The following is a 72,089-nucleotide window of genomic DNA, read 5'->3' as shown; positions in this document are numbered from 1 at the left end:
GAAAAAACGGAATCAGAAATGTACTTCCCAAAACTTTCCTTGACATCAAAACTTGCCTTATTTGTATTCTGTACACGCCGTATGCGCGAAACCGGCACAATTTGTCAAGATTAGAGCGAGGATGGTTGTGTCTTTCTGTTTAGCTTGGGCACATGCTAATGAGGTAGAAGAAAGCTCATAAAAAAAAAAAGGGTCTGTCTGAACTGCAAAAACAAAACCTAGCATGCAGAGATTGACCTAAAAGCCTCAGCTGTTCCTTGGTACTGCGCCCTTTCCTGCAATACGTTAGTAAGACTGAGCGCCTCTTCAGCAGAGGTTATTAGTGGTGCAGAATTATATTTATGTTTTGTAGTCATGGCGAAAGAGATTTAAATAAGGTTCAGGTTGAAAAATGCTGCAGTATACCTTTAAGTCCAGAGTCTCCTGTGCCCTAAATGTGGCACATTGCACATGCACTTGTTAAAACCAGAAGGAACGGGCTCTTTCTTGTGGTTAACTGCATTCATAAGTTAACAAGGGTTAGGTTTACAGGTCAACAGCACCTGATCCGTGTTACAGCTGCTTCTCAGGGAGTTTCTAATGAAAATATGCGAACTATTTAACCCCGGTAGAAAGGTCAAAATCTTTGTAGGCTTGAGTGGCAATTAGGTACATCCAGCAACAAGGCGATTCGGCGAGACGAGCTGACCTGAGTCAAGTTGAAACTGTCAGATTGGATTTCTAACAAGGCTCTGCCGATACCTGCTTAGCAACTGTTTCGAACTTCTTAAGAGGTTGGCTGTTATGCCCTTAACCTCAACAAAAAGCACATGCACAACGCTTTAAAGCAGAGACGGCAAAGACAGATTTGTGGGTATTCTGACAAAGATCCCCTGCTTTTATTGTCAACAGGCCAATTAAATGAAATCTGAGGATCTCTTCAGAAAGCCAGACGTAGATGATGAGTAAAATCGATCTTAAATTCGAAGGCAGCGCAAGCTTAAAACCACATAATGCTTGAATAATTGCCCTGAGAGCCCCACATGCAGATTTGCTCTCCCCTCCCGTCCCCTGGAAAAACAAAGTTCACCCTGGTACGTGTGGGCAGCCACAAATTTAACATGCACTCTGAATCTCGCTATGCTATCACTGCTCTTCCACTTCAGTGGTTTGCACAAATCCATATTAAGCTGAGATATGTCTTTGGAGTTTGGCACCTTCGCACCTTCAGCATGGTAGAGATGAGAGTCGACCTGTTAAATATTAATGCGGGGCCAGATGCCCGACTGGCCGCTGGCATTTATCTTAACCTGCTCCAGCAGGTGTGAACCCAGCAGGTCCTATTGGCATCCAGGAGGAGCACTCAACCCCTGGATCATTTAAAGGCGTTAAAGGATTATATCTGCGCTGGACCGAGACTGGACCAATACACCCGAGGGGATGGAGGCAAGGACTGAGAGACCTGAGAGAGAGGAGAGGGAGAAATGATTGTGTCTTCCCAGCTAGTAGGGAGAGAGGGGGGGAGGCAGCTCGGAGATGGATGGGGTGTGGTGTGCGCCTGGGCAAACACTCCCCGCTGTTTGCTTCTCTCTTCCCATTTTTCTCCCAAGGGCAAACAGAGGATCGAGCACGCTGCAGCTGTCTGAGTGCATGAGAGTGTGTGGGTGAAGTTGACCTCCGTGGCCTCTACATAAGTAGCAGGGAATCACCACCAACAAACCTCCCCCCTGGGGCCCTTGGCCACTGGCCCCCATCATTACTCCCTTGAGATCCCCACAGCCCCCTGCTACCAGCCTTGTATTAACCGTAATGAGGACACCGCAGTGAGGAGGAGAGGAAGAGCCTCAGCATGTGTCACTGCCGAGGAAGGCAACACTCGCTATAGCTTGAAAAAATGACAATGTTCTCCTCTCTTGTCTGTCCTCTCACCTTCTTTCCTCGCGTCCATCCTCTGTTTTTCTCCTACAGGGGCACGGAGCAGCACGGGCAGCTAAATGCCGTCCATCACGTTGCCGTGGCATCTGTCCGGAGCCCATGATTTTCAGATCATCGGGACGGGATGAGACAACCTGGCCGTAAAATCGAACATGGCCCATTTTTAACCTGGAATGCATGCCGCATAACTGACTTTACCAACGTAAATTGGCTCCTAAATACAAGTAGACAAACACAATAAGCCGGAATAAAAGGTACCATTCCTCTATCCCTTAGAAAACGGAAAAAAAAAAAAGTCCAATCTTTTTCATTATAGATTTGTAGGCTTGAGACTGAGAGAGGATCCCCGGCTGTTTGTTTGGAGTGTATATTTGATTCTTGGAAAGGGACGATGGAGAGGTTGCAGAGAACCAAGAAAAATAATAAGTGCACAGCTGTAGAGGAGAAAAAGGGTTATGACTGATCTGGAGTAGACTGCCCCTGATTGTGTGCACTTTCTGTATTGAGGTAAATTTGAGAAAAAATATAGAGCGGAAATATTGGTTTTTTCATGATTCATGAAAAAAAAAATGATGTACCCTTTATATGGCCTTTATTTCTCTATCCAGAACTAATTTGGAATTTTAAGGAGCGAGCTTGTGACCAACTTTTGAAGCATTGCACCAGCTGGGCGATGTGGGTGAGTGAAATGAGTGGCGACTGCTAAGTACCCTGTCAGCGAGGCATAATGTAGAATACTGCTTCGCTTTACCAGGTGCTAAACTACAGTATGATACACTATACAAATTATATATCGCAGCCACAACATTATGACCACTGAGAGGAGAAGTAACTAATATTGACCATCTTGTGACAAGTTCTGCTGGGAAACTTTTGGACCTGGCATTCATGTGGATGTTACTTAGACATGTACCACCCACCTAGACCACACCAGGCACCCAAATGCCTTAAGAATGACACTCCTTGATGGCAGCAGCCATCCCCAGCAGGATGCAGCCTGACACAGGAACAACTCAAAAAAGCATGAAGAACAGGACAAGGTGTTGACCTGGCCTCTAAATTCACTAGATCCCAAACTGATCAAGTATCTGTGGGATGATCCACAGAGGCCCCTCCCCTCAACCCATAGGACCCAAAGGCCCCCACTAACAACATCCTGTTGCCAGACACCACAGGACACCCTCAGAAGACCCATGTCCATTCTCTGATGAGTCACAACTGTTTTGGAGGCACAAGGGAGACCTACACAATATTAGGAAGGTGGTCATAATGTCTAATGTCTGTCATAACGCCTGATCGGTGTATTCTGCTTTGGTATTTGTTTATTCGGGGAAATTACCCAATATTACTTATTTGTGAAGTGCAAAAGTAAGTATATAGTAAGTTGTATGTATCTACAGTATAGTGACACATAGGATTTGCCTTCATTTTATTCAAATGGTATGTGTTGACGACTTGATTACATGATCCACTGGTGATGGCTGCTGAAATTAGCTTGTCTGTGTCTGGTAACGCAGCTGACGATAGACATGGGCGTGACAGTGACAGCACAGACAGTACCGTTATGGGCCGTAAAAACAAAGCAGTTAACCGAAAGACACTAAAACGCTGTCCTCTCTCCGAGCAGAAGTGCAGGGTCTGGTGATAAATGTCAGCAGGTTCATCACTGGAAGCAACCCCTTTTCACATGACACAGTCAATTGAGCCATTGTTTCCATAAAAAAATATTGCCTGGTGCTGCTTTAAAGTGGGGAAAACGGGAATAAAAGACTGCGGACACATCCTGATAGCTCCTGGAAATATTTGGTGGCACGGAGGAGCCACGAGAGAAGCAGTGACCTTACTCAGTATTCCAGAAATGGCTCCTTTTGTCAAGACATAGTCTTGGCATTTTAAGGTCTTGCATGACTCTGATATGGTGATATTAACAGTAAGTGTCCTTTCGAAAAAGCGACATGTATTCTTTTAAGCTGAAAGGCCGCTATTGTGAAAAAGCTTTCCTCCGCACCTTTTCAGAGTCAGTGGGGGAAATTGGTGAAGGTCATGACTACTGGGAGGAAATGTATAAAAGCGTTCAGCGGCTAAGCGTGTGTGTGTGTGTGTGTGTGTGTGTGTGTGCGTGAATTGCTAGTCATGCCTAGAGCAGCAGATGGACATTCTGTATGACGGATGGCCTTGTGAAACATGAAGGCGTTGTGTCAATAAACGATGTTCCAGTCCATCCATCAACCGCCACTGACAACAACATGTGCGCATTTTTATCCGTTATACTTTGCGGGTCCCGTACACACACACACACACTCTCACACGCTCTTACACTTACAGTACCTGTACAGTATAAACACAGGAACACCCACACGGACTTACAAGTGTAAACATTGTGCCAGATGCAACACACACACACACACACACACACACACACACACACACACACGCTAAACTCCCCTGCACACTTCTGCAGCACTGCAACACTTTGCAAGCCTTTGCTTCTTCGGTGCTGTTGCTTATGTGGGAGAACACAGCAGTGAGAAATTAATCTTGTCCAACAGAGCATGAAGGTATTGAGTTTTCCACGTGTTACCCGTTCTTATGGTCTCGCCAGTACAGCAAATCTCATGTGAAAATCACCTTGCTGCCAGCAGGGTATGGATTATCTATCTTTATGACACGCGAAGGAGTGATGACTCCTTCACATGTCATGTTATATATAACAAACACATCACCTACCGTTTGATTTTTAATTCACATGTGCCGTGCTTCGAAGAAATCTTCCTCCCGCAGTGACGTCCGCGTATTGAACGCACGCCTATAGCTTCTTGTTTGGTGGGAAATGACGACATGTTAAGAGTATAACCTTACCAACCTGACGTGTTTACAACTTGTCGCAATAATTAACTGATTGATTTTTTTTTTCTTCTCTTTCCTGCTTCCAACCAAGGCAGGCAAACCAGGCAACCTCTATGGATGAGAAATGAAGCCAGCGGAGGGAGTGATGGAAACAGCAGCCCCTAAAATGGTCACTGCTTCCAAAAAATTTAAAAATGGCAAAATATAAAGTTAAAAAAAATAAATAAATAAATGCACAGTTTTGCACAGTCATTAGTGAGAATTTGGAAATTCTGCTAATCGTTCACATATTAATGCATCACAATCCAACAAACGACCCTTTACTTCCCTCCTCACAAGATGCCGTATTTTAGTTTTATGGATGTTTTTCATATATTTCTCTGTGGTTTATTGATTTTAAGCCTGAAAATATAAGGCTAAAAGCAGCTCTGCTCTGTTTCTGCAAAATATGAGCTTTTATAAATAATTACTTCTCCCTACTAACCCTACCACCCCCCAGCTTATTTGCACTATCCTTATGGGCCAAGGTGGTATTGTCTGTTAACTGTTATTGATGGTTTTGCTCTCTAAAGCTAAAATCTCTATTCATAATACCCGCACGGAGGGTTATCTTTCAAACCTAACTAAACATAATAAATGGTATCAAGGGTTAAAAGTGACAGGTACATGCCCTTCTCTCAGCTTCTCTCAGCTCTCCATCCCTTCGACTACTTTTGGATGAGCTGGGAGATACCCTGAGGAGTACGGTAGGCTGAACACCTCTAATGGCCAGACACCACACACTGAGCTTGAAAACTGCTCCTCAGGATTCCTTTGTCCATCTTTATGTACAATCATTGCTTCCAACTCACACAGCTGAGCGCGTACGCCCACTCCATCAGGTGCATATTTCTGGACCTGATCACATAGGACATCACATGCTCTACTACCTCCTTATAAATTTCTGCTGGAAGTGTATTTAGACATTGTTCTACACAATTTTTTCTCTACAAAAACAGACAGTAAGAGGATTCCTGAAGTTTCTATGGATGTTTTGGTTCTGTTTGTTCACCATAATGTCTCAAAGCTGCCCTCTGAGAGCCAAACTATAAGGCTGCAGGTCATATTTGATGCTCACAAGGTTGGGCAACTGCACTAAGGCCCCAGGGGATGCAACAAAATCCAAGGTTCATGGCTTGTCAGACTCTGCAAAATAAAAACACTTTATTTAAGTAGTACTCAAAGAAATGTGCTCTGTTTTTTAATCTTGCATGGATGACTCTCATGTACAATCACTTGCAAGCTATATTTTCGTCTGTGTATTACTTCGCTGAATGTGGGAATCGGAACCGGGCTTTGTATTAAACTAATGCTGGATATTTGTCAGGCTACCATTTAACTGAGGACTTCAAAAAATCCGAAACACGTAAAAGGAGTAACAAGGGAACAGCAGGCTTTATTTTCTGATCACAAAGACTTAAGCCAACTGTAATGTACTGACAGGCTTCTGCACTTATAGAAAACAGCGAGCTCGATGTTCACTGAGGCTATTTACATCTCCCTGCCGACTGTCGCTACACAATATATCACATTTAAAATCACTCCCCACATTACACAATGCCTGTCTGTCCGCCTGTCTAATATTTTTCTGTGTGTTCCAGGCAAAAATACACCCACAGCCCTTGTGACATTATTACTCTATCTATAAGAGACTGCTTCCAAATGTCAGGCACATGCCCCGAGGAATGTCACATAACCTCGGGCTGAATATTAGATGAGGAAGAGAGCGCTGGTCCGGCCACACAGGCTATCCTCAGACTGTTAATAAAGACCAGACAATGCTGTCGGCTGTTGGATTCAAACTGAATGTTTTAAGCACGCTGCCAGTGGAGATTACCGCGCGAGAGAACTGCTGAACAAACCACATTTGCCCCCGAAAGTCATAAACGGCTTCCACTTCCGTTTTCAGGAAGAGCGCTGCAGATCCGTTTTGCTGTTACATGTGTTTGTCGTGGCATGGCTGCTCTCTGCAAATTTTATTCCTGGAAGGTTTTCTCACCGATGCCGCAGCGTGCACAGTCACCTCGTTAACTGACATTACCTGCTACATCGACCATCCTGGATGTATCAACCCCTCTTTTTTTTTTAATGCTGTAACAATCATCTGGATCTGCTCCAACGCATGCTGTGGCTTTGCACGCTGTGACCATTTCCACATATACCGTAGCAGCCTCCAATTTTCAGCAAAACACCCAGCATGCTTCATAATAGCATAACAAAGCTGTAGTAAAGACAAATAATATTTCTGTGTTTTGTGATTCCGAGAAAAAAACAGACAATTCCAGTGATTATAGATGGAGAAATAATGTGCAGAATACAGATGCAGGCAGTGCTATTGCAATACAGGATATGAAAAGCATTTGTTCCAATGGGAAAAGCAGTATGTAAATGTAGTTAACATTAATATTTAATTTTCCACTCATAATTATTGTATCTTTGACTGTAATAACGGTCAAAATGTTCTGTAGCTCCACATTAAACACTGGCATACTATGCCAGCCAAATGTTTGGACGTACGTAGATAGTTTCAGTCAGGACAGGTTGTCTGGTGCAGCACTGCCATGGCCTAGAACTGTGTTTTGGATGATTGTTCTGCTAAAAAAACAAATGATGGGCATGCTGAGGACAAGCCAGATGTCTCTGCAGAGTGTTGTGGTAGCACGCTGGTTTAGAGTTGCCTCGTATTTTCCCCCCACTGACCGAAAGTAAAGTTAGCAGCGCAAAATCGTCACACCAAAGTCCTGATTTCCACTGATCCAGCGTCAGTTTCTTGTGTTTTCTGGCCCAGGCTGTTCATTTTGTCGGTTTGCCTCACTAGTGGTTTCTTTGCAGCAGTTCCACCATGAACTGCCATGATTCACACAGCCTCCTCCCAAGAGCTGATGTTGAGACGTGTCTGCTACTTGAACTCTGGGAAGCATTGATGTGGGCTCTCATTTGAGGCGCCCTTAATTTGAGATTTCTAAAGCTGGCAACTCTAATGAACTCGATCTCCGCAGCAGAGGGAACTCTTGGTCTTCCTGTCCCAGGGCGTCCTCAGGAGAGCCAGTTTGATGGTTTCTGTGAGTGAACTTGAAGGAAATTTGGAAGTTTTCTGAGGTGACAGGCCCTCATGCCTTACAGTAAGGTTGGATTATTGCATCTCTTTGCTTAGCTGTGAGGTTCTTGCAAGAATATGGATCTCTACAATGCTTGATTAGAGCTGTTTGCTGCATACCAACACTCCCTCAGCACAACTAAACACTGGTGGTCTCAAACACATGGAAGAAATTCCACCCGGTAATGTCTGATAAGGCTAACTAAATCCTAACTGAAAAGTTTGAGGAAAGTGTTATTTCATAGTTTTGGTGTCTTTTATGTAGTTCTACACTGTACAACAATCAGGCATAACATTATGACCTCCTTCGTTCACCTTCCAACAGTTGTGACTCATCAGAGAATGGACATGGGCCTTCTGATGGTTAGAAGACTGATGTTAGCGGGGGCCTTTGGGTCCTATGGGTTGAGGGAGGGGCCTCTGTGGATCATCCCACAGATACTTGATCAGTTTGGGATCTAGTGAATTTGGAAGCCAACACCTTGTGCAGCCGCCATCAAGGAGTGTCATTGCTATGGGATGGGGGTGCCTGGTCTGGTCTAGGTGGGTGGTACATGTCTAAGTAACATCCACATAAATGCCAGGTCCAGACGTTTCCCCGCAGAACGTTGGATTGTCACAAGAAGGTCAATGTTATCTACTTCTCCTGTCAATGGTTTTAATGTTGTGGCTGATTGGTGTGAAAAATAACAGTGACTTACCCATGACCCTATTTTTTATGAGATTCTGTTTACTGATTCTTTTTTTATAAGGTATTTGATACGATGCATAGGCTGTCAAACACACAACAGATCTTTGATTATTACTGTCTCATTACCGCGAAAAGATGTCTGTTAACAGTGTGCAAAAGCAAAGAAACACCGTCTGCTGAGATGTGACTCGCAGACATTAATATGGCCGAACAAACCAAATATTTGGGGAAATATCGGGCTGCCAAATTTGAGTCTGCCTGGCAGCCTTTTTATTTAGAAAATTCTCAAGATGCCATATTAGATTTGAGGAGAAAATTCTGTGATTTTGACGGAGAATGTATGGCTGGAGATCGTTTCGCTCCCAAACAAATACTCATGCGATGTCATCCATCAAGGTGCTCTGTAAGCCAATGAGTTACATGCACATTGCTGGTAGTACTAATACAAAGGCAGACTTATTTGTTACATTAAAATGCCACTGTGTTGAATTTCAAGAGCAGTTAAATCCTTCCTTCCTGTGCGTCTAATACGTCTACAAGTCCGTCCATCACCATACACTTTTATGTTAATTTCTTTAGTGCAGCTAATGATACTTTGGAAACCACTCAAAGGGCGCAAAAAGTAGCCAAAAACAAGGAGGCTGTTTTATCATTTAGCCTCTCCTCACCTCTGAATGATAAGACCGAGATGGATAGGGCAAAGTTTTGTGGTCAGTACATAATAACTGAAAACTAATGGCATAAAAACTGTCATTTCAGGTAATTACATTAGTGTTAATGACAATAACATTTTGCATGCTAAATGCAGCATGAATTAAATTTTATAATTTAATGTAATGCTATGCAAAACACTTGGTAGAGGAAATGGGTTTGCCTAATTACACCACTAAAACTGCATTTTTATGACTTTCTTTTTGGCCTGCCCTCAAACAGGGGTTGTGTGCACGCTGACGTGACGTGCAGAACAATTACAGCCTCCCTGAGCAACAAGCGGGCAACAAAAAAAACAACAACTGCATTCTCTACCCAGCTTTCTAAAGTCTTGATCTTCTTGTTTTAGTCCTGAAGGTTCCTCCTTTTTACCTTCAGTTTCTATGTGAAAGCGTGGATGTTTTTAGCGGTGGATTTACACGCTTTACTGAGAGGCCCCATCGGCCCAGCGCTGCTACCGTCTTCACAAGAGGTGTGACGTGTAAAAGCAGAGCGAGCGGACAGATGGACACCCAGGCTGTTTGGATGGCCCCCCTCATTAAATCCTCCTTGTGCAGTTGACCCTGTGTGGCCACGAGGACTCTATTCTGGCATTGGCAGTTTATCCAGCCGGACTGGGCTGCCATTCATCACCCATGGCAGGTTAAACCATGTGCACAATCTGTTTATATCCATAATTATAAGGCATCATCCTGCTTATGGGCTGTGAGGGTTCAAGAACATCTGCTTGGAGCGTTGCAGTAGGAGGATGCCTGCAGCCCGAGAAGGCCACGGGTTATATATCTGGTGGGAATAAATCTACTGTGATAGGCATATTAGATGTGTTTGTGTGTGAGGGGACAGAAGAGGCTAGGAGGCAGAATGCGCCTCCGTATCTGAGTGAAGAGTGTATTTCAGAGGCTTAATAATTCTTCTAGAAGATCAGCCACAAATTGAGCTGTCATTCTGAGCTGTCATCCTGACCTGACTTCGCTATTATGATGAAAAAATTGCCCCAGCACGATCTCGCCTCCGAGTCGTAACGTCGCTCTTTCAGCATCACTCTTTCTTTGGTCTTCTTAGTGTCTCTTCTTTCAGGGTGGTGACTTGGAATCCATATGGCCATTAATAGGAGCCTTAAAATTCAGACTCAGATGTGTTCCACTTTGTTCCTTGAAAGGGTTTAAATCAGCTGGTAAGGGGATTTTGGGCTTGTCATGCTAATAGTGGCTAATGTGGTCTCAAGGTGGTAGTCTCAAGGCTCATTTAAGGCACTGCGGGACGCCGTAATCTACGGATGTAGCCTACGGCGGTGCGAGCCATTTATACTTGTGCACTCGTCAGTCTGGCTCGCTCTGTAAAGTTTTGCATCTGTTCTGCAATTTATTTTTTTTTTACTTCCTGCTTCACTTTCAACAATGGTGACTGAAACTTTCGCTGAAATTTCGCCAAAGGTGAGTCCTCCAAAGGTTTGTATCTCTAAACCTCCTCAGTTAACCTTTCCACGATGTGTTCTGCCTTTATTGATCCACAACAATCAGTTCAAAAGCTGGGGAGATGGAAACACACTACTACCAAGCGGACCAATCACAGCTCTAGCAGTCTGTCACCCTAACGCGTAGTTACATTTCTGCCACTCTCACTCAGAGATTATATATATATATTTTTTTAACATTATCGTAAAGAGTGTTATATCTTGCAGCACCATTCGCTGCTCATTAGCATCTGTCCCTGTATTGACCATGCTTTCATTTTCTGGGTGCATCAGCTGTGGCGTATTTACCATGGGTAACACTTCAGCCCTCGTCTGGCTCAACTGCCACTGTGTTTATCTGGTGGTTTTTGTATGACAGCAGAATGACTAGAAACTCAATACAGACGCATTACCGCACACCCAACTCCTGGGCGGTTACCGTGTAAAATGAATGCCTTAATAATACAGGTTAACAATTGTTGCAGTGAAAGATAAGACGTCCGCATCGGCCTCCATTGTGCTAGCTCTGTTTACTGTGCTTTGCTTTCCATGTTCCAGTTTAGTGTATCGTTGCTGGCGACAACCTTTGGTGCTTCAGTGTGAGTTGAATCGACAGCTCATACTGTCCTCTTTGTGTGACCCATGGCCTTTAATTAGCTTTCATTATCATTGGTGCCATTGTTTCCACTCCCGCTTCTGGTAGTTAGTCCCCGGCGGCCTCTTCCTGATGACATCATGCAGGTTATGAAAGATGTCAGTAACTAGGACGGACACACATGTGTAGAGTTGAAGAATTTAAGACTCTGTAATCATCTACTCTGATGCAGTGTCCATCTTACCAAACCAAAATATAGTGTCTATTCATCCATCCATCTATTAAAGCTTATCCTTAGAGGATCACACGTGGCTAGAGCTTATCCCATGTGACACTGGGAGAAGACTGCTAACACAGTAACACAAACAACCATTAACACATCCACACCTACTGCCAATTTAAAATCACCAATTAACCTAACTAGCAGGTCTTTGGACTGTGAGAGGAAGCCAGAGAAAACCCACGCAGACGCATGAAGAAAGTGCAAAACAAAGTCCAGCAAAAGACAAGATGGCATCCACTACAGTTTCCTTCAAACTGGAATTAAAGTAAAGTTTAAGAGCATCCTGATGCCAAAGGTTGTGATATTTCAAATGAACTAAAAATGTACACTTGATAAGCTAATAATGTTCAGTCTTTGTTCCTCCCACGGTGAGTTTGGGCTATTTCCTCTGCCTCATTCTCTTGATTACATCCACTTTCCCACGCTGTCAAAACCACTTTATTCTCAATCTCATCGTCACTACCCTTGTCCAATGATCTGTTTGCCCGTGCTCACTGAGCAGCGTCCCAAGTCACCACTCTGTCATTGCAATTCATCGCAATTCTGTCACTCATCCAGCGCTCCTACTTCTTATCCCGGTTGTCCGGAGCATCTCAAATAAAGTCTCCATCAGCGTTTCTGTTCATCCAGCCCCCGCTTCTAGGCTCCTAGATCCTGACCCTGTCTGCTATCAATGGTCAGTCCTTAATCTGGGACTCTTTAGAGCTCTATGATGTCACTCCACAAGCTCTTATTTATTCAGTCTTTTATGTTTTTGAATCTCTCCTGTATAAAACATACACACTGAGTGAGGGTTCACCTGTCCTGCTGCTATTAGAGACATATCTGAAGCAATGATGACATCTTGATGTGCGCACGGACGGAGACTGTGGGAACGGTAATACTGAAATGTGAAATAAGCAAAGGTATTGCTTTTTTAAAATGACAACCTTTCCTATTTAGGCGAGTGAGTCACACAACACGATGTTCACCGTCTTGTCTGCACTTTCAGCTGTTTGTGTCAGTGGGATGTTCAATGAAGATTTTATTGTTCGTTTCCGGAACAAATGAAGCCCACAGTTCTGGTTTCATGTTGGGCAAGGGATGCACGAAAGAAATAAAAAAAAAAAAAAAAAAAAAAAAAGGTGAACACAATAATACAGAGAGGGGAAAAAAAGGACAAAACCAACTTGCATAATGAACAAGCAGAACGAGAGAGCATATTCTAGGTGGAGCGGAGAGAGCGAGGCAGCCTAATAGCATAATGATATTAATGAGAGACCATTCATCATGCGGACTCATCACTTAAGTTGATGAATACCAGCAATTTAAAGTAGAGACTCAAGTGGAACATGCCTCTCGCTGCTCCACTAGCTAACCTTTCAGTCTATTATACCACGCGTCTCCGCAGACTTAAAACTGAATGAACCGACGCGACAGCTGCTGAATATTTACCGTCGCATCGGCAGCAAAATAACAAAAATTAGTGAAGCATTAGCGGGGAGAGAGAAGAAAAAAAAGAACCAAAAAGCACTCAGACTGCTTTCAAAGATAATTCACTTACATACAGGCCTGCATAGTCTCAGATGAACTCCCACATGCAGAATCGAACCATCACACCTCTGGAAACGTCTCCGCTCTCCCCTCTCTCTTCTAAGTGCAGCACAGTGAACGCATTTTAATTAGATGTAGTTAATTAATTACTCTCCCCCACTAACCCTTCGATATAATTACAAAACGCTGATATGTTTATTACTATGGAGGAATGGTAAATAGGCACATAAAGTTGAAAAGTGATAGAAATCAAATGGGGGAGGCCTGGCTAATTAAAGGGATCTAACATTAGCTGATTAGGGGGAAAGCTGGAACCTTATCTGGAAACTTCTGTGGCTGAAAAAATAAATAAATAAATAAATGAAAGAGCTGTGTGCGCCCCTCGTAGCAATCAAGTCGGTGGAACATGAATTATGCATACATAAAAAGGCATTTGTTTGTGAGTCAGCTGCAGGATTTTAGGCATTTAACTGTTCCTGTGTATTTTTTGTCTGCTTCCTTTCCTCCCATCATTTAAAGAAAAGATCACAAGCAGCTGCAGATACTTTTTTTTTTTTTTTACTATATTTTTGTGGGGTTTCGTATAAGTTTTAATAAGTAGGACCAGGTGACAGAAAGAGACAAATTGCAAGTTTGAGCTGATGCATTTAAAAATAGCAGAAAGGAGGTTGTTTTAGGTAGAGAGCGCCGCACACTCGCAGTTTCACCAAATAAACACAAGCATCTCTGGAAGAAGAATTTTTATCAGCTGAAACGCAGCTCCGAGACTCCGGTTTCTCCTGCTCTGGAAACATAAGTCACTCTGTAGAGAAATAATTTCTGTGATTTCGCTTTCCAGGCTCAGATTTCACCTCCTTAAACCTATGAGCGCTACTGTTTCCCGTTGTTTTTTTTCTTTTCTTTTTTTTTCTCATTACACATGCCTGGAGATAATTACCATTTATTGAATCAGGACCAAAGACAAAGGGATAAATTGTAGCTGTGCTAAATTACCCAGTAATGAGTGCATTTGTAGAAATGTAATTTTCCAATAATCCAATAATCGCTCCCTAGAATGCATACAGGCGTGTGTACATAGATAGAGATTTTCAGAAGCCGAGCAGAAACGCAGTTCTTTCTCCTTCGGCGGGTGAAAATCTATCAGCTCCTGCGAGCCACCGAAAATAAAAGTCAGGTGGAGGAAGCTGCTCCCATCTCCACTTGTGCGTCGCACCAGTAATAACAGCATGTAGGAAGGATGAGCTTAAATCACTCAGGCTCGGGGGGATATTTTTGAACAGTGGAGTCCGGACAGACAAGTGTTTTCTTCTGTGTGCAACTGGCGAGACAATGTTTTTTTTCCCCAGTTGCTTTCATTTCACCCGACAGCACTTACTTTGAGCTCAGACAAAAGCTGGAAAGACTCAGAAAAATGTCACAATCAAAGGATCCTAGTGTTTAGATTGCGCACCGGGGTTGCTGACAGCTAAGCAGCCCTGTGTGACTACAGTGAGATGCACTTTCACGTTTCCCTTCTGCCGGTGCTTGTAGGTCTGGCCCCATCGTCCCCGGCCCTCTCTCTGTACCTCTCAGCATGTCAATCCCATCACTCTTCTCTTTCCATCAGTTTGTTCTTCTCCCTGCGTCTGATCTTTTCTCTCACGCTCTTCCTCCTCACACACGGATCATCCTTTATTACAGCGCGCACCCGGCGATTCTTTCAATAGCAGTGGGCGTGCTATTAGGCCCATTAGTCCAATATCCTGGTGTTGAGCGAGGACGATGAGAAATGGACTGGCGGCAGCGAGGGTTGTGCGAACTGATGCAGCGTGTGTGTGTGTGTGGGGGCTGCAATGAATGTGATGAGTGTGTGGTTTAATGGATGGCGGTGAAGTGTGTGTGGTAGGGAGCGATGTAGAGAAGAAAGAACAAGATAACTGCAAATATATTTATGTATTTAACGTGTGAAGCATAGGCCTATAGTAGATACATGTGTGCCGGCAGTGGGTGTATATGTATAGCTGACATGTAGATGAAGAATCTTCATTTGGGCATATTGGAAGCATTTGGTTCTCATTAGCTGATTAAGATTAAATGTGCCGCCTACGTCCACTTCATGGCGATTTTCAAAATGGCCGTCAGCTCAACCTAGCTGACGTACACTGACAACTTACTTGCAGTCTTAAACTTAAGGAATAACTTGTGAAATGTGAATTCTGGGATAATTATTTGTTAATGTATTTATACATTTTTTTAACATTTCTTCTGTTAATAAAAATAGAAATATGCAGTTTATTTTATATATGTCAATAATGCTTCCCTAACAAGTCATGAATTTTACTTTTATTCATTAGGAGTAAAAGTCTAATAATTGACCAGTGAGTAGTGTCAGAATAAATAATTTGACCTGTTTGGTTGCAGTCTGAAAAGTCAGGGAATCATCAGATTCATTTGCATTCACTCTCTGGGAAGCCTACTCTGTACAAAATTTCCTAGTACGTCATCCAATAATTAATGAGCTATTTGAGTCTGGAATCAAAGTGCTTGACGAACTGGCCAGCGCTGCCATCACTTCAGCCAAGCCTAACGTAACTAATAAAAATCCTGTGATCATAGAAAACTCTGACAGAGAGAGAGAGAGAGAGAGAGAGAGAGAGAGAAAAAGAAGGTTTCTCGGAGCAAATGAATCGACCACGCACAGTGGTAGTCGTCCTGGCGAAACACACAAAGAAAAGGCAAGCATCCAGGAACCGGGACTATTTCTGATAGAAACGGAAATGTGTGTAAAAAGAACACGTCTTCAAGTATAAACTAAAAAGAAAATAATTTCAGTGGTGTTATCAATCACATAAAATGAAAATTAAATGTACTTTTCTGTTATGAACAGCTCTAGCATTGCTTGAGTGCAGTTCTGCTCATGAACGAAAAAGCACTGTCAACAAAAACAACAATACCTGTGCACTCATTGACTCTAACAAGGTTATTTGCGGCAGAGAACAACTCATTTGGCCATAATCAACAAGCAAAATGCCTTCTGAGTGAACTTGATTGTACTTTAGTGGCCTGTTACCTTCTTGCTATTGTGATCAAGGCTCTTCTTGAAGATTCTTTCCCTCTGGAAATTCTTTTAAACAAGGTACAGTAAATAATGTTGTCCTAACTATGTGATATCATAGACTTTGTTATCTTAAAGGGGAACTACTGTTTTTTACAACCTGGACCTTATTTCTAGCATAAAATATGATCGTTTACTCACCCATATAACTTTGGTGTTATTTTGAGTCGTTCGTCAGATAAGTAGATCAGCGTATATCCATATAGTGGGAGTGATTGGGGCACCGAAACGCAGCCTCTAAATAACGCATTATCTGCCGCGAAACTCGTTAATTTCACCAATATTTTGTTATGATACGCTAGTGCTATTCCCCGTTGAGTCTGGAGTTACCTGTTATCTATACGCGGACGTGCAGCAGTTTGTTGTTCTTTGGCCAGCTGTTCCTCTCTCTGCCTCCGCATCCTCCTTTCAACGAGCTCCTCGTCCGTATACTCTGGCTCAAAACGGTAAGGACGTCCATCATAAACAAAGTCGTCGTCCACAACCTCAGGATCGGAAAAATATTCAGCCATGTTGCAAAAAACTAGCATTAGCAAGTTACAGGTAAACAAGCCGTGGGGGGGGTGCACGCAGCGCTCAGAGATGACATCATCCAAGTCAGAGGTTAAAAGGTCAATCAGATGATGATAACAGGTAACTCCGGACTCAACAGGGAATAGCACTAGCGTATCATAACAAAATATTGGTGAAATGAACGAGTTTCGCGGCAGATAATGCCTTATTTCGAGGCTGCGTTTCGGTGCCCCAGTCACTCCCACTATATGGATATATGGGGATCTAAATATCGTAAAAACAGTATTTTATGCCAGAAATAAGGTCCAGGTTGTGAAAAACAGTAGTTCCCCTTTAACTAGCTTAACTCTAGAAATCAAGTATTCTGGGACACAGTTCGGCTAGTTTTCAAAAGACAATGAGACAGTTTGGTTTGTAGCACTTTCTGCTGAAGTAGAAAATTGGTCTGGAGTCACTCCATTGGGAACTGATTGTGCAAAGATCTGCCGTTCCAATCAACCTGTTTGGGTGGGCAGTGATGGACAGATAGTAACAGCAACGTAGTCATACACATCATCCGATGGCAGTTGAGTTCAGTTAGTTTACAGCAAGATGGCTCTGACTGGTTGAAGGACTGTCCAATTGAGTGCTGAGGTATTTGTTCCCTGTACAGCAATTGTGGTAATTGTTGTAACGTCACATCAAGTGGCGAGCCGGCAGGGAGTCCCACCTAGAATCTTCATGACCATAGTCAGACGTATTGTCCATTGAACCACCAACCCAGCCTGCAGCCCGTCTGATGTAAAAATGTGTGCGCTGTTAAATCAGGTGGTGTTAATACCTATGTTTCTGTTCATTGGTAGCAAATGGATACGCTCTGTTCACTGCTCTCCAGACACATTCACACACAACTGTCTAAAACAGTCTAAAACAGCTTGCAGCATGAAAACAAAGTGGATCTCCTAAAACGCTGAATTATTCCTTTAACATGTCAAAGTCTTTTCAGGGCAAAAAAAAGCTTTCTTGTAGTATTTTTTTATGCTGCTGTAACTGTATATGTATGAACTGAGAAAGAAAAGCACTGAGGTGATGGCACATATCCGCCTTCCCAGTCTCTCCAGTGAGCGACTGTGGCATCTCTGTTGGAGTGAGGTGCTTCTACTCTACACTTCTCCCTCATTTATCACTCCTTACAGCAATGGAATCTTCCCCTCCGTGTTCAGACGCATCCAGCGACTCCATAACTCACTCTTCTGACGGTTCGACAGCTCTGTGCGCGCAAATATGTGTGTCTCGCTGTGTGTCTGTGTGAATCTGTGTGGGCCATCTCTCAGTCGTGTAGGTCTGCCCATGCAGGCATCTCTGAGTCAGTGTGAATGTCTGTGCATTAAGCTCACCTCTCAACACACTCGCACACGCTCACACTCACCCACATACAAAGGTCTTTCAGTTGGAGTCTGAAAATGTATCACAGTTTCCTCTCCAAGGACGTGACGGGACAGGTGTGAAAGGCTGGTGGCAGCGCCTGGCATAGGGGGATAATGTAAACAGCCAGGAATGCGATCCGTATCACAGCCACTGATTTAGGAGAGGGGTTTGGAGGGGTGAGAGGTCGCTCACCGCTCTGCAACAAAAGAAATGAAACATTATCTCCGTGACAATCGAACCCCCGCTTAAGCTGCTTTTTCAGCCAATTGCCATTGTCCGTCAACTTCCCAGCCGAGTAATGGGTGCTTTTAGCTTCACTGGTGATTTATGTGGGCCGAGTGTGTTACTGCTCTATCACAGACAACATGAGAGCAAGAACAAGTATAGAACATTAGATCCATAATAGCATAACAATATAATAGTGAGTCACTCTGTTAACCCAAATTACAATGAAAAGCATAATACAACATGTGCCCATCGTTGTCAGTATGTAGTCATGTTTTTTTTAGCTTCATTTTGCACAGATATCCATGTCTCTGCCTCTTCTGCTTTGCGCTGGAGGTACATGGAGCTCCATTTTAATCCCCAGAACACTGAATGATTATATTTAAAAAGCCTAAGTGTCCTACTTACTCTGCACGGAACTCACTGTGGACTGGAATTTATATACTTTCTACTGACGCAAACGTCCCAACAACAATTTAGATACTATCTCGACGTTACCGGGACTACACTTAGTGATTTTGTTTTTCAGAATTCAGAAATACTTCAATTATGCAAACTAACAGAGCCAGAGCTCTTTGTAGATTTTTATTTCTTTTTTCAATAAAACGCAATCTAGCTGCATGGCTAGTTCGGGTGAACGGATCCGTTTTGATTAGCAAGCAAATCAATTCTGGTGATTTTTGTAATTTTTTATTTTTTTTATTTTTTAAATTGCGCACTCAAATCTTGGGCTGTGGGCAGTTAAAGAAAATCTTGGTCAACTGAAATCTTCAATCAATTGATTGGCCATGGGGAAAATAAGTCTTCACATCAACTGTAGATTAATTACATCAGCCACAGTCCACTACTCGACATCGTAGCCTTGTTAGCCTGATTAGACATAAACATAAAAATACAATATTTGCCGCATATTCAGTCACTTTTAATTTTTTTAAACTTAAATAACAGCAGAAAACAGAGTGCAGATGCACATATTTCTAATATGTTCATACTCAAAACCTTTGATAAACATTCAAGTTGGCAGCGCTTCATATCTCAGAGGAGTTAGTCAACCTCTCTTAGACAATATTTTATATATGTTCTAGTGTGGTGACATGCAAACTCTTGTCTGCAAGGTCTAGACAAAATGCACCCACGCTGATGACTTGTTAATTAGACTCGTGAGCTCAAAGTTGTGTAAACGGAGGTGATTTTAATGATGAAAACATCGTGATGAAAACAACATCAGCAATTGTCCATCCAGTGAGAATTTGTTTGGATAAGAGTGTACTGACCAACCGATCGAAGAGCGAGATTAAATCACAAAAACCATCCTGAAGAACAAATGAGTTTATTATTTGCTCCTCAAGACTTACAGAATGTCATTAGGAACTGTGACAAGGCCTTTGGTCTTTAGGAAATATTACAATTATGTAGATTTTGGCTTTTTTCTAATGGCATATACAAAATTTTAATATTCCTTTAATCTGATTACTGGTCAAATCTTGCCAAGTAGTGGCTTACTTAAAAATCGAACATACAAAAGACAAAACACATTTCTTTCTATTGGCTCTGTTTGGGTCTCCACCAGTGGTTGACAAAAAAAAAAAAAAAAAAAGTTTCTTTTGTAGCTTTATGTACAGTTTGTTTTGTTAAAACGCTGATATGGAAGCTTAGGGTGATAAACGTCTGTGCTCAGACACCCTATTTGTAGTGCACAGATCCAACTGATCAATGGTTAACATTAGGGGTATTGATTAAACCAGCTTTAATAGCATTTTTTGTTTTTGTTTTTTTTGTTTTGTTTTTTCAATTTCAGTTCAGCTGAACCAGGGGCAGTGACCAAAAGAATCACGCCTTCATGAGTCTCACTGACCTGCAAGCTCATCTGTTCGGATTGACAGACCAAAAGGGCAGCGGGATTAGTGGTTTATTAAGCAGGAGATCTTTCTCTTTAATCACTGGTGTTAATTAGGAGATAGGAAAGTGTCGCCGTGCAAGCCTCTGGGCCTCCTCAGTGTGAAAAGTGCAACACAGACAGAAGTCCCAGAATAGCTAGGCCAAACCAAAAAGTTAGCGCACGATGTTCTGATGCTGCAGCCACTTGACCTCCTTCAGATGAATAGCTCATTAGCTGCGGCTCATTTTCATTTGATACCTATTAGTTAATGCAAATACATATATCTTAGAGAAGAGGTCACAAGAGAACAATAAGCAATATGAAAATCATACAGCTTGTTACTTTATGCACCCTTCACATTTGCCTTTTAGCATATAAAATATCCAGGATAGGTTGTTGGGAATTGGATCTCCTGCCGCAACGAATTGAGCCCGCGCTCAATTCAAGAAAGCTAATTAACGCTAAGAACATAACAGTGGATTCATTAGTTGCACTGGATGCCACCAGCGCGGTCCCTCATTTTCAGAAGGTTTTTTTTCCACTAAAGTGCATATGTGGAACAACTGTGTAACTGATATGACACTGCTTTTAAGTACAACAGCGTTCAAGTGCTTTTATGCTTCTGCCTCTACAACAAAAAGACACCAATTAAGAGCAGAAAGAACAGCAATGCATTAGTGGTAAAAAGGTTCATAGTATCTTGGGAACGCACTAAATGTGTTCATTGTTGCATTATCCTCTCTATACCTTGCTGCAATTACTCATGATCTATTTATGCTAGCTGTCAGAATTCACTTGACAGGTTTGTCATTATTCTAAAATCCTGAGGTATTTTTCTCCAACATTTAACACGCTCCGTGCATGTAATTAATGACAGCCATCTGCTTGAAGCTTAACTTAGACTGATCACAGAGGAGCGTATAGCAGGAGGTTTGATATAAAGCATAGTTTGCCAAACTTAGAAAGAGTTGCAGTTACATGAGGATGGTTTGTTGCAAGGACCAATAAATATGTCTTCAAAAATGTACCATCATCATTCTTTAAAAAATACTTCCAAAAGGCACTGTAAAATTGTAATTTTTGAAATTAAAGTTTGAACACTCAAAGTAGCAGGTCATAAATATCGTACATTGCATAGAGACAACCCCAGTGGGTTAAATTCCTGTTTCACTTTTGTGATTTTGTGCTTTACTTCTTGTTTTACTTCTGCAATTTGGTGTTTTACTTCCTGTTTTCTTTCATGATTTTGTGTTTTACGTCCTTCACTTCCTTTACTTCATGCACGTCAGCTTCTGTCTGAAAATTTGCTAAATATAGCTAACGTTAGCCCACTGTGCTGTCGGTCAGCGGTCACACCGCACATGCTAAACCTGCAAAACCCCTTTATTAGGGATGTATGGGCCACAGTTATGTTGCTGGACACTGAAGTCAAGATGGTTGGGGTTCAGGTGGGTGAAATAATAGCCAACATCATTAGTGAGGAATATATATATTCCATAATTGTAAAATACAATAGTTGATCAGGCATGGATTTGCTAACATAATATATCTGCCTATGTACAGACTATCCCCATCATCATTTTACTAAACTTTTGCTTTAAAACACGGTTTATTTATTAGAAACCGAGTAGTGTTATCGCCATCATGCTTACCTATGTTGCGCTAAGCAATAATGGTTTGGGTGAAGGTCTTTAAATCTGAGAAAATATTTATTCAGCTGGGTGGTGGGTGGATTATTTATGCATGCATGTGGATTCCTATAGGGCTGAATGTATTTAGCTAAGAATGCAAACTGGATAGATAGATAGATAGATAGATAGATGTCAGGGTGCTGGCCACAACAGACTGGTAAAAGATCTCCAGCATCTTGCTGCATACATTGAAGGACCTCAGCTTCCTCAGGAAATAGAGTCTGCTGCAGCTCCTCTTGTACACAGCATTGGTTGATGACTGCTAGTTATTCTTCAAAAGTTGCACAATCTTGCTTGCTCAACTTGCTAAACTATTTCCAAGAGAACGTAAGGACAGCGCTTATTGTCTGGCATTTCTTCCCTGCCAAAAGATTCATCACAGCAGAAACTTTATCCGAGTTCAAGACAAAAATATGCAAAACTGAAATTAACATGACAACTTGACGGCTCTATAATTGGTAGGGTCTTGAGAACTGTGAGACCTAAAGAAACAAGGTCAGGGGCCAGAAACGGTTAAGAAAACTCACACTACAGTCATGTTCAGTTCAAGTTTGGGTTAAGAGTGAATGAAGCGAATTGTGGCTGGCAGGCCTAAGTCAAGTTAGAACAGATCTCAGGCACTGTGTGCGGTGAAACTGTATCACGTCTTGTCACAGATGCCAACAGATTGTCTTCAGTTTGGACAGCAACTTTATCCTGTTGGCACTTCCAGACTTCAAAACAGAGTTTTGTGTGAAAATAAAACCAGACTGCTAGTCTGTGCATGCCGCTTGGTGACTAAGCTCCATCGGCTATCCGCCTTGACATTTTATGTGAATCCACAGACAGGCTCCTCCTCAGGTGTGCTTCTCAAAACATCATGAAATAAAAAAAAAAAAGAAGTTATTTTTACCAAAAAGAGTCTGAGTCTCATAATTTCCTCTCCTTTGCGTGTTCCGCGCTGACAGAGCAGTGACAGCTCTTTCGCTAAGACAGCCGCAGAGAGACGGGGGCACGGACATCAAAGCTGCAGGTGGAGCGTTAGTAACATGGGGGCAGAGCGGGATGAAGGCATCACATCAACAGAGATAAGAGGCCAGGCATCTCACACACACACATACACCATAACAATACCACCTCACCCCCAACATCTCTCACCTGTCACATGTTGACCTTCAAAAGGTCTTGTTTTATCTTTCGTCTACAAAGTGTCGGGTAGTTTGAGCGAGGAGGGATGGGAGCTGTCTGCAAGCGGGCGTGCGCGCTCTCAATCCTGTGTGTTTCATGCGCGCTTGTGCTTTTTAACATTGCGGATGAAACGAGAGAACCAAAGAGGAAAAGCAACAGAAATGAACTTGCAGTGTGTGTGTGTGTGTGTGTGTGTGTGTGTTCCATTGGAATAATCTGTGGCGGTTCTTGCTTGCAGTTTGTGCATATGTTGATACCTTTCGCTTTCTGAAGAATCCCCATCTCTCTCTTTCTTATATGAGGTGACTGTAGAGCTCAGAAGCCTTTGAGGCCAGACAAAAGCAACCATCACACAGACAGGATAAGCTCGGAGCTGTGTGTAACCAGATTTGATCCCGCGGCATTGTCAGAGATGCTCGACTTTTATACAGACACTCGGGAGATGTTGCTGTTCTCGCATGACGCTGTTTAATGGCTCAATACGAACACTTTGATGTTCAGCGGAGCGCCCTCACAAAAATGTCCGGATCATTTGGAACCCTGGCCCAGGCAGTCCGCCGGTTCCTACTTTTGTAGTGGACCAGGCTGATGCTCTCATCATTCCTCAATCATTAATCACTTAGAGTCTTTCCGGCGAAGATAGCTCAATCTCCAAATGTATTAGAGCTTAAACCCAGTCTGGCAGGGAGATGAATTAATAATAATGCTCACACATGAAGGTCTATTCAAAGTGGGGAGAAAAGCGGTGAGAACCAAGGTCTCCTCTCCGCTATCACTTTGGACTTGTGAGATCCGTGTAGAGCGAATGAAATATCACCATGGGAACATTTAGCGTGGATCATTCTGATGTTGTAAAACTTAGCTGGAGTCACATCAAACATGTAGTGCTCCAAATGTAGTTTTGGAGTGTTTCAAGAGCCATTTTTATGTGATTGGAAAAACTGCGCTTTGATGCTGCTCAGAGCTATTCTGTGTTTTCGTGGTTTGTGTGCTTTCGTTCTCAAAGGTTCAAACAGTCACTGTAAAAAAACAAGTGTTTTTCCTTTTACTTTTTTTATTTAAACCATCTGGTGCTTTTTTTTAGAAGCTGCTTATTATATGTTCATCTAATGATACTTCCAGACTGTCCTTAGCATAAAATAAGTCAACATGTGTTAGCATACCTACCATGAAGTGAAGGTCAGCTAATATTATGTTTAGCATGTAAAGAAAACCAGTGTAGTAGCGCACTAGATTAAGTTCAACCATAGATATACCAAAAGCTAAATCCTAATATTAGCTTGCTGACACAGCCACAAATATTAGCAAGCAGATGTTAGCTGGTATACAGTTTACAGTCTTATTTTGGTGGATAAGCATGCTAACATTTGGTAATTAGCATAAAACAGTGAAAAGGTCAATAAGAGTCATTAGCTCTGGAAAGAAGAAAAGTATAAACATATAAAATTGGTGGTTGTATGGAGTCATAGGAGTGCCACAAAAACGTGAAGAAAATATAAAGAAAAATAAATAAATGTGGATATATAAAGGAAATAAATGACTAAAAAAGTTTTTATTGACATACTGTATTTTTAAAAACATTTATTTTTATTTCTTCTTGTATTTCTTCCTCTTTATGTTTCCACATTTGTTATTATTTTGTTCAATCTTCCTTGTATTTATACATTTCTTATTCATTTACATACATTTTCATAGATTTTTTTTCTGGCTATCCTGTTATTTCCATATAGTAGAGTCAATAATTAAACACAATCGTATTAATATCCGTCAAGCCGATGAATAATATATATATATATACACACACACATGTATATACATATGTATATATATATATTTATATATATATGTATATATTAAAATAAAGAGCCAAAATCCTTAATGGAAACAAAAACATGTTCTACATATTTTCAGTCTGGACTGGTACGGCGCTACAATTGATCACACCCACGCTGTCATCTCTCGACCCATACAGTATGGCTAACAATGTATGGCATAGTAACATAACCGCCTCCTATTTTTCCTTTATTTTCTCACTGTGCTGGCTGGGAAAATGCTAAAGAAGCATGAATCGCCTGAAGGCTTTTAAAGGATATGACTTTGCCCAACTGAAGTGCATCAGCAGGGGCACCCAGTACAGTAGAGTTGTTGCCCTTCAACTTTATGTCTTTCACATTTATTTTTTCCAAACTCGCTGTCCGGCGCTGCAGCAATGGCGTATTTGCTCCCTGCCTGGCTTTGTGAAACTGAACAGGGCCATCCGGCCTCAGAACTTTGCATCAGCAGGTACAGGAGACACGGGGTGTGTCTGCTAAACGGTGGGTGACTGACCGTAATGATGCTGCTTTCTGTTTCACTCTGTGCGCAGTTCTTGGCCTCCAGCTGCTACGGCCTGTCTCAGCATTTCTTCTCCATCTGTGGGAGGTGATGCAACCTGCCGGGTAAGGGTGAGTTGGCAGGGAAGAGGTAAGGAATAAGGTCAGGAGAGAAGCACTAACTGAGGAAGAAATGTTTATGTCCGACGCTGGAGTCTGGCCTGAGATAATGTTTATTTCATGTGGAGATCTCAACTTTCTTTTGTACATGTCAGTGCTATACTGTGAATGTGGTGGTGTTTCCTTATTTTTTTTTTCTCAGTTGGCTCCCCGAAAGGCAAGTTGTGAGTGATTCTAACATGACATCTGCCCCAATTTTCTATATTTTCCTTTCTCCTGTTCTTTCTCTCTGTGGCTCAAATGTGCTGTCAAACACAGAGGTAACAACTAGAACAGAATCTAAACTATGCACCGCTGGCGTGTTGTTGTGGAAGGGACATGGGAAGATTAGACCTGCCTGATGTGTGGCTCATAGCCACAACACAATCAGAGCAAATAGCATCCACATTTTAAAACTTGAACACTTTTCTTGGCTGTACAACAAACAGTAATTTGTCAGCAAAAAAGAAATGCGTCCGTTTACATGTCCATCAGACACAGAGCTTCAGTAAAATATGTTTGGAGTTGGAATTCACTCCTCTTTTCGCAGTGTTCTCCGTATCCTGAAGCACATGTGGTGTTTTAGCAGCTAAACGCTCCAACATGCTCGCCACGCTAGTCACCAGCATTGTCTTCTATTTATTTCTGGGCGGACAACATGCGGCAGGGCTGTCATACTTTTCTCATTACATCCAGTGGAAATGACTTTTATGGGAAAAGTGAAACGAAAACCAAATGATAAAGTGGCAGGTCGTAAAACCAAAACAATGAGCTGAAAGGTGATAAAATGCTCTGTCAAACTGAGGGGAACTCGTGTTGGATTATAATTCTCTATGGGTTTTGTAACTATGAACAATTCTTTTCACATTGTTAATATAAAATTCTGGCTCGGTGCAGCTTTAAATTGAGCCTGTCTGACTTCTTGAATGTGTACCCAAGGTTAATTAGCATTATCTGACTTTAGCTGCCACAAACCACTGTTAAGATTGTTGTCAGAGAAGACTGGAGTTCTTTTTCTTAATTCAATAATCTGTTGAGTTACCATCAAAAAAAAACAACAAAAAAAAACATCCTGTAGCTTTTAAATACCCAGTCTTGGCTCGAGGATAAGATCTGGTTTACCTTCATAGGTAGTGATTACATCGCCTCAGACCATAAACATGACATGCATACTTCAAATAAAAACTTGGCTCTGGGATGTGATTACTACCGTGGATTCAGACCGTACAAGATGGCTGAGGCAGAACTCGAGCTTTCCGGCTTTCTCAATTATGTATGTGCTGCAGATATAAACTATGGGAGATGCTCTGTTGTTCCACAAGTGAGCTGACAGCCTTCAAACCCATACACAGAATGTCTTCTTGTTAGCGAGAGGGGTTCGTGAAACTGCACAGCCCTCGCTCGCAGTCTTCGCAGGGCTGTTTCCTCTAGTAGCTACAAGGGATGCCTGGCTGCACCAGCACTTCACGATGATGAAGTTAACTACACGCATTTCTTCCTGTTTGGAACACATCCAAATGAATTAGAACTTGTTCCTTGTCATTAACACTCGGTTGACAATTTGTCAATCATTCTTTGTTTTTTTTATTTGTCTTGCTTTGACTCCTTGTACTGTTGCATTTTTTTCAGAGCAGAGAAATATACATTTAGTAAATTTGTATAAAGTATCTGATTAAAGGAAAGTGCAACGCCTTTTGGAAAAACATGCAAAAATTTCCCAACGGTGATTTTAGACAAATACTGTAAGTCCAGCTGAAAAATATTTGCATAATTGCGTTTACGATGTATAAATTGCACCGTAATGGCTGCGTTTTATGCAGGAGAATGCACACCCGGACCATGTAATTTGCCCCAATGTGTGTGTGTGGTACATTAGAGGTTTATAAATTGTTTTTCCAAGGATGAACAAGACTGCAAGATGCTTGATACAACTTGGGAGTACACCATGAGTCAATGAAGTGTGATAATAATGCAAGAAAGTCAGCAAAAATAAAACGAGTGGAAAGATAAAAAAGGTGGGGGGATGGCTTGAACAGCAAAGCCAAGAGAAACCCAAATGAGCGGCTTGTGGAGAGCCTAATGCAGCGCTGCAATAAACAAAATTACAGATCAGCTTGGCTTCGTTTCACATGTCTGCAACCGCAAAAGCTGATTTCCTGCTTATCTAGATGGGTAGATATGAGAGACTTCAGGGATGATTGAGATCCATAATTCATCCGGCTGTAACAAGAGGTTTTCCCCTGACTCGACATCTGCGTGGTGACACGCACACGGCCAGTCATATGACTCGTTGGTGTGTGTGTGTGTCGTGCGTGCTGGGTTAGGGGGTTAAGGCGCGTGCGAGTCGAGCTCGTGAGCCAGCGCGCGTGACGCATGGCTGGCCGTGCACGTTTGTCCACATTTTTTAACACTGACATTCAAGGCTGCGTGTAACGACGTGAAGACAGAAAACCCTCCGGGGCACTTTCTCATAGCTCTCCTGATGAGCTTTGCTGTGAGTAAGACGGAGGGGAGTGATGGGAACGAGGAAGTGTGGTGCTGAGAAGTCAGGAGCTCACGTAGGCAACAATGACTGCATTTAAGTACTGTTCTGGAGAAATCGTAATCCGCTGCAGACTTTAACCTGTTAAGTGAGGGCAAGGCAGCGATAACAAAAGATAGCATTTTAGAATAGATCCTTGTCACCATCGGGGAGTCTCAATGACCAGATTAGCACAGAGAGAAGAATTACATTCATTCTCTAAGACCTGCTGCAGTGTATTGGTAGTGCCTTTCATTCCATTGTGTTATTTATCACCCACACTGATACTTGTCCTTGCTTCCAAAATTACATTTATTTAGAATATCATAAGTGCTGCCTGAAACTTCTTCTGCTCTAAAAGCCGTGGCCTCTTAAATAAATTAAAACACCTGAATACAGTCCATCCATTTTCCTTGTTGGATGTCTTCCAGCCACGCAGAACGGCAAACACTGCTTCTAAAATCACAAATCTTACTCGTGAACTTTGTTAATTAGCACTGTACGCCACAGGTGAGGGTTAATATTCCATAAATTGCAACCTTGGGGTTCATGCAAAAACAATCTGCCGAGGCAAAGTCTGAGGTAATTACAGTGCCGAGGACCTCACAGAGCTGCTATTGTTGTGTGACAGGAGTTTACGCAATCAGTCAGAAATGCAAAAGGTGAGCTTCCCTCAGGCCAAGTCTTTGACAGCTTCAGCTCTCACTGCTATCAAAATACATCGGCTTCTTCCTGAGCGCGGGGCCGTCGGCAAAACACAAGGCAAGAGCCGCCCAGCCTCCTGCGTGAAACATTATACAATAGCCAATAAATTTTGAACCTAAGCCTCGGCCTTAAAACCTTAACGCATAAATGTAAAACGACCTCGCTTGTCAGGAAACACCCTTTTAGCACCGGCGGGATGGAGCGGGTGGGTGGGAAAGGGTTGTTGAAGTCAATCAAATAGACCTGCCAAGGATCGGGCCTCTCCAAGGAGGAGAGTAGTTGCTCTACTTAGTGTTCAGTGGGTCAGTTGGCCTAGAGCTGTCCAGACATACCCCTTCGTTCCTGTCAGATTAGCTGAAACACCCCCAACACTGCCTCAACCTATAATGACTGCTCAACAAAAGTGCTCATATTAGAGTGCATAAAAGTTTTCAGATGGTTGTAACCAGACCAATGGTCGGTTTCCTACTAGTTCAGTAGAAAGGCACATAATACAGAACTGCATGGACCCCAGGCTGGCTCAGTAGGTAGGGAGGACCACATGCTAACATGTCTGACCCCCGAGTTGTAACCAGAACATTAACCAAGCAGCCAGCTATGATATTTTGTCATGTCTGAGGCACGAAAAAATGTGGATGACAAATTGGAAAGTAAGGTTATATCACAAGACTTAGCTAAACTTTGGTTTCATTGGAAGACCATTCCCAGACTTGGCCAGAACTTGTCATTTGTAGTGAAACTCTAGCTAACGAGAGTTTTGCATGAAAATACTTAATCAAACGTAATGTAGGCCAAACCGGAGAACAGATCTGTGTGTATGCGCATGTGTGTGGGTGGGTGCGGGCTGAGGAGACTCGGCTTCTCTTACACACAAGGGAGACTCGGAGGAAAGAAAAGGTTAGCATCATATCTATTTGAAATCATATATGAATGTTTACATTTCTACTGAACGTATTGAACACATGTGTTTTTTTTTTTTTTTTAAGAAATCACAATTTCTTTTTTTTCTTTTTTCAGTGCCATATCATACAATTTCCATATACCCCTTGGCAGCTGCAGAAGTGTCCCCTGGGGGCTGTAAACCGTGAATCTATCTACCAACTGAACAAACTAAACCCGACTCTGACTCGTAGCCTCACCCTCTGGGAGCGTCTATTGGCAAAGACCGAATGACATCAAATCATTTCATCCCGCATGTGCATGAACCTGACACCCCTGACAGGTTTATAGGACACGGCCCGTCCTTTAAGACTCTCAGATGGGAGCGGTGCAGGAGTCTACTGCCACAGGGGCAGCGGTTCACTGTGCGGCAACTGTAAATCAGCTGCCCTCTCTTTATCTGCGCACTGGCTCAGCAGTTAACAGGATTGGAGAGTGACAAATTCCATTTAGCATAATTACATCAATCTGATTGCAAATTATGCTAATCCTATTAGAAAAAGTGGTAACTGAGATACTTACGACAGGCATGTGACGCATCTGAAGAGATTGTGACGTTTCATGGTTGCAAATATTGATAGCTGGAAATATTGACCAAATTGTTCACGGTGTGGAAATAAATCCAATGGCCTCTTTGGATATTTTTCAATTTGAAATACCTGCTCAAATAACACTAATATTATCCCCTTGAGCTGGAACAATCTACTACCCACGGCACTAAATAATGTTTTAGCAGGTAGCATAGCTATATTTCATTCTGAGAATGACCTTGCCCTGTTTCAGGCCAGCAGCTGCTCAGCCTGTCAGGCTTTTTTCTCCGTGTGCCACAGCAGCAGCTGAGGAGCCATTTTGGGGCCTGATGCATTCAACAGCTGGTGGTGCCAAGCCCAGGGTGGGCGTAGGAGGAGGATGGGAGAAGGGGGAGGGGGGCATGAGGTCGTCTGCCCATTGAGCCGTGGAAACATGGGACACGGAGCATGTCGGACGGCAGGCATGCAGCCAAATGGCAAAACAATGTTTGCGGCAGGGACAAGAGAAGCACTTCACTCGTCTGGCTCTTCCCAGATCCAGCGCTGACCTAAAATCACATTTAAACTGCAGCTATAAGCGTCCCATCACTCAAACTACTGTGTAATGCATTCCATGAGAAAACTCTGCGCAGCTCGCCCATATGCTGCATGTTTTAGGAACAAAGCCCCAGAGCTGGTCTCGGTTCACAGCCCTGTTCCCATTCTGGGCCAGGTATGCATGTGTTAGTGCGGACACGGTGAGACAATGAACCACTTGTGGATTTTTGAGACATGAGCTTCACTTAACAGCAGTGTGAAAAAAAGGAAAAGTGGACGGTATCCCACTTTACTTTTCTTACAATCCCGGGATGTGTTTACATAAAATCAGTCTTAGTGGTGTCAGGTAATGGAAAACTCTCTGTCGGTCCGAATGTTTACAGACACTAGAGGATATGAGAGAGGGAGTCATTTAGTAAATGACCTTTGCCTTGAAATATCTCAGACTCCTAGCTACACTTCGCTGCAACTCGCTCACTCTGTAATGGCGATACTCATCCACATCCAGATGTTCAAACTTGCACTGTTCTTTGAGCGAGTCCTTCTTTTCTGGTGCACAGAGCCTCGGTCTGGTTAAAATGATGCAGCGAGCACGCCACATGAAGGTGGAGTTTCCTGTTAAGTTGTTTTTCTCACATGTAAATCCTCCTGCATCCCTGAACTGACACCCGGGGAAGAATTTCACTCCGGCTTTACGTTTCGCTCAATCTCCCAACCCGTAGTATGTGTAAGAGTCCTTACAAATTATGCACTCCGTGTACTCTTTGAGCCTCCTACGTGTGTGTGTGTGAGTGTGTGTGTGTTTTAGGGAGCGTCTGCAGAGAAGACAGCTGAACAAATGAAGAGAGAGATAAACATTTAGACAGGACTCACCAGGTGGATGGTAAGCGGTATCCAGACGGCACTGTGACTGATACAGTTTGATACATGTCTCAACAGTTTGCTCTAGTAAATAAGAGAATTTAAAGCCAAAGGAAATGACCAAAGTGTGGAAAACTATAAATTTTTACCATTGTATTTTACAACACACCGCATATCTATGCCTGGGACAAGGCCTTCCAACATCATAATGCAAGTAAACATCAAATCTGTCCATCCACGCAATCTCTGACCATCATTCCCAACGACTTGAGTAACTACTCACTCACAATGCAATGCAAGGAACACGAGTCATCAATCAGAGGGGCTCAAACACCTAGCGGTTTAATCACATTACGTAAAGCACTTTATTTGAAGGTTCGTAAAATTAAAGCGAGCAAACCCAGGATGTTGGAAATCACGGGGCATTTTAACACACACTTTGACTTTGTTGTAGGGCAAACACAGGTGTGTTACTGTTAACTTTATTTATGGCTCTGCTCTGTTCAAGCCTCCCAATAAGTTGTGACACTGTGTGCATTTCCACTTTGTTCATAAATAAGCGTTTCCGCCTTTCTTGACCTAATGCACAAACTAAATCTGACAAAGTGCATTTAAATCAGAGGTGGCAAATAAGTCAATGAAAACTGGCTGCTGACAAAGTGATACCTGAAACAAATCATTTTAATCATGCTTTTTTCCGACCCAGAGGATTTGCTCTGTGGTTTTGCCTTGAAGTTTAGTGCCACTAACTGTTAATGAACTTCTAATATTAACATACAAGGAGTGTATGGAAATTAGCATACAATATCATTTGCCTTTAGGTATTTTTTTTGTGTCTTGCACATACTACATGTTCAGGTAGTATTATTTAAACCCAGTGTTCCCTGGTCTGAGTTCCTGGAACTCAGCTGCCAACTTGGTGGGTTCAGTGTAGTTATGTCAGGTATTTCAGGTTTCAGGTACAAAATAAAAAGGCAGATAATTTCCCTGCAAAGAAATTTGAATTCGGAGCCATACCGAGCCATCTTTATCAGAATGGTTCTCTGTGCATTACAGACAAAAATGCTGTCTGTGACTGAGCTATGGAATTTTACTGTAAAATTACGCTGTTGGGTTTAACAGTGAGCAGTAGAAGCCATTAAGTCAAGCTAAATAGTGAACACGAGCGGTACCTGTTACTGTTTCTAACATTAAAATTAATTGCTAAATTTGTAATTCTTCACTTGGAAAATTGTGCCAGATAAATTCCTTTTCATCCTGATAACACAGTCTCATTTCAGGATCATTTGCTGCGATTAGCCCGCATTTCCGAGGGGTTAGACGAACACGGCTGCCATATCCTTATTTGACACACTATACACCTCCTCTGGTGCACCCAAGGTGTGCCAATGAATATTTCAGCAAGTCAAAATGGATATTACTCCTGAGTCAGACTCGCTGGCACAGACCACGGCGCTACAGGTGGGGCATTAGTGCCAGGCACACTCAGAGTGCAGGGGTAATGTATCAAGACATTATAGCCTCGGGTCACTCCGGTATTTTTATTTTTATTTTTTTTTATTTTATGGTTTGATAAGAGAAGGTTACATATGGAAGATTTAGATTTGCTACCACAAGCATTGTAAATCGAGCAGATGGATGCAGCAGCACACCTTTGAAGTTCCATCATATAAAATTTGGGTATCCTGCTAAAGTTAAGATAATGTTAGCTCCTATTGCTTTGATTTTCTGTTTCCCCCTTTAGGACTGTGCAGACCTCAGTTGCTTTATGTTAATGTACACATTTTGATCACATTTGAATAAGCGTTCAAAATGCCATCCATTCATACAGCTGTTTATGTTAGATTAAAATATGATACACGGAGCAGGCTAAGCTAGATTCTGGGTTGCTCAGACTCCAGCTTCAGCTGCTTATGTGTCAGATGTTTTGGGCAGTTCTCACAAGGCTCATCAAAAGATAAGCTCTTCTTACAGCACAATTGTTGCATTTGCAGCTGAGACCTCTCTTCCCACTGTTATAAAGCTAACCGCAGGAATTACCTTTAAACAGTCGCAGTACAAATACTTTGACGTAAACCGCGCTTGAAAGAGCTTAGTTCATCCCCCAGCAGCTTTTAATGAAAGAGAATTCACAAAGAGGAAATGTGAAACCCTTGAAATCTATGCACGCTTAACAAGTGATAACATTGGACTTGGTAAATTGTGTGCCTGGATCTTATAAAGATGTGCAAAGCACAGCAGCCATTATTTGGACATGAGAGGCACATTATACTTGGCTGCTCGCTCCGAATTTGCAAGAGGCACTTTGACTGCAGCTACAAAGGGGCTATGAGCCCTATTCAGGGTTTTACTCATCCCTTTCACTTTCATTCATCACAATACATCTTATCGTTGAATATCCATCTCCTTTCATGTCTCTCCTCAGGGACTAAAACGGCATCATAAGTGATATGCCATGATTCAAGTGTGCTTCTGCCAATTTATTTTCCATAAGACCATGTCAGTCAGACTCAAAAGTAATAAGCCAGCGCTGCTGGTAAAGACATTTGCAAAGTAAATAAGTACTCCTTTCTGACACCACAAATGTGTGCCTATGACTGCCGTCGCCATGGCACCGCCTGTCAGCATCGTTGTCGCCAGTGTCGTCATGGCACTGCGGGCTGATGCTAATCTTTTGTGCGGGTGTGACAGTTTGTGGCGGGTCAGAGTGGGAAATCCAGGAGCAGGGGTGTGGTAAACGTCAGTCAGCTACTGTTCAGGCGAAGAAACCAGGACAAAGCTGAGTGCAGAGAATGGAGTTTTGAAAGAAAGTGAAATGATTAAACCTCTTTACAGTTTTCTTTTAATAGTTGACCTTTTTTTTTTTTTTCTTTTGTTTGTTTATGTCAAGTGTAGCAGCAACTGTGTCACTCAAATGCAAGACACAGGGTGAGGAAATAAAAAGAAAACTATGAAAACCTGCTATAATTACCTTACTATATATGTACTGCAATGGTGCAAAAACAGATTCCACAAATGTGCAACATTTTGTATCATGCAATATTGTTTTACTTGTGCAATATTGTTTCTTTTACTTTAAATGCATCTTACTTTATTTTTTATATATTTTTGTGTTACTTTATTTTATTCTATTGTATTTGCTAGCAACTGTCACTTTATGGGAGCAACAGCAACAAAACAATTTCCTTGAAGGATTAATAAAGTATTCTGATTCTGATTCTGATTGTCTCTATTTTTTAAAGTTAGCCATGCTAGTAGCGCCAGGGATGGTAGTGTAGGTTGGTAAGTTAGTCGTGACTGAAACATATCTCAAGATCGATTGCTGTTTTGGCAAATGTTCTTTCTTAGAGTGAATTCCCAAGAGCAAGCCTCTTTCAGAGACGTTTATTGCAATAACCCTCTCGTATGCATGTGGGCCTCATGCCTCCCAAAGACCCTGAAAAAGAGTTGCATACATCAGTTATGGATTTTAATGTCCCATATAACTCGTAGCAGAGAAAGACAAATAGAGTTGGAATGTGGTTCAGCTTTGCCTGCCAATAGAGCAATGTTCGTTTCCAAGGTTGCATTTGCTTGTTTATCTCTATGTCTTCAAACTGACCTACCACCTGATTTCTGCTGAGAGGGGAGGAGAATAAATCTGAAATTTTCTACGTTCATTCGTGGTCCCCATAGGACAAGCCCTAATGACATTGGTGATCCCTTTCTTCCCAGCAGCAGGTCAAAGTTTGAAAAGATAAAATATCTCAACATCAATAAGATTTGTTTGCACTGACATTCATGGTTCCCAGAGGAAAGGTCCGCCTAACTTCCACATTGTAATCTCAACTACTAGTGGATATGTTCTTGTGAAATGTTCTAAGCGCAGTCAGGTTTCCAACAGGCTGTATTTCATTATGGTGTTGGAGTGGGATGTTTCAACCAGTACAGAGAAATAAAAAATCCCTCTGCTACAACTGCTTAGCCAGAGCTACAAAGTATGTGACATTAAGCAATTAAGGAATTCTTGACAAATGCTTCAGTCGCTGTAAATTGTTCCTCAAATGCTTGCTTCTCCGACGGCAGCCATTTTGTTGTACACAACTTCAACTTCGCTCAGACAACGTGGGCCACTGTGTCGCCTTTGCTCCTCTGTCCATCGCCACATAAAGCCCGCCCAAATGATTTGACTGGCACGGCAGATCTTTGCTGGAGCATAACCAGTTCCCACACCAGCTTTTCTACACAACAAATTTGTGGGCGCGGAGGTTCCGTATTTAACTAACCAACGTTAGCATCGCATGTACGAGCACGTTACACGCTGAAGGCTAGCATTTAGCTCAAAGCAGAGCACAGCAGAAGCCTCACAGAGCTGCTAGCATGGCTGTAAACTGCCGACAGAAGCATGACTTGTTTGATGATGAGGGGGCCTTGAACTAATTCTATTTATATAAGAGGTGACGAGGTATTGTAAGACAAGAACACCCTTGTAAAGCACTGACTGTGGTCTGTTCTGAACAAGCGAGTAACATGAAAGATATTTTTCTTTTCTCCACCTTTCTATTTGTTCAGTTCGGTCTGTTTCTCACTCCTGGGGGGAAACAGACCAGAGCATGGAGCACATCTGGGACTGGACTGGTCTACGTGTGTGTGTGTATGTGTGTTGGATGGGGGGCACCTCATGTAGACTGGGTGCTGGAGAGAATCACCACTGTTTTCTTTCTCTGTAGCGTGCCCTGTGCGGGTTTACACTGTAGCTGCCATATGCTCTATCCAGGAAATGGGCTTTATTAATACGTTTAAGAGCACGTCAGGCTTTGGTGACTTATGGTCTATGTAAGCCAATGTGAAGGTGCATTGTCGGCAACTTCTCACAAATAACGACAGAGCGAGAAAAAAAAGGCGGAAAGAAAAACATTCTCGAGGGGCCTCTGCAGAACGGGAGACCGGCTGGCTTCAGCCCCTGTTACGAGGGAGAGGACTGTTTTAGCTGAGCCTCTGTGTTCCAGGTGTTGCTTTTTAATTGGCAATTCGGCAAGCAATAAAGCATTTCACTTACTTTCGCTTGTAAAGTGCTTTCATTCCATCTCCAAATGATGTAATTACCCGGGCATCCCAGGCGAGAGGGCTAGCGGGAGGGGAGGCGTTAGCGGTTCTCCGTGCTGCTTGCTCTCTCAGCAAGAAGCCTCGTGAAGCCTTTCTTGGAGAATGTTTTCATTTAGGAAGCCAAACACCATAAAGTGAGCAAGTCGATTCCACAATAAACACACACTTTCATTTATTTCAGGTTCCCCGTGCTCTCTGTGTGTCTAATATTAATGAAAACAAAAAATGTCCGTATATAAAGAATATACGATTCTGGAGTTCCTTTTGATGCATGGAGGTCAGTGGGGGATGTGTGTTCTTTGTTCGTGGACACAGATGGCGACTGATTTTTGTTTGTCCAGCATTCATTTTTCACTGGTCCTCATAGAGCCGCGGCAGCATATTTTTGTTTTCATCTCAGTTTGAGATTGACTTCTAAAGTCAGCCCTTGTTCGCGGCCTCACTGGCCGCACTCAGCGCCAATGCAAATGAGTCGTTTAACTCCGCATTTCTTCACTCTTCCACAGCCGATATTTTTTGAAGGCAGAGAGGCTTCCGATTACAAATATGCTAATGAAGTCAGCTAACCCATGCGGTGATGTTATCATTCGAAATTTTATGGGAAGGAAAAATTTGGAGAAAATGATTTCCCTGCTTTGCTGGTGTGGAATTCCCTCTGAGACTCGGAGAGGTCAGAACCAAAGCCAAGTGTCTGTTGGCCAAGCGTGCTGAGACGTGTAACACTAACCTGAAGCCATTTGACTAAAACCGATCTCGTGATCCACCTGAGGATTGTGAACCCTTAAGAACAAGTTCACCCTGTCAGACTGTGGCATGGAGCGAGCCCTGAAACACAAACTCCATTTGATCAACATCAGCCAGCGATGGGTGAAAAACACAGAATTCCTCTGAAGCTGTGTGACCAAATAGCTCAGCGTGGATGTAAAAACACAGAGGAGCGAGTCAAAGGGAAAACATTCTTTTCGCATAAGGCCTACCTGGCAATGATTTTGCATATCAGACCTCCCCAGCGCCTGTCAGTATTCCAGGAGTGGCAACATTGCCAAAAAACACAAAAACAAGCTGTTCACTATCGCTGCCGTTCCCATGGGAACAAGCCCGCAGAGGGTGTGCCCGCTCCGACACTCATCTGCACAAACAGTGTGCGAGCTTACTCCCCAGCATGCCACACAAACTAGGAGGGGGGGGGGGGGGGAGTGCTGCACAGCCTCCACCACCCGCCCCCCCAGCCTCTTTCTCCAAGAACCAGGGCCTCATATACAGAACCCTGCTATCAGTGTAAGCGATTAACTGGCCCCGCTTGTGAAAAGTGCCACAGGGGGAAAAGGGATCAAGGCTCCTGAGATGTCGGGCCTGCAGTGCTCATTCGCACACTTCCTCTCCCTAATAAAGACCACACATCCCCAGCGGCTGGAGCAGCTCTCCGCCGGCCGGCAGAGCTGAAATTCAAAGCTAGCCAGAGCTAGAGGTGGGGTGGGGGGTAAACTGCAGAAAGTCAGCTGGAAAAACAATAAACAAATAAAGCAAATGCCAGGCGGCTTCTACAAGCTATTTTTCATTTTTTTATGTTATGCATTCAAGTCTGTTTGACGATGACATCTTTAAAAGCTCCACTTTGTTCTCTGCTCTTTTTTTTTGTAACGGGCGAGTGTTGTCGAGTTAGCCATCAGTAGAAATTAGCACCCTTCCTCACACCTCTGCTGCATCACTGCAGGTGGCACAAACACCATATAATTAGCACAGAGTGTACCTGCGTCGCTTTATGGAAGCGAAGGCAAATGCCCCACGAAACAGGTGTCGCTGACTTGTTAAAAATTTTGCATGTGCAAAGCTGCAAATCCGTTTAAAATAAACTAAACAAAACAAAAGTTCACATACAAGTCTCGGAATCTGGACAACTAAACATGCAAATGCATGCTGTGTTTAATGTAAACACCCACAGGAACTTACAGTTCCAAATAAAAATGCTGCTGGGTTGAATACAAGGATCGCGTCACGAGTGGCAAAATTAAATTGGTTTTGTTAAAGTTTTTGTTGAAAATGATTCTGCATAATGAGAACGATTAACAGCCTTTCATAACAATAAGTTCATCGAGCGAAAAATGAACACGTTCTGATGTAATAGCCCAGGAATAATTCCTCCTAAAACCCAAAGAGATGCCAATGTTTGTCAGTGAATGGACACTCACACAGCAAGCGTCTGAGGAGAGACTAAGCAGGAGCAGAGCCGCATTTGACCAATCCTCAGCCATGCAGGAATGTGAATAATCTGCCAATGTCTGTATTTAATGATCACTGGTTCCACCTCTTATTCATTAAATTGACTATTTAAGAGGCACAATTAAAATCAGCGGTAAATTTAGATTCACAGTGCTCACATTCAATTGGGTGTTAATTATTTATTGAGCGCCAGTAACAATCCAAATAGTCTCAAGATGCTTTACAGACCTAAGAGCCTGAATTAAATTATTACATTTAATTATGAATTAATGCCGAATGATTAACAATAAAGAATTAATGGATTGTTTAATTACCAGCCGAGATCTTTTAGTGTCACACAGATGCAGATTACATTTAGACAGTAAACATTAAAAATGGCTGGCTAAGCTGATTTAGCTTAAATTGCTAAAGATGTAGCCAGCTAACCCATTAGCTTGACTTGTTATATTAAATTACTGTTGAAACCAAAGCACAGTCTTAAATGAAACAGCTATCTCCACAGCGTTATGATAATATAAAACTGGTCATTAGAGAAAAACACATGAATCAGTGGAGAATTGTATTTATTTGTAGTTAATGACTCAGACGGAATTGAGCTAATATTAGCTAACTGGTGCTATTAGCTGTGGTGCACTAAAGAAAAATTGATGGCAGGCAGTGTGGACAACTAATGAACAGACTATGCAACTGAACAGATGGTTTATGAGAATTTCAATTAAATTCAGTTCAATTTTATTTATATAGCAATAAAAATAAGGAGTACTACGTCCAAGACCTCCAAGGCGATGGTGGGAACAGGAAGAAACCTTTAGCAGAATCCCGCTCTTATGAGGGTGCCGTTCTGATTGAGGCTGGCCGCTTTGCTGAGAACCAAAGTAACCACATGAGAAAAATCAAAATGACCGACCATAAAGCTATGAGAATCCTTAAAATATTACTGATTGAGAATTTAACCATCTCTTGTAAGTAACCCTACTTTTACTCTTGTTTATGTCTAGGACATACTGCTTGATGCTACCGCTGAAAAACCTATATACAAAAGAATGATACCATCGGTCCAAGGTAGATTTCTTTAAAATGGTACTTACAAATGGAAGTCTCGAGCTGTGTTAATTATTTCTAACGGGGGTTTAAAATATTGTTAAAAATCATCGTAGAGAGGGCCCCAGTTCGGCATGTCAAGCGGTTGCTCTGAGCCACAGTTTGTTAACAAGCTCTTCAGGAGTGATTGAGATAATTGCGTATTTGTAGAGGGTCAGCGGAGAAGATCGTGGGGAAAGAGTCTGAAACAGCACCAGGCCAGAACTGTTCAAAGATGACATGACATTTGATTCACAAATCAAAGCCAATGGTCAACAACTGATAGTTAATATACAGTCTGTTCTCCTATGACTGTGTAGCGTTGTTGTAAGTGGTTAGGGAATCTTTATAAATGGTGTGGTGTATTTGATTCTGCTCTATTAGAATCACCATGGCAATATTTTACCTGTTTACTTCCTAATCTTGAGCGTGGCCACTTGATCTAGCTCATTAGCCAGGTAATCATCAAATGTAATCCTCTTCATAATCCACGCTTAAGTAGAATTATGCAAATTAAAGCATTATTATTGCTGTGATCATGCTCATTCCCCTAGTGTCAAATATCAGAATTCATATCTCTGACCATGGACTGCTACAACTGTAAAAATTGCAGCCCGACAAAAGCAAATAAAAAGCTTTTCTCCCTGAGGAAAACACCCCACTCTCCAAGTGAGCAATAAATCTGGCACTTAGGGGAAGTTGTCCGTGTTTGTGTGTATTTGAGCGTGTAAATGTACTCAGCGCGCTCAAGTCCATAGCCCCCAGAGCTGTCAAACGTTGCCCGGCCCCGCAACATCCGTAAACCATGACCCCTGTAACTCCTGTTTTGTTCTCGGCTCTCCAGGCCCCTCAGATATCCCTCCGCTGGAACTCCCCCAGATGACAGACACCCCTGTCGTCTCCATTCCACCGCACTACCCCAGTAGCCTTTGACCTCCCCAGCACCTCTGCCTCTCTGCGCGGCTGCCCTCGCATTCCAGTAAAGGCTCTGAAACCTGAGCCCGCAGTGAGCTCATCGCCGGGGCCACGGAATCAAGAGTTAAATGATACCAAAAAACAGAGAAAGACTGAGAGAGAAGAAGGGGGAGAGGCAGCCGTCGGAGTAGGACAGGTCTGGAACTGGTTCTGTGTGTGTGTGTGCGCACGCCGGGGCTTCTCGAGGGGGTTAAGTTACACCAGAGAAAGCGAGGAGGAAAAGGAAGAAGAAACTGCTGGCGTCTTTGAATTCTCCCTGCTTTTGTCTGTCTCGTTTTCTTCCCCTCGCTTTTCTCTCCGCGGCCTGACTGACTGGTGCCTTGCAGTTTCCTCTTGACACACTCCGGCAAGCCCGCCGCACTCCATCCGTGCTTTCAAGTTAACGAGCCCCGCTGGTCTCGTCCTGGTGTCTGGGAGCCGGGCCGGGATGCGAGTGTAATGCCGCGAGGTCGCGCTCTGCACTCTCTCAGCGCCTCTGTTCTTCTCTGACCCTGCCATGACCACCAAATGTCTAAAGATGGTAAGTGTCCCTCTTTAAATTGTCTGCCAGTGTGTGTGTGTGTGTGTATGTGTGTGTGTGTGTGTGTGTTCACAGCTTTAGGGAATGTGCGGCTGTCTCCGTTTAAAAAGTACTAAGTAAAAAAGAACTTCCAAGAAACAGTCTTTTTAAAGCCATACCTCAAATGTCACACCTCAGAATCATTGTGATTCATGTCTCACATTATGATGAAAAGCATTAAGGTGCTTAATCACAGCAAACATAATTAAACCAATCAGCGCCTCTCTCAAGCTGAGTTTGGAGGATGCCTGCGTGAAAGCTGGAAAAACTGGCTTTTTTAGCCAAGAGCATCTCCAGCTGGAAGCAAAAATGAACTTTTAAAAGTTTTACGAGTGCCATTAGGTAAACCTTTCGCCCATGCATTATTCATGGTTGCCGTGTTCCTTTCTAGTTCACTGCCTGTTGTTCACCGTGTCTCTCGCTGACCTCGTGCACTTGCCTTGTCAACCTTTGGGGTGACAAATCCCTCCGAAGCACAGTTTTAAACAGGGTAGATGGTTTTAATGGGTGGCCTGCAGGAGACAGGTTGAGTACACATTAGTATTTTTTTTTTTCTCATCTAAAAAGCCTGATAAAACAGTGCATTTGCAGCGGTGCAAGGGGCCAGTTTACGTTCCGAAAAGCCACCAGCTCTTCCTTTCTAAGCAGAAAGCAATTGAATATAATTGTGAGCGTTCCAGCAATAACTCTTAAAATGTCTGAGGTGAAACAGTAACAATTATCTCTAACATCTCTTGCAATGGTCTCATTATTTAAATGGGTGTGAAGTCCTCCACTGCTTCTCACGAAACACACCATGCTTCTTGGGAAATAATGACATCTCTGTGATCAAAAGCCTTTTTTTTTTTCTTTTTTTTTGTAATCGCCAGGAAAAGCTGCCCTACTGCACTCAATTTACAAGACTGTTTTATTCACGGGTTTTTACTTAACACACCGCCAGCACACCAAATCCCAGACCATGACTGTCAATGGATGTGATTAATGAGTAAACATTACAAAGTGCAGAGGACAACAGCGCCCACCTTTCCAGCACCAATATATGACCACTAACATTTCATTATTTTAATACATTCACAGCTACTCAGTATTTTACAGAAGTAGCCTGGGTATTTGCTGGAGCTGACGTTTTCCCTGCGGCCTTAAAATTCTAGAAGGATCCATAAAGTGCAGCCAGCATACAAGCTAGGGTCAAAATTTCTCCTTTATTGTGCTCACCGACTCATCCATTACATTATATAGATATATAAATGCATGACAAAACAACAAAAATATGTTTTTCATACAGGTGAACTGTCAATGTTAAGTCTTTTGTTGTTATATTTCAATAGCTTGGAGTGTCAGCAGCTCTATTACAGTACAGTTACAGTACAGTACTAACTGTTTCCACTATTTGACCATTAGATTTAGCTAAACATTTAACATTTCTTTTAGCTGACTACTTCAACTTGTATCTATTAGCCTTTATTCTGTAATTAATATTTAAATCCCCTTATTTTGAGGCTAATCATTTCAAATGTTTATCCTTTCTTATCCTCTCACTAATTACTATTTATCCCATCACTTTTACTTTTAACTATTTTACTGTAGTTTATACATTAATTTGACTTTGAACAATTATTTCAAATGTTTACCATGTCTTTGCTCACTTTCTTAGCTGACCATTTTAACAACTACCCATGAGCCTGCTTTTACTTAATATCTATTTGCAGCTAATTATTCCAAATGTGTATCCTCTTAGCTACCTTTTATTTAATCCATTTTATTGGATTATTGCAACAGCTTATGCATGCATTTAAAAAGTTTATACTTTCTTGGGTAACAATTTCAACAACTACTCATTAGCTTATAACTAATTATGTCAGCTATTGGCAGTATATAATTATTTATATTGCTTATGACATCTTTGCTAACTTTCTTAGCTAACAGTTTGAACAAATATCCATTAGCCTGGTTTTAGCCAATATTTTACTCATTTATTTGTGGCAAATTATTTTAAATGTTTATCCTCTCTTAACTAATCATTTAAAACAATTCTTCAATTAATTATTAACACTTTTGAGTACCTATTTCAACACTTTATGCATACATTTAAAAATGTTATGATTTCTTGGTTAACTGTTTCAACAGCTATTCATTAGCCTAAAGCTAATTGTGTCAGCTATTGACATTAAACAGTTTAAACGTTTATCATGTCTTAGCTAACATTCTTAGCTAAGTGTCTTAACAAACATCCATTATACTGCTTTTAGAATATATTTAAGTCTCTTATTTGTGGCAAATCATTTCAAATGTTTATCCTCTTTTAATGACTTCCACCATTTGTCCCATCACTTTTAGTTTATACATAAATTCTATTACTTGTTTTCTTGGCTATTTCAACAGCTATTCATTAGCATGTAGCTAATTATGTCAGCTATTGACAATACATGATTATTTCACATGTTTTCCGCCAATTTTCTCAGCTAACTAATTCAACTATGTACTGGTCTAGTCGACTTCCTTTTTTGCTTGATTAACTAGTTTTGATAAAATCTTTATAGAAACAGGGTTTTAATTTGAATATGCATAAATGTAATCAGAACCCTTGCTTACTATTTCGAGTGCCTAAATATTATCTACTAACTATCAACTAAAGTATCAAAGTATCACAAATGAAAGTATTTATTATTATTCAGATAGAATGACCCCTATCAGTACAGTTTTATATGCAGTGGGACTTAAATGTTGTATCTGATCAAGGTGGAGCTCATTTAATTGTATTTGTGGGTGGATGTCATTGTTCAAGCTTCTTTACTGTACTGTTTACTGTATACAATGAAAAGAAAAAGTAGTTGCAAACCTGAAGATAACCTAGTTTACCTATAGAATCTTTATCTGTAAAGTATGTGGATGCCATAGTGGAGAAATGTGTGTGTACGTTACTTCTTTTATTAAATGTACTGGAGCAGCAGTGTAAAATATACAGTAAGTCTAACTGAAGTGGCATATTTCCAAATCTGCACATTTCATATATCGTCATTTGTGCGCCAGTTCCAGAAAATGTGTTACTAATGTGTCAGTGTGGGTGACAGCTCAACAGGCTCCTATTTGAGGCGTAGGGGTTTAAGAGCCAAAAGTGAGCTCTTTCACCTGTAATTGCTTTAGGGGACAGGCAGGTAGTCAGAAACAGTTTTATACATTAGTACATGAATGAGCACATTTGACAGCTGGAATGTGTTTTTGCACAATGTAGGGGGAAGAAAGAGGCACCGATTCAAGCCTCTGTTTCAAAACTGTCCATTTCAGGATGTTTAGCAGCAAGAATTAAAACCACTTGACGTTATTTTGACAACTTTAATGACTCGCTGTGTCTGAGAGTATTAAAAATAACCGTGATGTGTTAGGAATAAAAAAAAAACAGTCAGATCCTTTTCTTAGGTAGAATTATTAAACAGTTTTCTTAAAGTATCGTCTCATTTAGACACGCTAATACTACTCTAGAAATACACAGAACTATCCTGAGAGAATATTTAATCCTTGACAAGTCCAAACTTGTGGTAAAGTGGAGTCAGCTGACGGCAGCAGCCAACTGAAGGCATGAATCAGACGCTGTCTGGTGCTGGACATGACCCGAGGGCAGCGCTTAGATATGAGAAGAAGGAGAAGGCTAAGAGGAGAGCGTTGAGAAATGTCTGAGTGTTAGGAAAAAAAGAGGGAAAGAAAGAAAGAGAAAAACCCATAGGCCGGTTCTATGGCCGACTAGGAGACCCAGCACAAGGGGAAGCTTGTTCTTGCACCGTCTCACTGTTCTCCAGACATGTAGCAGGACATGGCTGCTCTTGGATGAAAGACAAATAGAGTCAAATACCAGAGGATAATGTGATTACGGGCAAATAGGAGAATCAAGGTTAATTGGAGTTAAGTGTCTATAAAAAAACGGCTCTATATATACATCTGCAAGTCAGCCTCCATTCGGCCAGCGGGGCTCAAATTCTTCCTGCCTTCTTTAAAATAAACTAAACTCAATCGTTTAGAAAGAATGTTGTGCGTGTATATTTTCTAAAGATAATACCTGGACACTAGGAGCCCAGTCATTAGATAATAGGCAGTGGCTTAGACATTAGAATAACACGGGCAATGTGAGAAAACACAAATCCGTCACGGTGACCTCACACACGTCTGGAGGTCGAACCGAGCGAGTCAACATCTCCCGTGATAAATCCGAGCACTAGCTGTTTTCATCAAACACTCATAATCCCCCACTCGTGACCGCTGGGGTCCCGTTTATTTGGGACCTGTCACTCAAAGAGACAGAGTGCCATCCCAAAGGTAAAAATCCTCTCTGCACAATACAACCTTGACCTCTAAAAAAAATGACCAGAGATGAACAAGTGAGGAAGAATCTGCTGTTTTTGCCATCCCTCAGCTTCCGGACAACTTTTCTTTCCTGTACATTCACCTTGTTATGGCAAATGCACCAAAACATCAGATGTGACAGACGCTCTTTTTTTTTTTTTTTTTCCTCCTAAATGACTCACTTAATGTTTCCTGGCAGCTTCTGAATGTTGGGTATAGTGCAGTTTAAAAGGAAAATCACAGCCCTGATTGCTGCAGTAACAGAGTGGTGAGAAAGCCCTGCAATTCAAACCACTTAGGGACAAAAAAACCCCATAAACATTCAGAACAGACGTTTACACCTGGCTTCCATGCCCTTCTCTGTGTGTGAAAGACCCAAGCACTGCCACACTGTAGATAACAAATTACATAATTGCATTGTTGGGCTGGTTTCATTTAAAGTTTGGTTAACAATGTGGGTTGTGGAGAAAGGGACTGGAACAAGCTACTGATTTTGAATTAAAAGCTGATTAGTCAAACATGGTACTTACTATGAATAAGCTTTTTAAAACTACTTAATTTTTAGAATAATCGAGGGTATTCTTGGGTACTCCTTTGGTTTTGGCTTTGATTACTGGGTAGGGTCTTCATTTTGCTGTGCTGTGATTAATAATCACAGAGTAACGGGTCCGTGCAAACTTCCTCATACCTCTGGGCAATTGAGTCCACACTTAAACAGAGCCGGTTAAGAGAGCGATGAATAAAATAGTCACCATTCTACATCTTTGCTAGCCTGGAAGCCAGACCAGTTTCTCTGCTCACACGTTTTCTTTGCAGCAGAAAGTTAGTCTTGAGTCTCTCTGTTGGAAACTGATGATACCCTGGTAAAGATCTGCTGGGCCCAGCCAGTATTCCTCACGACACATCATGAACTATGTAATAACCCTGATTTGCAACCAGCTAATGCTTGCCCATACCCTTGTATCTATAGTTACTTACTTTCAAATAGAAACGAGTCAGCTTGCTCGCTTCTGCTCTTTGTGTGACAGTGGACAAATCTCTCAGTGCTGCGAAAGGAACACGTATCTGAGATTGCAGAGTTCTGCTCAATTGTTTCTTCCTGTTGAAAGGTAGTTTTTCCTTACCACTGTCGCCTTGGGGTTTGCCCTTGGGGGTTTCAGGCCCTGGGTTCGCTGAAGCGCAGCCTATATATATATATATATATATAGAAAAAGTGAACTGAATTGAATTGCGTGACGGCGACCTGTGCTGCGGACTGAAATAGTGCCGAAAAACGTCTTGTTCCAGTATCTGCAGGCGATACAGGGCTGTGACATGCTGTAGTCGGTAGCGAAGCACACAAGCTGACAGGATGTCTTCCAATAAAATGTGCTTCAACAGTTGCCCTGGGAAACGCCCACCCAGAGGCTTGCGATAGCACAAGCCTGTCCAAAAACTATTTATCATTGCTGGAGGAAAAAGAAAAGTATGTACAGTAGCGGGAGTAATAATAATAATATAATGAGTAACTGCATACCTCAAAACTGAAAAAGAAAATGTGGTTGACCTGGTACATAAGAATATTTTGACAGCTTGAACCTTCAAGCAACTCATGTAATAACGTGTCTGCTATCATGTAGCTCCAATGTGGTAATATGCTTCTTAGGTAGTGACATGCGGACCCCGGAAGTGACACTGTACCTATAATAATACCCTCCAAAGGTAATACTGTATACTACATATACCCTGGTAGCACCTGTAGTACATTGCCTATATAGTAGTATAGTATTTGCATGGTAGCTACCATAACAGTACATGATAGACCTGATACACACAGTGCAACTGACTTTAACATGGTGTTGTTTAAGACACCGTGGTCATCATTTCTTTTGGGAACAAATAAAGCATTCAAATTTTAGTATGACTTAAAAAAAAATCTAATTCAACCCAGCAAGTCACTTGAATATCTAGTGTCAGCTTGAAAACCAAAAATGGCAACACTTTCTAGCCATTCTGAGAAGTACGCTGGCTGCCCATGACCGAGTAGGCTGACACACATGTTTTACGGCCTGTAAGCAGAGCCGTTCCTGTTTGCTTTGGAGCCTTCTGGAAATGGCCAAAAAAGCATCGGCGAATGCCAGCCGGCGCAGCTGCCAGCGGGCAGAGTCTCACTCCTTGATTTTCTGCTCCAGCCACACTGAACTTCCAACAAGCTTCACGCCACCGACGCATTCTGGAGTCGGCCGCCCCCGTCCCGGCCCTCACTGCTTCCCCCTTATCTTAGATTTTACGTTCACACCACATAAGAACTCAATTTGTTTCCCAAAGTTGATCTTCAGCCGCGAAATCCTCGTTGTCATTTACGAGCGACGTTACATTTGGTGTTCGGGCTTTGTAAAGCCATCGGCTTTAGGTTTCGTGGCATCAGTACTGCTACACACTCAGTAGCTCGTTTTTTTTATTTTTTTCTATAATAAAACCAAAACAGACAGATGCAGATTAGATGAAGAATGGAGATGAATCCTTGCTTTCACACCACAGCAATAGAGGTGGTGCGGGCAGCATCATAGACCAAGAATGTTTGTGTGTTTACATTCAGCAGCACTGGTAGAGAGTATGTCTACTGTTGAGTCTAATTTAAGGTAAAACAGAGCATTTCTATTTTCTGGTATAGTCTACTACTCTCCAGAGGGGACGTTTTAGTCACTGTATTTATTAAACAGCTCGTTATTTTGCAGATTAAGATCCTAGTCTTCCTGATTTGTGACACCATATACAAAAGTGTCTAGTCGGAGCTCCTTTAGAGTACAAAAATGAAAGCACACATACAGATGCTCAGATAGTTTGATTGCGGTCCCGGGCCCCCAGAGAAAGTACCGAGAACTGGCTCCTTGCCGTCAGCAGCCAGTCACCATCACAAATGAACATCTATCTATCGGAGCCTGCCGTCCCTCAAAGTAAACAGCTGCTTGTTGTTTGACGGGACGACAAAAGCCTGTTTTCCACTCTGGCCCAAGCAGCACAAGTCTGCTCTTGTGCACCATGTACAAGTTTAGATATTGAGCTATCAGCCTACTGGAATTAAATGAAAATGAATAAAGACTCTCTTTTTGTTCCCAGTTTCAGCCTACAGGAATTTAATGGAATAAACAGATAATACTGTTTTTTTGTTCCTTCCACTGGCGCGCTGGAATTCATTTTTGTGGCTTCGGTATAATTGAATTTATTTTCAGATTTGGTGTTCTGTGCACATTTTACTCTTTTATATTTGTTAACTGATAAAAAAAGAAAACAGGAAAGCAGAACTGTATTTGTTCAGCTTTGTAATGTCTTACAAATGGGTACGATGAACTACTTCATACCAACTATCCAGGTCCAGTATTCCTGTGTGACTGATGTATATGAGACACTTATTGAATCACACTTTGCACATAAATAAGGCAAAATATGTATGTTTTTTTTAGTGATTGTTGATATTGATCGGCCAACAGTCGTTGTCGTGAATAGCCATTGTCATTGGCTGAAAAAATGCTGAAAAATGCTGAGCAGGCCTCGTAAATAGCATACACTGTATGCACCTCTATATAATATATATTTTCTAGTTCCTCCACATTGAAAATCAGAGGCCATTTAATCCTCAGCCTCCGCTCCCGGATTTAAAAGGTACAGGTGAGCGAGACTCACCTTGTGCTGTATTTACAAACGCCACACCCATCTTTACTGATTGAGTCACGGTCTCACGGTTCGATTTAAGTCGCCCATGCAAGTATGTCCCACCCATGTATCAGGTTTGACTTAGAAATATGTCACACTGCTAAAAATATAAATACTCTAACTGCCATTCCATTGGGACTATATAGTTAAAATTGAGCTTTTCATGTCTAGCACTGGTAGCACAAACGATACCAAACTAATAAAATGTCACATACACTTTATCAGAAAATATATTTTGTAAAATACTTTTGATACATTATGTTTATAATAACTGTATAAATGTCTGAACTTAGAACTGAATATATCGCAATATCGGACACAGAGATATTGGCCGTGGCATCCAAAGGCACAATGTGCAACAGCAAATCTCCATGTTATTGATCCACATGTGAAACAGTAAACCAAAGGCAGTCTTTAAGGTGATCTCACAATCGGCCTCGATCTTCGGGGTTACATGAACGTTCTCGCTTTGCTTTAAGTAAACGACTGACGTACCTCTCCCACCACTGAGGGGCAGTCTCAGCCAGGTGTGATGTCACGTTCATGTGTTCTGTGTTACGTTCTGCGAGCTGCGTAAAGGGCCGTTTGAAATCTGATTTGAGCGGCAGTGGGCTATGTCATTCAAAATTCGATTGGAATCAGCTTTCACGTATAGCTTGACTTTTTTTTTGTCATCCACACTTGATAAACGCAGTCTCATTCCAGTCTGGATCTGCCACAAGAAAGCTAATTTATGGTGCTAGTCTGAACATATACCAAATGCATGCCTTCACCCACAATCTCTATTTGTTTCATTCTCATTTTTATCACCTCTGTTCTCACCTGTCTTCTTCTTACCAGTTAACATGACATCATCTCATGGTTTCATTGTTGCAATACCCGAACGTATGCCTCAGTGATGCAGGTGGAAACAAAGGGCTAGTTGACACAATACACCGAACCATTCCAAACTAAACAGCGCACAGGCATTACGCAACTCCCTGCCCTTCCTGTTATTGCTCACCTTAAAACTTTTTCTTTATTAAACTTTGTTGAGCACTGGCGGCTTAATATTATGAAATGAAAGAATCCTCTCACGTGGGAAAACAGCTCATTGTTTTGTTTATGTGTATCGCTTTAATACCAGCCCATGCATGATTCAGTGCCTACAAACGTGTTCGTTGGGCTCCCCTTCCCGCCCTGCTTTCAGGTAGACGGCCGTGTTCACTTCTCGTTGGATATGTGTCTTTTTGTTTGCATGGGCTGCTCTCGCCTGTCTACACAAATTGGTTTTTCCTGTCCTCCGCCTTCTTGTTTATTGTATGTCTCGGTGTTGTAAGGACGCTCGTCACTCCTGGCACTATTATTTTCCTATTTTGCATGTCGCTTGCTGAGTTAGCTCATGCTGTCAGCTGCCTGCTGAGTGATGCATTCCCCTCTTTTTCATAAGCTTCACAGTAATTGCTAGGTAATTGTTTGTCCGGTTATTCACCAAGAGAAAGGCCAGCTTCTCATTATGTCTAAAATCTACTGAAACTATACATTGTCCAATAAAATAAAAAATAAAAAAATAATACTGTAACAGGAACCTCTGCCCTGTGGCAAGATAGTGTCACACATGCTTCAAAAACCCAATTATTCAAATAACCTGGATGTTATTGAAACTGGGAGGAATAATCTCTCCCAGGTGGCATACAGTTTTCACTTTGTTTTAAAAAGAAAAAAGCTTTCTCGACTGAACACAGCCTCTGGCAAGCATCCAGCACAGCCACATTCCCCTTTCACATGACCTTCTCAGCAGACCTGGCCTGGAGCGAGAGCTGCACCGTCCATCCACGACTGCACCTCCGTTTGACTGGCCTAGACAATTCAAGGCCTGCCCCTTGTCCCCCTCCTGTGTTTACTACTTTGACTCAATTCCAGAGAAGCATGCAATTTTCATTTATGACTATTTACAGTCATTAGAATTTATAAGGTGAATAATTTATGGTGCAAGCTTTGGAAATTCATCATAGCGTTGGGGGTTGTGTCAGGTATTTTTGGGCAGTTTTCATGTTTTCCTGCCAGGAATTTTGGGAATGACTCAAGTAAACATGTTCGTTTGTTTAGTTATTTTTCTGCTTAAAAGATTAACGCAACATTATACTGTTGATTTGCTTTCAGTAAATGAGAAGATTCCACTCTCACATCTGTGTTAAACACCAGCAACTGGTTAGCTTGCTCAGCAAGAAACACTTGAAACAGGAAAAGGGCAAAAATAAATAATCCAGCTATTAGCGACTGTGGCTAAAAGCAATAAGTATTAGTTTAATTTGTACTAATTAATTGGAAATAAAGCGGAGATCTAACTATTATTTTTTCATACTGATTAACCAAACAATATTTAACATTTGATTTCATAAGCATTAGAGGGCAGTTTCAAGAATTTATTTTAACCTTGTAGACTGAACCCTATTACCTGTTTTCAGTCTTTTGGGGTCTTCCAATGAAACTTGTGAACTTGTGTTTACAACATTGAAAGTTCGTGAACTCTGACCTTTTATAAAATTTCCATTTACCAGAATTTTTGAAGGCGACATTTATGCTAAGCTAAGCTAACTGTCATGTCATTCAACTCAACAACTGGCTAATTCGTTTGTCTATTCAGTTGAATCCCTCCCTAATACCTGTCGAACTGAACATTTGTGATTTCTCGAGAGGTTTATGCATGAGGAAAGTTCTGGCTTTTATGCTTGATTTTTGTACAGTTGTAAAAAAGAAGATTGCTGTACACTAGCTGTTTCTAGCTAATGCTAAGCTAAGGTATGAGTCGATAGTAATACAAAAGATTAAGGAGCTTTAGACTTGCTTGTAGGCAGATTTTGTTAGCTGTTTCTTTATGTTGTGTCTTTATATCTAACTTTTGGTAAGAAAGCAAGTAACTATTCATCGGGCAAAAATGCAAAATATTAACTAATTTCAAGACGTCAAAACATCAACGATCTGGTTAACGTTCATCGAGGCTAGGCTAATATAACTGACTTGGTGACACTCCAGCATTTGTCTAAAACTGTCAGACTGTCAAAAACAAATGTGAGCTTTTACATGTGTTTGTTGTTCTTTCCTTTCCCAGCATCACAAAGGAAGTATTAGACTGTTTGGCTAGCAAGCTAAGGCTAGCTTATTGAGTTATGCTTGTGATAGCTGGAAACGTTAACACAGCGAGGGCAGTGTGTTCAGGTGTTAAACAACAGATGGTAAGCTCTGCAATTGTGTTATCTGTTTGCAAAAACATTTTATAAAATACTTTAAAAAAAAAAAACAACAGGATCCCAAAAGCTTAGGCTCGGCAGGATCACCCAGGTGTGCAATACAAAAATGATAACCATTATCAATGATGAAAAGATAATTATTTGCAATCCCACAAACTGCTCACAGTACCAGCAGTCGTTCATATATATTCTAAAAGTTTCTGGATTCAGTGTTTGTTTATTCCCTGAATAACAGGGGAAAGCTGCAGCGCCAGTTTCTAAAACAGGATATGGAACTGGCTTCTGCAAATGATGGTTTGTGTTTGTATTAAGGAGCCAGAGAGACAAAGCCACACGGCACTTTAATATCTCCAATAATGCTGGAGAGACGGGGCATCTGTTTGAGAATGCCACATCAAACGAGACGTCATGTCAGCGGAGGGTTATGCATATCGTTCCCTTGTTCTTCCCATCCAGTGGGAACACTCGGGCGCACAGGGCACGCTGATGAGTGGAAGGAGATGCTGTTTTTGATCAGGACGAGAAAGTGAGGACAGAAGAAACCAAATAGAGAGGATGCATGAGCAAATGCGTGGATGGCGAGTGAAAACAACTCCAACAGAAACTTGCAAATCAGTTACATTATCGAGGTTCTGTTGTTGTTCCGTGGTGGTGCAGGCAGGGACGTTGTTTTGCTGCGAGGGCATCTGGAGGAGATTAGGGCCCGGCCTGACACCGTAGCCCTGGTGAAACATGACTCAGGGATGAATGGAGGCTTTTAGACCAGTGTCTGTCTTCCCACACGTTGTTCTGCTATTCTTTATTTGTCCGTCACCCAATAAAACACGCACAGCGTCATCTGATATCCACGCGCTCTGCAAGCAAACAAGCCTCTGCCAATCTCATTCTCAGCCTCTTCCTTTTTTTAGACAAGTCTTTATTGGGTGCTTTCTGTGCTACTTGTTTTTCATCATGTGGGAAATAAAAAAAATGGATAATACATGATGTTACTGATGATACTATTAATTTCAAATCAGCTGTCAACGTACACTTGACATCATTGTGAGAGAATGTAATTTGTAAGGTCATCAAATGTCAGCTTTTCGCTTGTCGAAGCAATGAAGCAGTGAAAGACGGAGCGCAGGACAGGGTACGTGAGGGAATGTAACAGAATAACACAAGTTTAGGCCCAGCCGAGACTATAATACCTAAAAGAGGGGCTCTGTATTCAGAACCCTTGTTTTGATACAGTCTACATGGCTGCGGGTTGGACTCCTATTAGATTCTGTCTGCGTTTCCACTTGTGGCTCAGACGAGGCCCTCGGAAAGCTTTATCCAGTTATGTTTGAGGCCCTCCGGCGCTCTAGGGAACTCACATTTGCTCCTCCGTGATGGGGGCAGAGGGGGACTAATGTATGTCACTGATGCCACCTGCAGTTAGAGCAAACAGAGCTGACCACCACTCAGCTGGGCACTAATGCAGCAGAAACAGAGGGGAGGTTAGGAGTAAGAGCGATCCGACATTAGTGCTACATTACTACGTCAACTGACCCCGAGCACATAGCTGACGGATATCCGTATTTCAGACACTGTAAGGACTTCCTCTGGCTGCTTTATGCGGCAGGTACACTTCAATATCTCTGTCTGAAAGCTGTTTTGTTGCCTCCATAATTGCCAGACGACATGCCGCTGCTGCCGCTGCTGTCAATTGTATTTTTTTTTATGCGAGGAAATATGCGAGCCGAGGTAGCAACTTGACACGTTAACGTCGAGGCATATCTTGACGGCCTGCGTGCTCGGCCTAACAAACATTTTTCGCGGCCCCCGAGAATGTGGGAATTTACAAGAGAGACGGAGAGAGGGGGAGAGAGAGAGAGAAGGAGATATTCAGGAATTGTTTCCATTTCTTCCAACTAGTCAAAGCCAAGACTGCATGGCGCTGCTCTCTTTGTGAGCGCGCCACTGTCCCCGCATAGGTTTTCGATTTCAACCCCCTCAGCACGTCAGCGACGCAATTGCTTCCTACTGCAATTTATTACAGGCAAATTGAAAGATTCCAAGGTGTGAGTCAGTTTGCGTTGGCTCTGAATGAGCAGGCTGGTTACTTAAAGGCCTTTTCTCCATCTCCTTACACAGCCAGCGCTCCGGTCCGTCACCCCCATCTGGGTCTGTGAGGCTGTAGTTATTGTAACCGAGTCTTAAGGAAAAGCGAGAGAGCGGGAAAGAGAAAGAATTGCCCCTTTTCCAAAGCAAAGAGTGAGGACGGCAGTGGTCCCATTAGCCGACCCCCCCAGGCGAGCTCTCTGGAGGCATATAGACTTACCAGCGTCGAAGCATAAGAATATGCACCGGGCTGCATCAAAGTACAGCACAGTGGCAGCTGATAGCTTGTGGTGACATTGAGCTGTGGGACAGAGCACTCTCCGCCATCATTACCACCCCTCGCATTGCCTATTTATAATCAATTTTCCAGTCCTGAAACATGCCACATCTCTGTCTCCCTTATGCTGTAGAGAAAAGAAAGGAAGAGGGGATGAAAAGCGGAAAAAGTGGAAAGAGGAAGAGAAAGACGAGGGTGGGGGGGAAAGGGAGTCGCTAGAGAAATTACACAACAGGGACTGCTCACATAAATGGACCCAGACATGTAAAAGTAACGGCAGTTTAGTGAGGCTATTTCTTTAAAACCAGAGCTCCGGTGAGGTATAAAAGCACTCTGCTTCTACTGGGTCATACTTCAGAACGGTCCTCTTTTTAAATTAGCCCGTAAACTGTGGAAAGCCGCATCATTATTTGCAACAAAATGGCCTCATTTACAGCACAAATATCAGCAGCCAGCGAGTGAGTAAGCATTGTTCTGTCGCTTCTATCCTCCCTGTATTTGTTATCAGGGGACGTTTTACACTCTGATTACTTCGGGTATTGCTTTACACATTTTTTTGTTTTTTTTATGTGTATTGAAAACGCACTCATGAGTGGAATTTGCTTTGCTTCGGTTAAATGTCAGAGGAGATACACTGTCAAGGGATGGACGGCGTGAAGACGTGCACTCCTTAGTATGCCCAGATGACTAACTGGATTGAAGCCCCGTGGGAGTGTGTGTTTACGTTCACTCCCGTTTTTGAAAAGATGAGCGGCAGCATTCTTGATAGAGGTGATGAACCCATATTCAGATGGCATTCTGTCCAAGTGTGTGTTTCTGCATTCCTGCGGTGTCACGTTTTGTCTCTGACACATTGATATGGGGTAAAGGAAGCGGAGTTCAGCTCGGGCCACGTGGGGAAAATATGACCAAACACGGAGACAATAGGGGTCAAGTACTCTCCTTTTTTTTTTTTTTTTGTCCTAATACCTATACAGGGACACATTGGATGTGGCCTGTGGCCTTGCGTTGCCACTTCACATCCACCTCCCCCTGCAGAGACAGAGTAATAAGCCTGGAAGTGTAACCTGGTTCAGAGCAGATGCAGGTTAACGGAAACAAATGGTGGGTTTGACCTTTTTGCTAATCTCTCTCATTTTTCTGCTGCTTCAGGCCCATCAGCGCCATCAGATATGTGGTCCAAAGTGACATTGCTGCACCCTCTGAGGCTTTTATATACACACAAAGACACCCCTGCCCACCATTGCAGTGCATTGCAGCGATGAGTCTGCACATTCTAATGCATGTGCATCTATAGTCACCCACCAATTCATTAGGTCTTGCACTAAATCATTGATTCAGCTCTGTTGCACCGTGTTTCTATTATTTAGACATCTCCATTTTAGTCTGTGGGCAAGGCTAAATAACAGCAACATGTTTAATTGAATGTGACAGTGTTGGATTCAATCCAGTTTAACAGCACCATAAACTATATCGTCTAAAATGATCACTCAGTTGAATTACTACCTTACCACAACATACAACGTAACTAGTGCAGGACTGATATATTAGAATGCATCAGTTTTCATCAGTGTACCTAATGTTTTGGCAATTGAGTGTATAAGAACAGGAGGTTTATCCTTGAATAAAAGTGTCAGATACTGAAAGTTGAATTTTCCGGCTATTTGGTTTAGGTACTGATGCCGTACATAATTCATACGTAACATTAATACCACCAGCCTCATATAAGAGTGACAGGAAGTGAGTAGGCACAGTGGCATTTCGGTCATTCTTAAAATGCACATACATTTATACAGACATAATCATAAGGAGAACAAGAACAAACACTCAAATGAGTGTCCCCATTGTGGGACAAATAAAGGTTTTTCTTATTCTTCTTATTCTTACTTATTAATACATTTAAAATAAAATCCTCATTATTGTTTACACTCGAGGGATCGTTAATCACAAAAGGTATACCCACAGTGTATCCACAGGGAGGTTCAGAGTTTTTGTCTATCATTTTGTCTAACTGAAAATAAAGGCAATGGGGAAATGAAATATCTCTTCAATAATAACTTTCTGTAAAAGTAGCATCGACGCATTTCTAACTTCTAATGTGTGAGATGCTATTCCCGTTGATCTGTGTTTCTTTGATTAGAAATCTCAAAAGCAGCACAAAAGTTTGGTGTTTTCTGCAGGTTCAAATGGAATGAATTCATGTTAAAATATTAACCCGTGAGTAGAAACGAAACTTTACATCATCAAACTAGCAATACCTGGAGTGAATAACAACTGACTGGAAACTATTCTGAAAAGAGTTTGTGTTTCGCAGAGTTTGATTTTGCTCTGGATAACTTTATTTATTTATTTATTTTTTGTCATTTTCCACAAATTAATTAGTCAGTCATTGAAAATATCCAATTACCGCTGAAAATAGATGCTGGTCACTGGTCTAATAATTGTTTAAGTGCCATAAATGCAACATAAAAAAGCTTCTGAAAAATGTCCAGCATGCGTGCTCACTGGTGACATTTTGAAAGTGAAACATTTTATATATATATATATATATATATATATATATATATATATATATATATATACGTAACTGAAAATAAAAAGGCTGAAGATGAAGCTCCAATGTAAACTTGAGGTTCAATTTAAACAAAACCCTGAGAAAAAGCTGAAACATCCGTGGAGGTGAAAGTGCTGACAAAGGGTTTAGCTTTCCTTGAAATTCAAGCACCAAACCCATCAAACTGGTAAAGTGAGATGGAGGTGTCTGTTGTGGCTGTACGAGTGGAGGTTCTGGCGGAAACTGATGCCAGATGATGAGGTGCATAAGCCGAGAGATGTCAGTTGAAATGTCAGTTGATGTATAAACATTGAATCCAGCTGGCAAGGAGAGAGCAGATGAAACGAATAGAACAACAAATATACACCTCATTTAGAGCTCATAAAGCAAATGATTTTAAAAAATAATAATTAATTCTGGATGTCTCTGTGTTTATTAGAAAAAATTAATTATAAAAAAAAAATCAGGACACATTTGGCTGAGTAACATGTGATCTCAGAGGTACGACCGTGTCTCATCTGACATATTACTACTGTATTACTCTAAAAAACCAAACACAAATCAGGCTTTTATGTTTTTGAATCAATCCAAGACCTGTGGATCATCTCACAAACAGGCCACCATTTTTAAATGAAGAGCTACTGCTTCAGGATAATTTTTAAACCAAAACCAGTTTCATTTATATCAAACTTTAAAAGCTGGAATGAATCACTGAAAACTTTGGCTCTGTTAACCCGACTGAATATTGATAGAATAGATGAAGGTTGGTGAAGAAAGTTCCAGAGGAGTAAATAGAGGAACAGAACTGCTCAATAATTGTCTTGAATATTATTGAATTGCAAATAGAACAAAGAAATGTTCAATTCACAATAAATCTTTCCACAGCTATACAACTTTGTAGAAATATGAAATCTTATTTAAAACTGACAGATCTCTAGTTTCACACAGACAGACCTTGTAGTCTCTAAGAAAGCAGTTCCAAGCTTTGAGGTTACTTAATACCGCAGGATAACTTCTCTGCTAATTACTCAGTTATAGGGGATCATTAATATTTCTGACACAGCCCTTATTATTCATGGATGGGAGTTGCATTAATTGAAGACTTTCAAAATCTTTCAGAACGTAATGTCAAAACTATGAAAGAAATCACAATCAAGTGAGACTTTTCAGAGATGTGAGTGTAAAGGATATTTAAAAAAGCCTCAGACGAGCACGTACCCCATCTGTTACCACTCGTCGTGGCCGGGGTTCCGAGGCTCGGCGCCTCCCCCTTCCTCCTGTGCTCTGCTGGCACTCTAGAATTATGCGACTGGTTGAGTAGTGGCGCAAGTTGGAAGGTCCTTGGCAAGAGGCCTTGGGCACTACTGAAAGACTATCACAGCTCAAAGTCATTAGAAATCCCTCATTTTCACTCCGCTGTGTAAACGGCCCGGCGGCCTCCATCCGAAGGAGCCCCGAGGAAGGATCACCTCCGATGGTCTGAAATTGATCGTGCATGAATCGGAGGGAGCTGTAGAATCCGAGGGAAAAATGAAGAACTTATGCGTTCCTATTTATTGACTCGACTCTCCACGCTAAACAGTTTCAAAGGAGACTGAAGTTTAGGGAGTTTTTCCCATGAGCGCTGTAAGAAACAGATGAAAGACAAGCTGCCTTCATAAAAATCCTTGAATGACTCTTTAGAGGAGAGCAGCATTGGAAATGGACTAATGCCTGAGATTTACAGTTTTTGTGTAGTTTTTTCTTTTTATTTGTGCCTACTTTAAAATATTCGATCCGAGCAAAAGTTCGCCCTGAAAAATACTTGACAGTGTTGGAACATAGCCTATGTTGAAGAAATGTTTTAATTTTAAAAACTTTTACACAGTTCTAAGCTAAACTTTTACATAGGTACTAAACCACTTAGACCACTATTTACTATAGTTATTATTTGAACTCAGTTGCATCACTTGAGCCCCTGTGTTTCACTGAAGTAGTCTCTTCAGTCTTTAAACATCCTGCCGGCAATTAAGAAAATTAATATTATGTATTTATAAAGCCAGTTCTAAATTACCTCAGGGTACGGTGACTGAAACACAAAGCCCCTCATTCACACTTCTGACTGAGGAATGTACCTTTGAGGATAAACACCTTCATCCAGAAAGAATTAATATTAGCCTACTTAGAAAGCTGGGAGACACTTGATGAGTCACACTGTTGATATTTAACACATCAAAATAAGACGGGTCTACAGTTTGGAAGAATTTATTAGATTATGTTATTCCTTAGGTGAGAGGCCCTTCTTTTGACTTTGGTTCATTCAGGTGCTTTTATTGAGTATTGAATGTGGAAACAGCATGAATACCTCAAACATGTTAACATATTTTATTTATTTATTTATTATGGTGTCAGTGTGTTTAAAAAAAAAAAAAAAAGCATGGCAATGCTGCTGAAAGTGAATTGAAGAACTTATCACTAATATCAGCAAATCAACTAAAAGAGGACAGTCGCTAACATTAGCAAACCAGTTAAGAGACTGGTGGTTAATGTTAGCAACCAGTTAAATGTGGCCAGTCACTGATGTTAGCAAATTAGCTTAAAGTGGCCAGCTGTTAACATTAGTAAGTTAGAAGAGACCAGTAGTTAATGTTATCAAACAAGCTAAATGTACCAGGTCGTTAACATTAGCTATAAGTTAAAAATGGCCACAAGTTAATTGGTTGCTTCAAATGGAACTTGTGAACTCCTGGTGGGAATATGGTTACATAAAATGCTTGATGTTCAACACGTAAGAACACCGTTGCTCGGTGTTGTCATCAGCAACAGAGACTAACCATCTTAATGTTGAATAAGCAAAGGCAATTTAGATGAGGCTTTATATTGGAAACATTGACATTTTCCTCAGACTTATATGATTAAATAAGAGCAGGGAGACCATTTCTGAAAACATGAACACTGTAAAGACAACCCCAATGGAAGTTCTTGGCTGGTTCCATTGGAACACCATCATTCCTGTTGTGAGAAGTCTTGAGTCCCACATAACTAAGCTAGCAAGTCCAATCCTGTTTTTCCCATCTGAGGCACATTTCCAAAATCTGCCCTCTTTATCTTTTAAGGAAACAGAAACTATATTACATGCCTTTAATTCATCATGTCAGGATTATTGTAAAAGCCGTTTTACCGTCTGAACAATAAATCAAATTAACAACTTCAGACAGTACAAAATTCAGATATCATGGTTTAAACCAGAGCCAGGAAAAGGGACACATGTTTCCAGTTTTAACAGGTCTCCACTGACCCCCAGTCTGTTTAAGAATTGATTTTAAGATCTTACTGATTGCTTTTAAATCACTTCGTAGCTGTGCCCCTGGCTTGAGATCTTGAGATCCTCAAGCAGAGGTCTACTGTCTGTTCCAGGGGCCAAACAAAAGGAGACACGACATTTGCAGTTAGGGCTCCACGGCTGTGGAATGATCAGCTGATTTTGTGAAGGCTCAGACAACAGGTATTTTTCAAGACATAACCAGATAACCAGACACCTTGTTTCCATGGCAGCAGCCATCACAAATCTTTAACCTGACTGATGAAAAAAAAAGTAGCACCATTGTCACCACTTCTACATAGATATGAAAGTGTACATTTGATTTCCACTTATTTTTATTCTGTTTCAAGAGTAAAGAAACCACAGCCTTGCCAGAGGTGGAAGAGTGTGTGGGCGTGATCAGTTCATTTAATTTACTGTTTCCAAGGGATAAATGTGGACATTGGCAGAACAAATAGCATCCGCAGTGTCAAGCGTATATTATAAGTTTAAGTTGTAAAACAAGCACATCATTATATTTACCACAGTATAAACTCCAATGTTGGTTCTGGTACTTTGCAGAAACCAGGCCCCCGTTCAAAAACTAATATTTCTGCCATGATTTCATCCATCATGTATGGTAACACGTCTATATCGTCCTTATGTGGCTTTTGTAATACCACAACTGCTGCACTTAGCTTTCACATCCAGCCCACTCCCATGCGGCAACAATAGAACTGTAACGAGAATATGCAGAAACTGCTCGCATGTTACCTCTTTACTACACGTACTGAAAGTATGTGCGTTGTAAAAGCGCTCTGTAATGGAAGAAATGAAAATAGTCCTCATTAAACACCATAATGAGCTGCGTGATTAAGTCACATGAAGAAGGAAAAAAAAACACAATGTGCACGTTGTTTAAACAAGGACAGAGTGTGAAGGGAGTGTCATGCTTGATGTTGCGCAAGCTGTCTAATGGATTTTTGCAAATTTAGCAAAACAACAAGCCCGTGTGACATCCAGGGTGTCAGGCATGCAGCAACATAACAAGCGGCAAAGGCTTGTAACAGTGGCAAACAGCTTTTAAACTTTTCCTGCAATAGCGGTGTCTTGGTGGGGGTTTTAACACCTTGCCTCCATATAGACCTGTACTCTTTGTTTAGTCGAGTGACACAGTGGAGTAATGCAGCAGCTGGCCTTGATAATACGTGAGAGTGGGAGCTGTTTGTGCTGTATGTGGGCAGCAGTTTTTTTTGGTTGGTATGAATAAAGGATTCGCCCTGCGATAGACTGGTGACCTGCCCTGGGTGTATCCCGCCTCTCCCCTCACCCCCCAGCCCAACCGCAACCCTTCACAGGACAAGCAGTTACAGAAGATGAACGAATGAATGACTAAAAGATTCTGACTGCAACGGAAAAGGAAGTGAGGTCTGCAGTGGAGAAGGTTAGAAACAGAAAAAGGGAAGAGAGCGCGATAAACAGTGTTTATAATTAGATTCTGTGAAAAAGCCTTGTCACTGAGGTAGGCCCTGTTGAGACGGGGCAGGAGATGGTTGGCACCGCACAGGGTTTGCTCCTTTGCACCCCAGATCCAGTAGCAGTAGCTGCCAAGGAGGTGATAGAGCTCTATTCCTCCTTCTACTCCTATTACTCCTATCAGCGGCTGCGATCACTGATCTCACGCCTCGTGTTTTTCTCAAATTCTTTCTCGGGCTTTTTCCTCTCTCTTCTACTTTACACACCAGGTATATGGCTTACACCTGCCTCTGGGGTTTACTGTATGCCATCCTAAAAAACATCTCACACATAAAGAATCCAGTCAAGTTACAGTATTTCATGCAAGCTGTGGCAGACTTTTATTGCTTCACTTTAGCCTTTAATTAACCTACATTGGTGGTTTTCACTGGAACCAGGCTGCAGCAGTTATTAAAACACAACCTGTCACCGCTTTGAGAAGGTTGCCGAGCGTTGCGCACACACAGCGGAGAGGCTGCACAGCACTGCTGTGATTAAAATGGGTGTTGCATACAGTTGTGCTTCATTTCTCTTGCATCAACTCTGGTAGGGCTGCAGGTGAGAATATTTAGAACCGTTTCAGTGAAATGAGTGTTGACTGAGTCACCGCTGTTAGGCTGTTATTCACGCTCCAATTTAGAATTCTCTTGAGGTGGAAGTAAAACTTGCGCTCTGGGTTGATGATGGGAACAGGGAGACTTACTTTGCTGTAAATTTCTCCCAAGTGTCCCTTATTCGTTGAAATCAAGGCAGGGCAGTGTGACATTAACAGTTGTGGGGCTGTTACTAATTGATTGCGTGTGTGTGTGTTTCTTTCAGCCTAGCCTTGTGCCGGGGATTTTCAGAATCTCAGTCTCAAAGCTGCACAACAACCCAACCTTTTGTTTTCAGGTCTGACCAAAAGTAAAAATAGAAAGTAACCACCCCGAGGAGCCATTTGGTTAACTGCATTAGCGGTCTCCGTCGAGAGATATTTGCCATCAGACCTAATCACCCTGTGTATTCATCATTACAGACCAATATAGCCACATTAGTGAGATATACACCAGGCTGAAATGAACCCAAACTATCCTTTAAATACTGACTCAATGAGGAATATGACCGCTGCTTGACTTAGCTTTACTTCTTTTTATTTTACTCTCTCATCAACCCCAGCAGTTATTGCGTATCTCAGCTGACAAGACAGCCTGTCTTTGACTGACATGATGTAGAGAGTTGGGATAAAGGGTTAGAGCTAGCGTTATACTCAACACCTTCTGCTGTCTGCTTGTTAGAATTTAAAAATTCCACGTTGGAAACAACAAGAATATCCTCCAAACTGGCAACCTACACCGATCAGGCATAACATTTAAACAGTTGTGACTCATCAGAGAATGGACATGGGTCTTCTGAGGGTGTCCTGTGGTGTCTGGCAACAGAATGTTGTTAGTGGGGGCCTTTGGGTCCTATGGGTTGATGGGAGGGGCCTCTGTGGATCATCCCACAGATACTTGATCAGTTTGGGATCTAGGGAATTTGGAGGCCAGGTCAACACCTTGTGCTGTTTTTCATGTTTTTTGAGTTGTTCTTAAACCGTTTTTGTGTGTGTGTCTGAGTCAGGCTGCATCCTGCTGGGGGTGGCTGCTGGGTCTAGGTGGGTGGTACATGTCTAAGTAACATCCACATGAATGCCAGCTCCAAAATGATTCTCAGGAGAACACTGTATTGTCACAAGATAGTCGATGTTACTTCTCCGGTCATAATAATATGGCTGATTGGTGTATGTGCTGAAACCAGCAATCATTAGGCGAGACTGCTTGGTTCTTTCAGTGAATTAAGATCTTAAAAGAAGAAGAATAAAACAGTTGATGACTAACTGGGACCTTCTTGCATGATACTGGGCAGGGCCATCACCAGTCATCAGTCATCAATATTTCTCAATAAGCAAGACCTTTGTATTTGGTTGACAAGATCAACTCTGAAGTACGGGAGAGGAGGACACAATACTGTCATACAGTAACTGGAACAGCAGCCTACTCCATAACACCTGAGAAAATGCATTATGGGATACCTAGTTGTCCTGATTCCACACAAGTTACACCCTTGATGAGTCTTAGCTAAAATGAGCAGGTCAAAAACAAATCCAGGCATTTGGACTGTACTTGGTCAGATGTGTACTTTTAACAGTACTTGGACAGTGACTGATGACATTTCACAAGTCCACAGGAATACCAGTACAGATAAGAACGCATACTTTTAAACGCCCACTGAATAGCGATGCGAACAGTCAGTACAAGCCACACAGTCGACATACTGTTTACTTTTTGTTGCTATTTTCTTTCGCACCTGGTTCCACCAGGACTTCTTTGTATGGGCCCTGTCATTCCATCCTGGGCTTTAATGCCGCCAAAGATGATTGTGATCGGTTCAAATAAATGAAAACAAGCTGAAGCCTTTTTCTTTATATCACAATGATAAAGACCAGACTATTCTCCAGCACTGAGACATTGCAGTGGAGATAATAACTAAGCCTTACTTAACTAGCAACCCCTGTCTTATAGTCTGGGGAGACCGGGAGTGGATGGATCAATACTGAAAGTATCAATATGACCAAAGTCTGGTTTTAATATTGACAACATTAGGGTAAAGAGCAGACAATGCATCAGCCGTTTTGTATCCGTATCGCTCATTCTGATCAGAACAACTTCCGTGCATTCACCTCCCCCTAGTATTTTATACATGGCACAGTAGCGACGGACAAGACACCACTACACCACTGGCATACAGTCATTCCTCCACTAACAAATTCACACCAAACCCCTTTCCTGTTCCATATTTCGTGCATAATTCCACCTGGTTTAAGGATTCAGTTTCCTCTCACTTGGAATAATAACAACTGGGCAGTGTGTGTGTGTGTGTGTGTGTGTGTGTGTGAGGTGCTGGGGTGAGGACGTGGAAGGCCATTCCTGATGTGAGCGCTGCTTCTGTACCCACCAGCAGCATGTGTGTGTGTGTGTGTGTGTGTGTTTCTGTCCATCTGTGTCTATTTATTTGTCTGAGCCCGGTTTATGTGCTCGTCTGTTTGTCTGTGAGTCTATTGGTCAGCTGTGTGTGTTTGCTGTGTGTGTGTGACTTTATTGGAATGTTTGATGTTTGCGTTTCTGTGTCTGTTGATCAATGTGTGTGTGTGTGTGTGTGTGTGTGTGTGTGTGTGTGTGTGTACAGCAGGAATAAAGAACCCCATTGATAAGAACAAGTTCTTCTTGTTAACGTATCAGTAGAGCTGGACTTCAGCCAGCGCCAAAGTCCCAGGGGCGTACTTCTACACAACCCCCACTATGACACGGCAGTTACTATTCTGTCCCAAACACACACACACACACTGGGGTAGATAGCCCGGGAACCTAACATGTGTTAACACTCTCTTTCCAAGAGATACATTGAAGAGGACATTGAGCAATGTTTCGTCGTACAACTCTCTAGCGGATGTCTGCTCTGCAGCCGTCCAAAATGCTTCCATGTGCAGTCTCCGCATTCCGACTACCTTTCTGAAGCATTTCGAGACTCTCCTTGAAGATATCCGATATGCAGGAGAAAGCAGATAGTCATGAGAAATACCTGCTAGCTCTTAACAGTTTTGAATAACAGGAAGGGGAATTTTTGAAATTCCCTTAGTCTTCTTTTTTCTTTCATTGTTTGCGCGCATGTGCCAGCGATTGTTTTCTTCGTCTTATACACAGGGGAGATGGAGCCAAGGCTGTTTTATGATGGCTATAATCACCACCCCTGGCGGCTGCATAGGGACATCAGCTCCATTCGACTGTCCCGGGGCACACCTCACTGTCAAATAAAAGTGTCTGCATGAAGGTCGGTTAGGAGAACAAAGAAGTTGAGTGTGCAGAATAAGCGCCTACGAACCACACCGTTGCTGCCTGCGTGCTCTGCCTCTCGCCCATTCATTTAACCAGCAGTGACCACTGCGGATATTGTACAGCACACGCATTCCTTGACAGCAGGGGCTATCACAGTAAATCTGTGCAGAGCCACACGATTAATCACAACGGCGAGTCGAACAAGTGCCTCGGCGTGACAAATGCATGTGGGCAGCACGCGCTGGGAGCTGGAACACAGCGTTTAGTGTGCGAATTACATACATCAAGGTTGCATTTAATAAAAAGCAGGCACACTCAGATGTAAGGCCACTGCTCTCTGAAGCACCGTGTCGTTAACATCTGTTTTTGTACAGAGATCAGGAAATGTGAGGGCGTCTGGGGATGTACACAGCCACAATGATAGACAAGGGTTTAGTTTACTGCTTCTAAATTTAACGCATCACCGTCATCCTCAAAGCGTTCACAATCACATGTAGCATTTGCATGAACTGATTTTTAATAATTTGACCCCTTAACAGACGCTGCAATGGGAAAATTCAAGTAAACGCTATTTAAAGACGGCAAATCGTGCTTTAAAAGACATAATTTCCAGATGGCTTTGATATAGATCACAGCAGTGTCACCACCAAAGCATGCTTTCCGTTATTGAGAGTGTTTAAAAGCTTTACCTCTTAAAGCAAATGCAAAGTGACAAATGCAAAAGAGTTCTGACAAAGGAAGGGGGGTAGGTCTCACGGATGGAATTGTCCCCATGGGCAAACCGCATAATATTCATATCAAACCTGATACATCTACCACTTGAATTTCTAACCGTGCAATCAGCGGCTCTGCCAAGTTAGTGAATACACCCTGATAAGCCTGATGATAAGAGGGGACGAACAGGGCACTGTGGCTTTGTGAAAGCCTGTGTACTCATTAGTTATCAGGCATCACGAGTCAGTACAAAATATTATCCCACAGGCTGCAAATGCCTTCTGAGTTGCAGAGCTCAAAAGTCAAATTTGACGGGAGAAATAAAATCTCATGAGTGGTACAGTCCGCGCTTCTCAGCTGCTTGGAAGAGCACCTTGAAAGAAAGAAAAAAAAAAACCTTGTCGGGACCGTCAACATTCTTCACTTTAGAAACGGCACTGACAAAAAGAAACGGCATCTGGAGGCCGTGTCTCGTTATTACTCTGAAACTTTCTCACTATGAGAGCAGTGTGCAGTAGCCTAATGGGCCAAAAATTGTAACATATTTTTAAAAATCTTCAGTGTAAAAGCAATTCAGTGATAGTTAATAGGGTTCATACCAAAAAAGTATGAAGAGGAACTGTTACTGAAGTCAGCAGCCATTAGAAACTAGCATAAGATTTGTTTGTGCAACAGTATCCTGCTAGCATAGCTGGGTTTCAGAAAAAAAAGGAATAAGAGCTTATCCAGATTTCTGGAATCAGAATAAGTGTGTGTTTACACACACAAACACAAAAACAGGATACTTCAAAAACCCTTTATGGATACTCAAGTCCATTTAAAACCTCCCACTGCTAACATCCCAACATTAGCAGTTAGCTCAAAGTGGATCCTGCTAGACTTGTTAGCAAGGCTGTAGACCAAACAGAATCATGCTCAATGAACAACTCCAAAAAAGTTTGATCACTCTCTAACATATCTAAATATATATTTTCAGCTTGCACTACAATTCATGAATGGTAAAATTAACATTGCTGACAATGTAGACTGCAGGTTCTGTATAAGGAATGTGGAATTTCTTAATGACCTGCCATGTTTTACTCTGTTGTAAATTATTTCAAATGTCACATTGTTATTTATTTTAATTTTTTTGAGACAGTTTATAGAAGCTTCCTGTGTAAATACAGTAATTATGGTAAGCCACAAAATGAATCCCCAAAAAAAGGGTGGAACCACTCCTCAAAGTGACCAGGAAATACTAGTTTTCATATGAAATAGCCTGTAGCAAAAATAACATAAAGAAAAATCAACTTCAGGACCTTTAGTTCTTTTTTTTTTGTTTTTATTTTTTTACTTTGCAAGTCACTTTTATTTGTTCATCTTTTTAAAAAAAAAACAAAAAAACAAATCTGCTAAATGTCTTATTTATGTAAATTTGTTTTTCCCTCGTCCAGATAAGTACAATAAATTCAAAAGAAAATGTGCGCTGGTCGCGAGAGCGTAATGTTACTGTAAATGTGAAACGTAAAAAAGTAAAATAAAATATCTGTTTTGGTGTTGATGCCCGGAGCAAGTAAGAAATGGAAAGACATCATTTCTGTGTGGGTTACATCAACTCATGTCAGGGTTTTTTTTTAGGGCAAACAAATCCTCTCCTGGTGCATTGTTGTTTGTCTGACAGCCACACTGTGTTGACATGACAAGCCGATGGAGTCTCCTAGCAGGACACTGTTGTTAATGTCACTTTGGCCAACGCTTTCGTATCACTTCCTTGTGTGCGTTGCCAAAAAAAATAAAAACGCCACCAGCGCCCATTCACTCTGCCCCCATCTTTTAGAGCTGTTATTCCGGGCAGTGGGTCTTATAAATAACTAATAAAGACCAAAGCTATGACGCATTCATCTTAGTGCATGGTGGCATCAGGGACAGGTGTGCTGGCTTATTCCTACCTTTTGTGCGACAGTGCAATTAATCTGCTTTGTGCCAAGTTAAGAGCAAAGAGTGGGCCGAGGAAGGAGACAAATGAAAATCCAGGAGGGAAAGTCATGAATTTTACAGTGAACTCAAACCGATGACCTCGGTTACCTTTGCACTTTCTTCTTCCCCCGTTTTTCTTGTTGAGTAGTGCTCAAGAGATAAAAAATAAGACACACGAGTGAAGTAGTCCGTCGTTCCCGAAATAGACAGCAAGCGAGGATAGGTGATGGTAGTAGCTTGTGCCGGAGAGGGTAAAGAGGGGTGATATTTGCCATATGTGATTCATTTACAACAGCATGCTTCAATTAATCTGGGCAGGGTGGCAGGCGCCAGGGTTGGGCCTCATGCCACCTGAGTGAGAGAGGAGGAGGAGGAGGAGGAGGAGTGATCCACTGCTCTGTGAGGGATGAGCGGTGAAAACAGATCCTCTCGAATCGATTGCTCGCACCAAGCTCTCGTCTGCCTCTCTCACTGAGCTCCTTTGTTCTCCCTCTACATGGGACGTGAAGACGGGGCCAGCAAAGGCTCGGCGAGTCGCCGTGATTCATCGGGCATCCTCAGCTGGCCCTGAGAGGGGGCAGTAACTCTCGTGTAGGCTTCCACCTAGGGACACCCTCGGGACGTTTTGCGAGACCGTCCTCTATCTGGGGCGCTGCTCGGCGGCAGCGAGCGAAAGCAAAGGGGCAACAACCACAGTGACCAGATGGAACCGCAGATTGTTTTAAAGAGGCTACTGCCTCAGCAAAACCATATGGAGCAAAAATGCAATTTAGTGAAATCTCATTTATGGCGAGCAGCACTGCGGGATCTTGTAAACAAAAAGATGAAGCACTTGACGGCGGGAGAAAAATATAAAAATCTGCATCTGCGTGCCCGTGGGGCATGTTGTTGTGAGGAATTTTAGTTCAACTTGGGAGCAATACTCCAAAATAAGAGCAAATGAACACTTGCCAGGCTTTAATATCATACCGCATTAGGTTACGGTGAAGCTTGCCAAGGCCAATACTGTGATTGTTACGAGAATAAATTACCTGAAAAAATGTTTGATGATGAAGAATTAACCAGAGGAAAGAAATGTATATTAAGACATGGGATAAGACTATTAAATTACGACACTTGATGGGAAAAGACAAGCAATGGCATCAGCATGGCGGAGGATTAAAGGCTGTAGCTTAGCACTGTCTGACAGCATAATTAAATTTTTAGCTGCCTGTTTTGTGAGCTGTTTCACCTGCCTTCTGATGTAATCTGGATTTATCCAAATTCCTGCCTCGCGTATCGGGGGGATTTTTCACACTCAAAGGACGAGACGAGGGCTAAAACAGATAATAGGAGCCTTTCAAACCCCAGCTACAATGCCTGCTCTCGGACGGGCGGCTTTCTAAAATGCCTCTTCACTTTCCAGGCAATTAAACATTTCCACGAGGAATAAAGATTGGCACAGTGTTTAATCTGAAAGTGAAGACACAGGAGTATAGAAGAGGAGTAAAAGTGAGGAACAACCTTTGTGCTCCGTCTCTAGAGTGTGTGTGTTTTGTCAGTTTTAATAATCTGACCTGTTAAATTAAAAAGAATTATAGCAACAATCACATACTTGACTTACTGTTACATAAATAAGCACCCTTTACACCAAAACTGCATTATATGCACAGATATTCTAATTATCTTTAATTAAAATACAGTAATTAATAAGCGTCTCGGGTCGCACGAGTGTAAACTGCTGTGAGACACTCTCCACTCGGCACTAATTTGAAATGGTGCAATAATAAATCAGCTGTCAGGGAAGGAAAAGGTTCAGGGGACTGTGGTGTTTTGGTGTTCCGGGGTTTAGTTAATTAGTTGGAGAGGAAAGCCGAAGATAAACACGGATTGTCATTCAAGTACAGGCACAGCCTTTAAACAGCTGTCCACAGCTGTAAGGACTTGATCAAATCAAGGTGGTCGGGCAGAACGGAGCAGTGCCAGGCAACAGCGGCGTTCTCCTTGAGTGAGTGTATCAGGCCTCAGACTGTGTTTGTTTAAAAAGATGACTTATTACATTCTTTTAAATGTGTTGTTATTTTATTATTTCTATACCCTGAATATTTCATCTATTTGGATTTACCTGTAATCGTTTCCTATCTGTAAAACGTGGATGAATGTATGACATTGAAAGTTTTAATTAAAGCAGAAAAGTATCAGAGTGCAAATAAGAAAACAAACCAAAATTACATTTTCTAAGTTGCAGACACATTCTACAGTGTAAAAGGTCAGAATGATAATTGAATATGTTCTGTCATAATACAAACAGGACAACGTAACTTTACCATAGAATTGTTTTTGACACATTAAAGTGCCAGTCCACTAATTTAGCATTGCTCTTCCGTTAAGTCCTGGGAATGGCTTACATTTAGTCCCTAGTATGAGTCAGCTCCTGAAAAAACAGGCGCTCCTACATTCCCACAACTGCAACTTAACCGTACCATTCATCAAACCCTGCTTTTTCAAATTATTTGAACAACTTACTGGTTCAGTTTTAGCAAACGGCTCCAGAAGTCAAAGAATACACTGTACCACTGTTTTCAGTCCTGGGAGATCATTTAATTTTCCCTAACTTGACGAGGTTCATTAAATTATCCAAAATGATCACAGCTACCATTAACGTGACACAAAGTAATAATGAGCACTTCCTATTAGATACTTACATGGGATACTCATGTTGTGTTTTGGCAACTTGAACAAGTGCTTTATTAGCTTTAACGAGATAGTTTCCAAAGGCCATTAAAGGCTGGGACATGCCAAGCCATAAGTCGTCCGTCTGGTGTTGGGTCGTTGGCCAGGGTCTGTTGCCCTAGTTTCTGCAGCGTGTCCTGTACTGTTGCTACTAGTCAGGCCCCTGTTGGTTGCTTTCAAAGAATAAGTCAGAGAGATCTCTCTAATTGCCTGTTCACCTTGGGAAACCAGTGGACGAGAAGGGAAAGGGAAGTGACAAAAGTAAACA

Source organism: Chelon labrosus, assembly GCF_963514085.1.
Source record: "Chelon labrosus genome assembly, chromosome: 14".
Lineage (NCBI taxonomy): Eukaryota > Metazoa > Chordata > Actinopteri > Mugiliformes > Mugilidae > Chelon > Chelon labrosus.
The sequence above is the reverse complement of the archived record's forward strand: the minus strand, read 5'-3'. Positions refer to the sequence as shown.